At 43.9% G+C, this 72,089-nt stretch overlaps 1 protein-coding gene across 3 annotated transcripts; it reads right to left on the reverse strand.

Moving 5' to 3' along the window:
* Window positions 1–3,752: 3,752 nt before the first annotated feature.
* Window positions 3,753–47,392, reverse strand: LOC149372153 (copper-transporting ATPase 1-like). 3 transcript variants are annotated; one of them, XM_089566525.1, is made up of 22 exons: window positions 47,090–47,392; window positions 43,893–43,974; window positions 42,196–42,375; window positions 39,718–40,363; window positions 38,849–39,010; window positions 37,736–37,899; window positions 36,054–36,215; window positions 35,878–35,957; window positions 34,929–35,097; window positions 33,366–33,599; window positions 31,052–31,192; window positions 29,947–30,180; window positions 27,576–27,716; window positions 26,838–27,026; window positions 21,698–21,880; window positions 19,513–19,783; window positions 16,585–16,740; window positions 14,756–14,898; window positions 14,369–14,572; window positions 13,363–13,480; window positions 11,447–11,549; window positions 3,753–9,198 (listed from the first exon to the last, which is right to left on the reverse strand). In XM_089566525.1, the coding sequence occupies exons 3-22, from the start codon at window positions 42,310–42,312 to the stop codon at window positions 8,931–8,933; spliced, it is 3,885 nt and encodes a 1,294-aa protein (XP_089422651.1). In that variant the 5' UTR covers window positions 42,313–42,375; window positions 43,893–43,974; window positions 47,090–47,392; the 3' UTR covers window positions 3,753–8,930. The 3 variants fall into 3 exon arrangements, with proteins under 3 accessions (XP_089422651.1, XP_089422649.1, XP_089422650.1); XM_089566523.1 differs by lacking the exon at window positions 43,893–43,974; XM_089566524.1 differs by lacking the exons at window positions 43,893–43,974; window positions 47,090–47,392 and adding an exon at window positions 46,356–47,064.
* Window positions 47,393–72,089: the final 24,697 nt, after the last annotated feature.

The raw sequence follows: 72,089 nt of genomic DNA on the forward strand, positions 1-72,089 counted from the left end.
GGGCGCAGGGAGAACTAACACGGTACTCTGAAAATCTATCCAGCGACTCTAAACACCACCTGCCATGATTGGCAGGTGGTGTTTAGAGTCCTGCCATGATTGGCAGGTGGAGGCTTCACACAGATACCGCAGACGCCGCCGGCCGGTCAGAAGGCACTGATTGGTCCCGATCATGGAGGGGAAAAAAAATCTCGGGAGGGAAGCGTGCGGTGATATCTAGCCCCGTTGCGCGCGCGCATGCGCGGACCAGCGCGGCAAACTGACAGTAGATCAACCTCCTTGCTGAAGATGCCCGCGCCACGGGCCGCGCAGACGCGCACACTAAAACATATCAACAAAAAACATTAGGGACTGACTGGGAGAGCGAAAAAGGGGAGAGAGAGCGGCTTCACGAGCACTTGGCTTGCGGAGGTTGGCCGCTTGGCGTCGCTACAGTGTTCTATTCTAAAACACTGTAGCGTCGCGCTCCCTCAGTTTTTTTTTTCTTCCGTGGTCCCGATGCTGCAGACTCACGCGCAGCTGCCTGTGACCTGGCGCCATCTAGCGTCGTCAATGCGATTTGCGCATGCGCATTGGCTGCGTGCGGACTCCCGGTACTCCGGTACCGCTAACACGGTATGCTAGAGGTGCCGATTGTCATTTCAACGCGATAGCGTTAAGGTTCCCGTCCTGCGGAAAAACAGGCGCCGGCGTCGTGAGCGAAAAGGCAGGTGGCCCACCTGCCACGTAGGTCATGTGATCTAGTGACGTCATCACAACCTTTCCACTGCATTGTGAGCAAACCCACCATGGCAGGTGGTAATTAATGTTCACATGAGGTTGCTCCGAAAGGGCAACCTGGGTCTCGCAAGCCCCACCGGTGGCTGGGTTTGGAACAACCACCTGCCAGCGCAGTGGCGCATCGCTTAGCCACTGCACCACTGTGCCAGGTGTGGTATGAGGACTCCCTATGGTCTATGAATGTAAGGAATGACCAATGACCATGTACAGAACCTAGGCGACAGAGGAGTACTTGAGCGGGAGGGAACTCTTGCTATCGTATTGTAGTCCTTTTATAAAGAACAGTATCCGTGTCTGCGAAGTGATACGAAGAGAGGACCCCTGGCCGCTGAAGGGATCCACAATAACAATATCGTGTCATACCCTTAAGGCAGACCTTAAGTGTCCCCTAAAGTTTTTTGCTCAGTCATTATACAGTCTCTACCTTCTCTCCTCTAAAAGTGAAAAGAGAGACAGGGAACACTTGAAAGGTAGAGGGAAGGAAATTCCCTAAACACCACGTGTCCCTGTTGTCAGGTGCACAGATGCTGACGCCGGTCATTCTTAGTAGTTTTGATTTCTGCCGTCATCCTTTGTACAACAACTCCCTTTCTCCTCTACAAGTTGAGAGGGGGTGAGGGAGACGGTTGGCAGGTGAAGAAATCCCCTACACATCACCTGCCACCTCCCACGGTTGGCAGGTGCAAACATCACATAAACAGCGACGCCGGAGTTTTCGCTTTCATGGCCCTCCTAATGCTATAGCATTTAAAATACCCCAGCAGCTGTCGCTGATCTCGCGTTGCACAGTGGCAACCATCCTATGAGTTTTTTTTTTCTTTTGCCTTTTGTAGCGGACAAAAGCTCCATTTTCAGTCAGAGTAATGTCTTTACAATTACAACGCAGTATTATGATACCCGCCAATATCAATACGTCATCTCCTCGAGTGCGAAGCAGCAAGAGTCGAGCGCGGGATCAGCGCAAAAAAAAAAAAAATGTAGCCTATCTCGTAGTCAAGAGTAGGTACAAGCATGAGATGTGCTGGAAAAAAGCATTGCACATTGTAGAACGGCTCTCTCCGGAAAAACCATGGTTTCCAGAGTGCCGCGAGTTCCTCCTCTGGTGGGGTTCGACGCGTTCAGTGCCAGTGGTGTTGACCAAGGAGTCGTGCCATAGCGTTCATACGAACAGACCGAATTCTGAATCTACGGCACTGTCTGTTTAGCTTGTGCTGCGTTGACTGCAAGAAGGCCTGTCAACTGGCACCAACTGGGCCCCCATCAGTGCCGCATGTGGATATAATGTGAAACGAAGATGGAAGGAAAATCGCCACGTATATAGCAGATGTAATGCACAGCAGGGCCATGTATCAAACACACAACCAGCTTGTTTAGCCTCTGGTCTAAAAAAGCTTCACTCCTCCCTTTTTCCCTCTTTGATAACATATAGCAACACACAATTCCACCACGTAGGATTGTGAAACGGCGCCTGTCTTGTGGTCCTCTTTCTGTGCCTTCGTAACGTTTGCGCCCACTTGTTCATCATGGGCGTAGGATGACCCCTGGCTACTGAATCGCTAGATTTTCGTGAGGTAAAGGCCTAGAAATTTTAACAAGGCAGAAAAGCCAAAAAAAACTGAAAAAAAAATAAAAAATCGGCAGACACACTTAAGACGTGTATGCATGGGAATACAAAAGCATACACTGTCCCTGGGTACATTGTTTACATGCAATGAAGCATACACTGTCCCTGGGTACATTGTTTACACGCAATGTTTACGAGTTTATTTTTACGAGTTTGTGTTTGCGTATTGGTACCGCACCAGACCGCAAACATTCGGACCCTCTCACTGCACGGCGATGGGGTTGGCAGAGTTTGCACATCATGAATACAAGACCTACGTAGATGTTTCACTGTTTGGGACGCTCACATGCATGCGCATATGTAGCCACCCGAAACAGCGTATGACAATAGATTGCATCACAATTTTGATACAAGAGTCTGGGAAAGCATAAAATTAAAGGCACATATGTCGTCAGCTCGAATCCCTGTTGCAGGCTAGCCTCCAACTTGACTAGCACATGTAAGCTATATGCAGCGAGAAATCGTGCGACACCATCTGGAACACTGTATGGCAAACGGTTGCATCTTATGAAATTTTGGTATATCGGGGAAACTGGTGCCACAAGGAGGTCGGCCAGTGGCGAACATGTGTAGGATTGTATGAATTAAGTGGTGGTGCTTGGCTTGCTGCGTGTGTCATACAGCCGCTTGATCATGCCATCATGCCATCGCCAAGATTTTCTGTACTATCTGCAATTGCACACACACACACGCCATCGGCTTTTCTCGTAATGGGACTAGTAATGCTTTCGCATCAGTAATTTTTGTTCACGAGCACTCTCTTCAACACAGCGTTCAACTTATTGACTTTTTTTCAATTTCTGCTCCCTGTTTGCCTAAGCACTACTTTGCTCTTATAGACATGTGCCGTACATGTTCGCTGTTCAGCCCTATGCTGGCGTGCACACAAACACAACCTTGATATACGAGTCACTTCTACGTTGGCAAGCATGTGGCTTCTGAGTGGTATGAAGAAGGAACCGGCTTAACACACACCGTACTACGCGTTGCCGCCGGTAACCCGGACTTCGCCGTCATCAGAGGGCATTTGAAGGTCGTGCGACCTTCAAAGCACGTGAATACCACTCATGGGCAGCATCGCACAGTAGCACTCCCCATGGGCACTTCAGTGTTGGCCAGATTTGTGGCAATCCCCATTGCATTAGCTGTTGTTGTGGTGTGCTTGTGCATCTTGTGAAGACAGGGGAGCAAAACAAACTGTGTGATCATGACTGCTAGGTGCCATCTAACGTCGACAACTGCTATAGCTAGACTCATTGACTACAGATTTCAGTGAAGTAACCAGGTCTCCAAGCAAAGGTATCAACTGACCAGCAAGCCACAAAAGTACACAATACTGCAGGGAAGGCACATTGTTACACCAAGTTTAATGAAGCATCAAGCCAGTACACACAGTAAATGGTCATCATAAGCGCTTGAGTATAAATGCAATCTGATATTTCTTTGTTAATACATCACGTGGTACACTTTTCTCTCACTACAAAACCAGAAGACAAGGTGAAGAAAAAAGGGGAAGGTGAAAGGATGACCCCTCACATCTGTTAGCAAGGTCACTTCCAACTCTTGAAGTCTTAGTTTCAGTTTAATATCAAATAAACACTGGCATTCACCCGTATTACTACTGGTCCCTAAGTAATACATCCTTGGACAAAAATCTTCAGGTCACATGGTCTGGCCTTCTGCCATACAGAAAGAAGATTATGGCACCCGTGAAGTTCTAAATCTCTGCAAGGTGAGAGAACCCTTGTCCTAAGCATCTGAAACTCTTTTCACCCTGAGGGTGCCGTAAGGGATCTGCTACAGTTCTCAAAAACCAACTATACTATGCGGCTTGAAGACTTCTGACCACGGTTGTACATGAACACTTGCACACTGACAACAAGACGTAGCAGTGTACATTAAAAATCTCACTGGTAAACGTCCCCACCACCCCAAAAGAAATCAATATTTTGTACACAACTATAGGTCGCTTCCTTTGCTCAAGCACATCTCAAAAAACCACGACCACTACATGAACCTTGCCGTCTATACTCGTAACAAAAAATTTGTGTGGTTTCGGTTGATTATGTAAACAGCAATAGCTACCTTTTGAAATCAAAAGCAGCTTTCAATCACTTGGAGCAACGCTAGGCCTAGGTCCTAGCTACCCACTCAGCAACAAAGAATCCAGAACTATACATGCCAGCCATTTCATTTCAAACTGCATGCTGTTCCTGTTATTTCTTAGCCAAGACAAAAATGTGTAGGGGGTTTAAATAGCGACATAAAGACACAGCATTCATTCTCAAAACTGTCAGAATGGATTGGGGCATTGATCATGGACATGGTACAAACAAATTCTATGCAGGTTAGCCTTAAGCAAGTCCGGCTAGTTACTTAGTTCTCAACTCCAGAATATAACACGAATGTTGAAAAATAATGTCTATTAAAAGTCTGCTTGGCACTTTATAAAATATTCTTCACCAAAGCTGGCAGTCTCAATTTACATAACTGTACAACTACGTGTATGGCATGCCACTATGCAGCATGCAGTGATGTAAAAAGGCTGGATGATATTCAGTAGAAGAGAACAACGGAATGCTTCACGTGCTTCCTTGCAACCCCGAAAAAGATTTTCCATATCAGTACGACTACTGCCCATGTAGGTGCAAAACTTTTCATTCAGCACTCTTACCAAACTGCGTAAGAACTGGAAGAGCTTTATTGACAGACTATTTTAAAGGACACTGCAAATAAACATGGCTTTCTCCTCTGCAACCAATGTAAAATAGACTTCTATGATGTCTGCTAGCAACTTTACGATATGTTCTGAAGCTCGCCTTTTAGAGCTGGCAATCATAAATCATTTCGCACAACTAATGTCTACTTGCAACAGAAAACCCACAAACTTCCATGTATCTAAGAAAACTGTTCGAATTAAACATTTACATCGTGAATTACGACAGCAGTCATTTTGACAGAAACCAGAAACCATCAAACAGGAATTACCAAAAACACTTACACTCTCACAGCCCAGAAAACAACAACAAATATTCTAAGGACAATGACTGTACTTTGCACTTTTGAGCTTGCATTGTGCGTGCTTCCACGCTAATATAGCTGAATACATACACACATCATAATATCACAGGGCATATTTCAGGCGACATATCGAAGCAGGCACATGCAAGAGTACACACTACTACATAGGCATGAGTCTACAGCTTTACGTACACCTGCTGCCAAAACTTTATGGAACGCACCTTTTGCGAAGAAAGTTAATTTCTTTGCATCCAAGCCTCAGTGCAAGAGAATAACTAGTGCACTCTGCAGTTCGCATACTCGAAATTGGGTTGCATATATCTATTCCAGACTGAATGTGGTGACAGTAATAACATTAAATTCTTTCAGTAATCTTGTGTTCCGTAAACTTCTGACACCAGATGTACAAAAAAGCTAGCAAGTGTACCGGGATAAAGTTCCGGAAATATCTAAAAGCCATCTTTATTTCCTTACACAGAATAAAACAAAACAATCTTCATGCTTCAATGTTCAAGGACTTGCACACATTTAAAATACTTTGGCAAAACAAAAACTAAATAAAAAGCATTACTGTAATAAAAAAAGATCTTAGAAATCCTGAAAGTATTAGACATGAAAAACAGTGGGAGACATCTCAGGGAAGGGTGCTCAGCCCAAGAATTAAAAGGGCCTGCAGAATGGCCACAAAAGATCAGCGTAAGTGGATGGCTGTTGTCAAGAAAGTAAATACTGTAGAAACAAAAAAAAAAGGTTTTGCTTTAAAGTCTGACAGTTGTAAATATGTAGTGACGAAAAGATGCAAAGCCTCTCCTCTGAGCTTCGTTATATGAATGCTCCAGCACAGAACCTTAGCACAGTCAACAAGCACCATACACACAAGATACCACACAGTATTATTGGCCTTCACAATTGTACCACACCACTGAACTAAACTAAACATGGCCACATCAGTCCAAAGGTAATAAAAAATTGCACCTGATGACAGAACAAAGCTCTTGATTGCACCTTTCTGTGCTGCATTCCGATACACCTAATGACAGAAACATAGGAAGGCTTCTGGGATACATACACTCACAAATCATAAATGCTGAGGAAACTATGATTTTGAGAACACTGACGGGATAGTGAGTGTTACATCAAATAAAAGCTCAATGCCATCAAAGCCAGGCCAAATCTGTTCAGCACTTTCAACAATAAGACGGTTGGACAGAACACAACAATAAAACATTGCTGAAAATTTTCTAATGCTACTCAGAAGCAATTCAATGACATTTGTGCATGCACTGAAAAAAAATGCGAGATAAGCACGTCATTTAACAAATGTCTATGCATATCATTTTTTGTGTTCATAGCTGTGGCTACAATTATCTAATCTCCATCAAGACTGCTTTAGCAATTCAACCCATAGAATTCACCATAAGCCAAACATCCCTATTTACCGTTTAAATCAATATCTGAAAAACATCAGTGCATGCATTCATTCAATTTCATGAATAAATTAAACACCTCTATGTTGGTACAAAGCCGAGAGGATGTGAAAGAAGGATATACTTAATTTGGCGTTACTTATTTTCCAGTGCTCCACATATGTTCAAAAACCTTTCTGCCAGCCAAAAGAGGCTGGAGTTATAAAAAGCTGCAGCATTTCTCTCATGATAAGGATTTGGGCATACGCAGGCTAAACATTTTCCATAGCTTTTCGATAATGAAGGACAAAAAATATTAGACACGTCTTTAACCACAGGGCATATCACGACATAATCGTGCATATCAGAACAGTAAAACACTGAAGCCACTATCAGTAAAACCAAAGATACCAATATGGCAGTCCCTTATGATGGATCGTTCACAAGCAATGAATCTCGCTAAACAGTTCTCAGTTTCAGCACACAAAACGACTAAACAGAAAACTATAACCAGAAACGGGGAACTGGAGCCCAAACTATACAATAAACAAATAAAAAGATGCAAAATAAACTAAGAAAGAGTACATGACAAGCAGGCACATAAAAACTTGTGTCATAGTAGCCACAATACACAAGTATTAGTTATAGTTATACAATAACCAATATAATTTACGCTCATCAAAACATACAGAAATATAAGAATAGTATATATATTTAAGCTGTGCTGACAAACTGAAAGCCGTTTTCTTTTTGATTTCACATTAAGAGAATAACCTGACTGTTAGTGCAGCGTTGATCACATAAAAGCAAAATATATATTCATTTATATGCAACAACTGGGGCCACTGTGCAACGAAATACACACAATTATTGAAAAATACTACTCCTCAATGTTAGTGCTAACTACACAATAAGTGAAATGCAAATAAGAATCTTCTAGAAATGTAAGTCGACCAGGCATGTAAATGGTTGCCTGAAAAAAAAAAAAAGCTTCAAAAATGCTGCGTGTAAATATGTAACATCAAAATGACGTTACAGCGGCTAACTTAGCAAAACAAACACAAGCAGTTCATGCTTGGGACATGGCAGTTGTGCAAGGTCATTGTATGTGAAGACTAAATGTCCCTTTTAGTTTCACTGACAGTAGTATGTATTATACTACATGAAATGACTAAAGCCAAGTTACTTGACACAGAATCTCATTTTGGCACGTCACCTCGTAAACAATCAAGCAGTGGTTTCAGCAGCTGCGCACTCGACGTTGCCCGGTGCCCTCATACCCTCTGTTGAATTTCTCTGCAAAGAGGGTATCTTACGAAAGAGCCACAGCAAGCTGCACGCTACTTCAAGCCTCCAGTGGCAGGATGTCACAGTGCCAACACGCAGCTCTCCATCAGTAAGTAATCATGCCTTTCAAATTATACTGACACCTACTTATCACTTCACACACTGAGAGCAATCACTTTCATTACACAGTGTTCGTGAATCACTTCCGTCGAGCATGCACCCACATATTTCAACTACATTTAGCTTGTGAAGGTGAATGGGAACACCGATGAAAAAAGAAAAGTTCGCGACGTTTTGGCTCTCGCATGCTCCTTTGTGGAAGCCAGAACATCAAGAACATTTTTTCTTTAGTCGGTGCTCCCTTCACCTTCATGTCCATCCCCGGCCAGACAGGTTTCTGCCAAACCCTCGACTACACATAGCTTATGTGGTCAAAAATCACGCAAACACTTTGGTCATCCTAGTGCCATGGAAACATGCCTTGGGCTCGCAAACCTCACTCCTTTACAAAGTAATATAATATCTCAACAAAATATTGGTCCACACGTGAGATAAAGCCAGCTGCTTTAAACACACCACTGTCCACATAAAAGGCAGCGGAACACTGGGAATGCAGAACAATTCAGACAGAACAGTGAGGCACTACTAACACTATTTCCTCTTCATAAAAGCCTGGAGGAGATAACTTGTAGACCATCAACTATACCAGTCAACGAGCATGTGTCGTGGTTCAATCCAGCTGCCATTCACACTGCCTTGTGGAAAAGCGAATGCAGTGGCAAACAATCCACGAACGATCAGTGACAGGGGCTCTACGAGCCCATGTCTCCGTTCTCCTCGTCCTGACCAAGCAACTGGCCTTGCTTGGTCTTCTCAGCCTTGTCCCTCAGGCTGCTGAACAGTATGTTGAAAGTTGAGCCACGAATGGACGATTTAAACTGTGCACCGGATTTGGCAGGAACATCGTCCAGGCCACAGTGGATAGACAGGTCATCACTGGGCCCCCGAGAGCTGCCCTGCCTCTGCAGCTCCGAGAGGTACTGCGGTGTCTCGAGCGTGGCCCTTCTAGGCTTGGTGAACCTATGGAATAAGTAGCCAACGAAAACTCCAGTTAAGCTACGAACCCATTCATAATGCCCATGTTTTAAGAGAGTGATATTAACACCTTAAAAACTCCTTATGTAATACCTAGAAAGGGGTCTTTAAGATAACAAAATCAAAAACGGAAAGCGACGAGCTGGCTTCTGGGATTAGCTCGAGACATGGTTGAGCTATCTGGTTCATTCTGCACTGAGAAACAATTAAACCTCTTTAGGCACTGCATGTTTCATTTGTACATGGTCATGAACACTGCCAAATTCCCACACAGAAGATGCACGCAGTATGACTTGCAATGCTACGGATCATGCCGCGGAGCGCTGGGGGACGAGCTCACAGCGAAGCATGTGATGTGTGCGGGAAAAAAAAAAAAGGACAACAGTCTGGCCATTCCAGAGATGCGCATCACCCCTGAGCTAGGGCATTGCAAGAGCGCTCATCGGCGTGCCTGGTGATCGCTTCAACGAATGATCTACTTCGTGATAGAGGAGAAGGAGGATAGGAGAGGGCTCAGGAGCGACGCGTATGTCTAGAATGCCAAAACCCTCGCCTTTTTGCATCGCTGCCTCGCTGTGAGCTTGGCCGCCAGGGTGCTGCAAGTCATACTGCACGTGATGTACAGAAATGTTGGCACTATAATTGACTGCCAAAATGTGCAAACTTGTCCGCAGAACTAATTCAAGCCAGGCATGTGAAATGAACTCCAAAAATCATTTTTCAGATGATGCCTCCTTGTTTTATGGCAGTTCTGTTACGGCTCCAATCAGTGTGCATTTTACTTTTCCTGTTCCGCGAGAATGAGTGCTTCTAAAATGCTTAAAATGTGCCGACTTGTTTATATGATAAGCTTTAATGACAGGAATGAGTCGAAAGAAGTACAAATGAGACACTGAAAACTGTGTTGAGTCACAATGTGGAGATATGTCTCATTAAGATAAATCACAATTAAAAATTTAGGAGGATGAAAATTTTTTTTCTGTGCACTCTTGGCATGCTGCTCAATAAAATTTGAAAAATTCAACATTTTCCCACCTTTGCGAAATAATTTGTGCCTGAAGGGGTTAAAAAGCATGAACACAGATGAGCAGGTAGAGAACCCCACACGAGACAGGTTCTCAAATGAGTGCCTGGCTTATGCATTTTTTTTCTATGCCTTCGCTTTCCTTTGCACACTTGATGATATTCATGCAAGTGTGTGAAAGATTTGGCACTACTACGATATTGTAGCTCACTGGTGTTTTGCAATGCATTTTGAAGATAAAGCTTCAAGAGTTGCCAAAAGATCACAATAAGGCATCTGTACATGCAAAGAAAAAGTCCATTACAAAACTATGAACTGTGACTGCCTTAAGTGCTTACCATGCAGCACAAGATGAGAGAGTGAAGGCCTAATCAACACTCTTTCAAAACCTTCAAACAAGACAAGATTAACCAAATTGCTGCTGAGCTGGAATGCACCAGCACAAAATGACCCATGTAAAAAAAAACAAAACAGAATCGCATTAAGTGCCTTTACATGAAGTATTTTTCACCAATTTCAAGCCAGCACGTTTTTGATGCCTTTTCCCAGATGCTCACTTGAGTGATTTAATTTATCTAGTCCCTCAATGCCACCGCCTCTACAGAAACCAACAGCTATCAGAACTGCGAGACAGAAGATCACTTAACTGAGTCATGACACATGACACGTGGCACATGAGTTGGTGAATTTCAAGCGACCTAACTGACATAAAAATGGTGCTGAAAGATGAAAGGGACCCAATCTCATTGATTCCATCTTCATCTTGTTACAATGAAAGGAACTCGCCACCACACATTCCCAGCCCTACAAGCTACCATGCCGTTAATTTGTTTCAACAGTCGTGCACACCAGTGCCACAAAGTTCCCACACATAGTCTCGAATGTACTGACCAAAAGGTAGTAAGAATCAGCAAGAACTGAAAATCACAAATATTTCAGAAATCAGCAAACATGGATAAAGAAAAGGCTTGAATTCAGAAAAAAGAACCTGGCCATTACTAGCCAAATTTTTCTTGTCCAGGCATGCAGAAAGGCAGCTAGTAATTAGCCGCAGAATAAAAGCTGATGCAGAAATGCTAGAGCACAGTAAGCACGCATCTGTCTATGCGAGAGAAAACAGCGGCCTCTCTAGTGGACAAGCAGATCATTAAGGTACACACTGTCAGGCAGCCGGGGCAGAAGAAGTCACGCAATGTTGCAGCAACTTACAGCCTGAGCATGAGTGAAAAGGAGACCACAGAGAAACTTGACATGGCCATTGCAGCAGCACCCATCCAAGGCTTCAGGACAACACCATAGGGCATGAAAACACCTGCACAGCAAAATAACACGAACTTGTGCATAGAGCAGTCTACCCGCAATTTAGTGGGCAACTGTAGTTTCATTTCTTGTGGCAGAAACCAGAAGAGGTTGCCTCTTCTTATAATACTACTTACATATCCATGTGCTCCAAGGAAAGCACGAACATAGGATGTCAAACAGACTCCATCGCAAGACAAAATTCTGCACTGCATTAAAGTAATCGACTGACTGATGTAAATGCTTCTTTCTGTTTATGATCACTATGGCAAAGGCAAAAAAGAAAAGACTGAAGTACATCACAGTATTTATGCCTCTCTTGCCTGAGATTCAAGGGAGTAGCAGAATCATACTAAAAGGAGTATAATTAGTGCCCTTCAGATAAACAGAAACTGACATGATCAATACAGTGTACAATCCATATCATGGCATATATACCCCAGAATGGAACCTTAAGCAGTGGGCTATACAGGAATATATAATGAGTGAGCAGTATCATTCCAAAAGTGACAATTAAGAGTCATATATGTGGTGCCACCTCTAAATATCCTTCAACCTAGCAATTAGAGTTCATATGTGGATTTTTATGGGTCAAAGTAACATCTGGCTCGTGCGGCGTACCACATTGGAAGAACACATTCATTCTTATCACCTTCCGTGGTTTAACATGTACTAAAATCTCAACACATGAGCACCTTGGCATTTCAGCTTCATATAAATATGGCTCTTGTGGCCAGCAATCAAACTTGCTACCTGATGTTCAAAAAGCAAAGTGGCATAGCCACTGAGCCACCATGAAAGGTCAAGTTAATAATCATATCCTCACACAGACCACAGTACTAATACATGCTAGTTGGCCACGGACAGCAAATCCTACGGAGCCAAGCACAAAATACAACACAGTGCTGTGTGAGTCTTTGTGTCATTTTAAGTACTAGGCACTGTAGGTTTAGCATTAACAGTCTTTAAGATGAACAAATAAACAAACTGCTATCCCTTCAAGAGGGACACCAAGCAAACAGGCCAAGCATTTTATCACAACCAGTGTTCAGATGTGCCACCTGGAAACTCTAAAGCTCTGTGGCTCAGTCCAAGCCAGTACACTTGCAAGCATCCGATGGTTACATGTGAAGTTGAATGCTCAACCAAAATGAGCCTCAGTCAAAGTCTGAGTGATCTGATCTAATTCAAAGTGAGCTAACCGGATAGAGGTTAAAATGAGCCCCAGCATGTTTGACAATATCATTCCATCGCTATGAGCAGTCTCAGCAGAGTGTGATTGCAGGCGCATAGGAGCCCAAGTGAGTTCGATTTCCCGCATGGTCAGGGCAAATTTCAAGTAGGAAGCACTCTCTGTGAGTGAGCGCTAGCAAATACTATTGCTTACTTTTGCTGTGAAAAGTGCCAGAAGGTTACAAATGTTCTTGTCCCTCCTTTCCACTGCTCAGGTAACTTTATGAGGTAGGGTGTACATATTATTGCATTTTGTAATATCAACTTTTGACGCATTAATTCTACAGAAGGTCAGCAACTTTTTAAATTTCTGGTAAAATGTAGGTCATTGCATGATTAGTGCATAACCATGGCTCCACAGAAATTCTCAACAGAACCTTGAGCAACAGCATAGTCATTGCTAACTTCACTTTAAGCAAAATAAAACCTCGTGAATTTCTCAGAACCCAGGTTTTCCATAACCAGCCTTGCCTCCAATTAGATCTGACTTCAGCTAACTGAATCACATTTTTTCAGTTCCTCCTCAATGCAAAATTTTTTTTTAAGATTGTAAGCACGTGTATAAATGAGCTTGAGCACTATCACGCACTTACCAGCTGCCAGAGGAATTCCGATGACATTGTATACAGTGGCAAAGAAGAAATTGAGACGGATTTTTCTCACGGTGGCTCTGGAGAGAGCTATAGCGCCCACAACATCGAGGAGGTCATTCTGAAATGAATCAACGATACAACAGAACTTCAAAACCCGATTATAAGAAATTACCCTAGAGCCATAAAGACCGGTTACATTCTCATGTAAAAACTACCAACCTTAAATAATTCAAAAGTAATGAATCGTATAACTTATTACAACATGACCAAATTTTCAACAGCTGTAAAGTTAGTTTTAGGTTTGAACATCTGGAAATTACACTTCTTGAATTCTTTTCATCGAAAAATGGGCCCCATACAAAATTTCTCGATATACATGGGGAGGGTCATCTGCCTAGACGCCTCTCCCCTTAGATACATCTATGATGATGTGATCAGATGTGGGCACAGGATGTCTGCAAGAGTACTAGACATCTGTTATAATGCGAGGATATCATCACTTTTAGAGTACAGAACTCTTCATATATATCTTTGCTGCTAAGCCCTAAGGGAGAGAAAGCTACCTCTATAAAGTAGAATGCATGCAGTCATCGGCTTTTCTGCATATGAACACGCAGAAAGGTTTACAGTAGAATCTCAACGATGTGATCACAGTTGATACGAATTGCAGGATGACATGAATTTGTAAAATTCCCAGGTCAGAGTGAACTGTGTACAATGGCATAAATGCGGCTGTTATGAACGCTCTCCCGCATCACTACAGTACAGGCTATGCTAAATGTATTTAATAAATCTCGCCAGCTGTAAACAGATCTGCATGAATGCATTTGCCACTCTTTCGCATACAAAGTTTCTTCGTTTTAGATGATTACAAATATTTCTTGTGACCCTGCGAGATTTCTATAATCGAGATTACACTGTATATCACATAATGTAATGTGAAGCTACACAACTATGTACCATTAAATCTGCACGCGCTGTGATTTTGAACATATCTAATACTCACACGGACAAGAACTACATCAGCAGCCTCGACAGCGACGTCAGTGCCATTGGCAATGGCAATGCCAATGTCAGCTTGAGCCAGGGCTGGGGAATCGTTGATACCATCGCCTACCATGGCGACACGTCGCCCCTGCTCTTGAAGCCGCCTGATCATCATAACCTTGTGAGATGGAAGCACTTCTGCATACACATGCTTGATGCCAACCTAGAAAGGATGCCAGCAGCATACAAGGCAGGTTAAATCAGGAAAAACACACTACACTAACCACATTTACAATCACATTTAGGCTGCATGCCACAGTGGCGAGGATACCAAATTTCTAATTAGCAGCTTGAACTGTTAAAGATCTTTGTTCTTGAGGTGTACAAAACACAAGCAAGCACATACCTGTTGAGCAATGGCAGCTGCAGTGCGCTTGTTGTCTCCTGTCAGAAGAATCACCTCGTGGCCCATTTTTTTCAATGTGTAGACTGTCAAGTGGGCTTCAGGTTTGACTGTGTCAGCAACCGCTAGCATGCAGACCAGGACTCCTGTCATCGGGAAAACACAAAATAAACTTTTTTCTTTTTCCTTTTTCATCACCTCTTGCAAAGTGACGTCTCTTAGTTCCTGTTTTCTTGTAAGATTTGCTTTCAGCCACCTGCCACATAACAAATATTTTGTAGTCACCCCTCATAACATTTGTTTCCAAGTTAAACTGATCTTGCTCACTAATAGTCAGTGAAAATAAATTTTGTTCATAAAGTGATGATGCATGGTGACCTCACCAAACAAAAGATGTAATCAGATAAAAATGTTTGTTGTATAAAGTATGGTTATGACCTATGGGCGTGCAAATGTTCCAAATTCTGAATACGAATCAAATATGTTTATTTGATTCATATTTAATACGAGAATTAGATACTTGAGAATTTTTTAATACTTGAAAATTTCAGAATTTGAGCCTCAGTGGGAGCCATGGTGGTGTACATGGAGAACGACAAAAGGCAGTGGGCAGGATTTAATTGGATTGCTGTCCCCTGCTCCAGCCTGCACCGGTGAAATTGCGCGGCTGTACACCAAAACAGCACCTGTCACATCAAGTAAATACCCTCTATTTGGCAGTGATAGAATACCGTGCCAACTTTATGTTAGGCTTTCACACATATCACACGTGGTGAAAACAAGATTGCCACCCCACCCCCCTATTCGAACAACCACAACTCAAAAGCGCACGGTTTTTTGACTGATCCTTCTATTATGTGTTACGAACTTAATGTCCACATCCAAAGCATTCGTCCCGTCTGCTTCACAATGCTTGAAGCGTGAGCTTGGCCGCTTCATTTTCGTCAACTACAATACGTGGGAAAGCCCACTTACAGAATTTTGCATGGGGTTCCGAAACGGGCCGAGTCAAAGTGTCACTGGCAGGGTAAGTGATCGTGTAAAAACTTCGCCCATTGCATGATGCATTGCAACTTAAGACACCTCTGACAAGCGTGTATCAACAGACGTGACGACGATAGGAAGGCCGCTGTTGATCGACCAAAAAAGAGCCTAGCCATGTGATTTTAGTTTCTGACCTTCACCGCCAGCTCGCAGCGATGGCGGCTCTTGTACGTGCATTCGTCAGCTACCCAAATCGAACCAAAGGCCATTTTTAAATGACTGCTAATATGGGTGCACCCCATACTAGTTTTTTCCATAGCATAATGTTTCATCCTTTCGGGTGTGAACACTGAGTGCACAGGATGAGTTAGCAGCACTGTAGCACCGCATGTTCACGGTTCCAGGCGGAGTCTAGCATGCGGGACAACTCGTGCGTGGTCGCGCAGGCAGTTATTGTCTATGAGCGTCTAGCATAACATACCACGTGGGCAAAATTATATTATACATGACGCAATTCTTCTGGCCGACATTTTTGTTTCCAAATTACCAGCTGCCAAGTTGCGGGTGCAGCCCTTACACGAGTATGTACGGTAGTGCCCTTAAGACAAAGCAGATACTTGGTGGCAACCAAAATAGCAAGCATGGTTAATACTGTCAAATCAGAGTAAGTGTGGCTTATTTGTACCAGCATATCACACATTCTTAGGACCTCAGTGTGACAGTAGTAGAGCAGTGCATCTTACATGTCAATGAAATGGAGACATTACAACAGCTCGTATGTCTATGTGACAACTCAAAAACATAACAAAATCAAGAACAAAACAAACATGAGGTGTGCGTGGTCATACCATCAATGGCGCAAAGCACAGCTGTCTGGCCCTTCTCCTCGTGCTGCTCCATGAGCCTGCTCACTTCTATGTCAACCGCAATGCCGTTACGATGCATCCACTCTCGGTTGCCAATGAGGACCACACTGCTACCGGTGCGGGGGGCCAAGTGGTCGGCTGCAAAGGACATCCACCTCTGCTACATGCGCTGCCTTCAACATAGATGCAAAGTGACAACTCACAGCAATGAGAAGCCGGCACATAAACCAGCCTGTCTCACATTCAATGCGGTGCTTTTAATTGCAATGGCGGAAGAACCTTTAAGGGGGGAAGAGGGTCTTAGAAATAAATTTTTATTAATGAAGTTGTAATAATGAAATTTTCAGGGAATAAGCATTTTTGCATGCTGATTTCAAATATGTGATTTAATTTTGTGTAAAACAAGTCCTTGTGCACTTATGCAATATGTTAGGTAACTTTTGCCAAGAGTTTGAAAGAAAATCTACTGCAGGGAACTTGTTAGACTGTATACCATTGATTTCTCTTGACATCAAGCTATGCAATAAAGGTAAAATTATCATCCTGCCTCTGGTAGAAGGTGAGTTACAGGATTTTGAAATCATCAGTCTCTTCCCGTTTGTGAAGCGGCAAATTCAAAACCCTATAACTCAACTTCTGTGATAGGTAGGATAGGTAATAATTTTGCCCTTATTGCATAGTTTGATGTCAAGACAAGCCAATGGCATGTGTCCTAGCAAGTTTCCTGCAGCAAAATTTATTGAAAGCTGTCGGCAAAAAGTTGCATAACATATTATATAGGTGTACAAGGACTTGTTTCCCATAAAATTAAATGACACATTTGGAATCAGCATGCAAAAATACATGCTTCTTGATGATTCCATTAGTATGACTTCATAAACAATTTTTTTTTTTTTTTTCTAAGACCAGCTTCCTCCCTTAAGAAGCTCAGTTAGTTGTACTGGATGTATTTGTTTTCTTTTCGGTATACTGCTTCAAGCTGGAAAAAGCTGTCGCATGACCAAACACCTGTGAAGGCTAAAAGAGTATCAGCGACCAGTTATAACCAGTGGCCTCCTTTCCTCACTTCTTAGCCAACAACAATTCGTGTCACTCACTTTGAATGCTGCCTATTCAGCTTCCATAAAGCTATCGTGTGCACAAACTTCCCAAGCACAAGCAAAGCCGAAACTGTTGAGGTAATTTTGGCTATTTCCGAAGAATGAAGCCAGAATTGGGAGTAGAGATACTTTCAAAATAGCTTGCACATGCTGACAAATGCTAACAGAAGCATTTTGCGAGCTCTTCTGAAGTTACTTCAGCACTTTTAGTTAAACCAAGCTCACATATCTAAACACAAAAACTCCAGTCACTGTGGTGCCATCTGGCTTTTAAAAATGTGAACCATTCTTGGGTTTGATACTCTTCATTTGGTATGATACTTCCACACCATTCTTTTCTACTAACAAGCAGTTCTGTTAGACCTAGAGCTGCCAACTGTTATCAAATAAAATATGAAATGGGGCAGACTTATTGCACCCATTTAGTAACTGGAAAGGTAAGTCAAAGTGAAAGTCTGACATGTCATTTTTAGCTAATGAATGTACCGGAAAAGCAGCAATAACAACAAATTCACTCCAAAGCGAGTAGCCCTCCTTCAAAGTGCAATGCTGTGTTTGCAATGTTTTCTCCTCGCATATGCAAGAGACACATACAATCCGGAAAGACAGCAAATGACCCCAGGAGATCTGGCTTAGCTCTACTCCAGAAGTTGCCATGCCCCCAATGCAAAGCAAGCAATGCTTCACATTCTTATATATCAGCAGCACTCACTATGATGCTATTTCTATGATGCAACCGTAGCAGTGGCCTAGTCATTTGAGCATCCGCCTCACATGCGGGAGATGCAGGGTTCGATCCCCAGTGCAGCCTGGTACCCACCAGTGATACAATAGGTACAAGCATTTCCCCTGGCCTGGTGTTCGGCTTACCTGGGTAATGGGGTCTTTGACCCCGCCCTGTGAATGCAAAAAGTACTCTATGCTACGACACTCTCCAGCCGCAGATGCCCTTAAGCCATGAAAATTCATCATCATCATCATCGCCATCATTTCTATAATACTTCCCTTCTCCATTGAAATACTGTTGCACATTGAAGTGATGAGCCAACTATGGCCAACGAATTATTACCGTGACTAGACGCGTTTATCACAATTTTTGAGGGTGCTCACCACATGTATTTCACTTTCAGGTAATTTTCTGGCTAATACAAGCTCTGCTCACGACAAAAATGACAGATTTACAATCTTGGGACGTTAGACTAGCAAGGTAGCTTAATTTAGTATTCACCTTTAGAATCGTTTTAAACAGTCCTGTAACATATAGCAGTAACATGAGATGTGAAACATTGAACTACTTCATTAGTTTCACTTACACAACTGTATGACACAGCTCTGGGGCACTAAAACAAGCTGTGCATAGCTGCACAGCTTGCACCCTCGCTGTGCACCCTCGCCGTTCGATGGCGTTCTACGTCACACCAGCGGTAACTCAGGACGTTCCACGTCTGCCGCTTACGAACGTGAGTGGCGCTGATGAACACTCTCAAGGTTAGGTTATTTGTAAACATAAATACCCCCGAAAGCAGAAGGTTTGACAGCCGTCGCCGTAGCTCAGAGGTAGAGCACCGGACGTGTAATTCGGAGGTCGTGGGTTCGGATCCCACCAGCGGCATGTGGTTGTTTTTTCTTCTGCTTTTCTAATCAATTAGCTTTAAGCGAAAACATATTCAGTAATATTCTTACTTGATCAACACCACAAAAAAAATTAATTAAAAAATCCCCTGTGCTCCTTGGTTTCTGTGGCTGTTGGCTTCTCTAATAATGTGCATAGCTATGGTAATTTATGAAAGCTCCAAAAACACTTTCATACCTTGCGGGTCTGGCAGGTCAATCAACATGTTTGATGGCGGACTGAGCAAGGTGTCACCGCGGATGTTTGCAGGTAATGTCCACCGGTCAATTGTTACTTGCTTGGGGGAAGCCGCATAGCTGCTGAGAGGACGCCGGGTGTTAGCGACCAGGTGCTCCAAACTGTCAATGTTGCTCAGCATAGCATCAGTGCCTGACACTCGGCACCGCAGGCCACAGCCAGGCACTGCCCCGAAGTCTTCACACTTCCCCAGTGATTCAGTCTTCAGGGTCTGCATAGGGAGCAATAAGTTGGGCCGGATTTATACTACTGTCTAAGCAACTGCCAAGAAGGCACAGTGACTTGAGACACAAGAAAGATAACAGTGAATAAACAGGGCGAAAGAAAAGTAAGTCTTATCGGCTCAAAGCAAACAAAAGTTGGGGAGACAAAGACACGTGCGAAATGAACCATCCAGGGATGATTAATGGCTATTTTCACCCAAAAGGAAGTACAGGAGAAGACGGTTACTGAAAACAGGCAATAAAGTCACTTTCTTGCTGTCGCTAAGATAGGCAGTGAAGAAAAGCAGATGAGAAGTGTTTCGAAAAAATGGTAGCACACTAATGGTAGGGACTTAGGCCACAAACTCCATGTAATATGCAATCTACAAGGCAATTTACAACGGCAGCCCCCGCCCACCCTTTGAGTATTTCCCCGAATATTTCTGAGCAGAGGTATGTAGCCCAGTGTTGACAGTTTTAATGAAGAACACCCACGGCCCTTACATGAACATTTAAAATTGGATGCAAAATGAGCGCCCAGAAAAAGCAAAATGCTTATTTCCTTTTCCTTTTTTCTTTTTTTTTTCCTGTTTACTGTGTTTGCAATTCTCACCAAGAATCGCCATCATCTTTACCTACGGTTTTTCCTCCGGCTGTCGTGACGTCACGTCACGTGGTTTGGTGGCTGCCCGGCCGCGCCCAAGGGCTGAACTGAGTGATTGCAATATGCTACGCATAAAAGTCATCACATGCACACCGCACCTTACAAAAGGATTTATCCCATCACACACCAGAATGTTTCAAACCTGAATGAGCAACAAAATTTGCACAACAACAGAACTCCAAGTATGTGTCAAGATTTTAAATATCCGTGCCCTGAACTTCTAGGAGACAAAGACCTGCTCTAGAGTAAGGCACACACATTTTTTTTTTCCTTCCTCATATGCTGCAGGTAGATGAGACCCTTTTCAGACAGGTGAACCTAATTTTCAGCAAGTCCAGTGTAATTGATCAAATCTGACTTTGAGTGCATGTTGATACGCAGCTAAGAGTTGTATAATGCAGAAATGACAGTAGGCATGCCGTCATTAAACCAATGGGCTGTGAAAATTCTTGGTAATGTTTAGGAATCATAAAAATACATTAATACTTTGCAATCAAAAACGCCGCAAAGCCTCACTGTTATGGTCTTGTTTTTGCGTTTTCCTGGCCACTACATCACATCTGGACCATGCAAAAAGAAGCTTGCACTGCGCATATGTAGTGCAGCAGCTGGGAAAATGCAAACAAGCAAGAAAAAAGCAATGCATTTCTACTGTTCTCTTCAGGATGCTTCTTCTAAAAGCAATGAACACTAACCACTGCTTAACTTCAATAGTCACTATACCGATGAGCAAAGAGCGCAACTGCATTTTTGACATGAACCTGAGTAATGAGTGAACTTTTTAGTCATGTCTTGGCAATATAGACCTGACAAAGTTTGGTTTAAAGTTCCACTGTTCTTATTTTCAAGTTTGTGCTCTTTTATGCTATAAACAATGCTGTTGCAAACACGCAGAAGGCTGTTAAGTGCAATTTTTTGGCCTACACAGTATCCTGCGGCCAGAACCACTGGAGCTTCAAGCATGACTATATATTTTTTAACGATACCACCATTCAGTAAGACTCGCTCAAAGCAATACTACACTACTTAATTTTATAGAAGTGTTTTACTACAAATGTGCCACCATCGCAAGTTTATTCAACAAGGGCAGCTCCACGATGGCCGAAGCTTTCAGCGACAACAAACTTTGATTTAGAACCATGAATGTTTTATCAACTGACATTTTACAGCTACAGTTTGTAGGTGCACACTGGAAACTTGGCTTGAAAGGAAGGCTGTGAATGAAACAGTACTATTTAGGTGCACCCTATGCCCTTACCTCCTTGACAAACTTGGTGATGGCCGCCCCAATGGGGTGCTCACTGTTGGCCTCGGCTGTGCCCGCCAGCAGCAGCAGCCTAGCAAGGGAGCAGACCCGGGATTCGACCAGAAGCGTGATGCGTGTCAACACTGGTGCTCCGTTGGTGAGGGTGCCTGTTTTGTCAAACACCACACAGCGAACCTGCAAAGAACTCCACACTGTAGTTGCGCTCAAGTAGAAGAGTACCGCATTTGTTCACATAATCAAAACACTCACTGTTTTGGGTTGTAAAAATTAAAAAAATTTTCTAACATATTATGTTGCGTAATGAGCAAACCTCAAAACTTTTGTCATAATAATAATAATAATAAAAAAACGTACGTTTATAGCGTCAGTAAACATGGTACGAAAGGAAAAATCGAAGTAGAATGTGAAGCTAAATTCTCAGTAGTGTTATTAGCGATGAAAAAACTAGTTGAGATAGAAAAGAAAAAACATAATCTTGGCACTACAAGATAATCTTCAGGTAAGGCAATATGGTGCAACTCTGCTAGGAGTAATCACAACATAACTGCATTCATAACTTGAGGCCATAAGTCTTTGTACAGTACTTGACCAATTTTTCAGACTCCATTAATTTGGACTAGCGTAATATCACAGACTTCCCTAAGGAACTGTCACACGCCTCGTAGGAACCTGTACATTTTCACGACCGATACTTCCGACTCTGTGGGGTCCAAAAGTTCTTCGATTTTTCGGGCTAAAATAGACGCTGACAATACTGCAGAGATTGCTTTTCAAACGAAAGTTCATTTTTGCAGCCTAATATAGACATGAGCTGGCATTGTTGCCACAACCCGTTCTCCGCTGCATGAAAGGCGCCACCTTGGATTTAAATGCAGTCAGTGGGCTGCTGACCGAAGTGAATTGGACGTACTGGCTCGGGTAGGCTTGGTTATTTGGTCTCCATTGTAGCCATTCGAGATAATCGCATGCTCTCCATTGCCATCGAGATGGCCTAAAAAGAGCGCACGACCATGTTGACAATGTGGTGTGGCATGTCAGATACGAGAGAAGGAGGCTCATTCACAGGCGCTTACGTCTTCCCATGGGTTACCTCTCCCGGTCTTCCCGAACATCATTGCCCATGGAAACTGAGAGTTCTTGATTCGTGCTGCGCATGCATTCACTGTGGCAGACCCGTGGCTGCTTCACACTTTTTGGTATCTTGACTTCAGGTGGTTTGGACATGACGAAAGCATGACTGTGGCTCAGATACAGTCTAATATCATTGCTTGCAAACGGAACACGGGGAGCAGCGAATTTCGCGATTTTTTAAACGATTTTTATGATTTTTTAAGGTTTATTTTTTAATTCACAGATTTTTCACACTGTCTGACTATTCAGACCCTTTTCTGAGTCCCACTGAATCTGAAAAGTTGGCAGGCGACTGCAGTCTGCATAGACAACAATAGCAATGACCCTGTCGCCACTTCAGTGATGAATGCATTAATAAAGAGGACGCGACAGCTTGTTTAGCCCACTATTGTGACCGCTTATATAAAACAAAGACAACAACTGCATGCCAAGCTTAAAGCAATTACTTGTTTGCTCTATACACTATAAAGAAGAGCACCCAACAGTTGGTCAAGGTTTACCTTCACGTTATCTGAACAAATAATGAGACTAGACTAACAGTTATTTATTTAGTTAGTTAGTTATTATTTATTTATTTATTTATTTAGTTTCATCATACATGCATCCCTTTCATGTGTTTCTTGCGGGTTGTGTTGTTTCCTCATCAAGCATGTGCCAACTAACTCATATCTTGACTCTTCTGCTAACCTAAACAAGTTTCTTAGTAGTCACCAGTATGACCTGCAATCGTGTGTAAACAGTACCATCCCAGTAAAAAAAAATACAATTACAACCAAGTGGGTTTCCAAATGGTTGCATTTGGAATGGTGTTCCAACTGGATAGTCAAAATGGACTCTCAACTGGCCCAATTCAGTTTAACTGGTTCCAACTGGGCAGTTGGACCCAATTGACTGAGTTTACAAGTGGTTCCAGTTGGAATTTCTGCTTCAGTTGAACAGTCTGTACAGACTGCCAGTAGGAAACAGCAGTAGTCTAATTAGTAGGTTATGTTCGAATTGGTTACTCAGCTTGATCAGTCTATCAGTCTTTGCCAACTGGTGAGCCCAATTGGTATTGCCATAGTCCTTCAATGTTTTTTCTGGTCACGAAACTCTGGCCAAAGTTTCATATAGGGACAGCGCGCGCCGCTAGTGGCGCGGCTGTCGGCGAGGGGGCACGAGTCTCTGCGCGAGCCCTGCTCGCAGCGGCTGTTTTCCGGCCAACAGGCTCATATTCGCTTGGTAGTTGTGCTTTCTGGGGATCGGTATTTGAGCTTAGTATGGGCGCTACTTTACTGGTTATCTCCTGAAAGGTTGGTGCAACATAGACACTAAACACCCTGCGCGATAGACGACGGCCGCTAATAAACCCTGTTGTCAGCTGTTTTCTAGTAAACAATTAACGCGCTTACTTTCTCTCGTTCCTTTTTACAAAAAAAGCGATTTTTGTACATTGGTCCAGCCTTCACATTCATTTTTACCGCAACTTGCCTACAACTTCATTCTGGAACATCTAGCGTAGCGATCAGTAACATGTTAATATGTGTCTGGGTTGCGCCTGTCTCGGCCGAGTCCTCGCTTTCATCGAAGTGCACAAGGCTGCTTACGGCTGGCGTTTATCTTGTGAGAAATACTGGAATCTCAATAATGCTGAAAACAAGACGTTATGGCGGCATTTTAAGAACTGGAGTGCACGCTACAAAAGCGATCACATGACGAATGCACTGGTGGTTTGATGGTGCTATCTGAATTTTTTTTTTTTTTTTGCTGACACTTTCGGAGGTGGCAAAGCCAGTTGCTGAAGACTCTTGCTGCACAAGCCATTTATTTACACTTTGTCACGCTGTGACTACGGAGGCGCTGACGAGTGCAAGGAAATGGTGAATTTTTGTTGTTCATTGCTCATGTACTGGCTTCACACTACCAAAATAAGAGACAAGCTGTGAGCGGCCACGCAGTAAACCGAAAATGAGCGATGATAGAAGTCGCGGAGAAACATGTACAAAAAAAAGCGCTAGGGGTTTAAAGTGGTTAAACCGAGCAGACGTGCGAACGCATGTGTTTAGCCTGTTTGGCTCATGGTTTTGCTTTTCTGGGTCGTTGGCACGTCTGGCGACGATATTAGACTGAAGTTAAGCTCTGATCAGGGTTAAGCTGGTCTGATATGTGTTCGTTCCGAAGGTGGATGTTGATGAAGACGACGGTGTACAATGCGCGCAGCGCGAGAGTGTGCTGCAGTTTAGTTTTTCCTGTTTGGGTCTGCACCAAACTCTGGCCAATCTCTTACCGTGGGTATGTGCCATCGTTTTTGAGGCAACAACACGAGGCATGATCGGCTGCGGCGATATCATACAGTGCTCTCGTGCAGTGGCCAGCGAAGCTGATCCATTCGCGCCGCCGAGGGGGGTTCGAAATTTCCAGTCGCGGCAATATTTATTTCATTTCTGCACCCTTAAATTCAGGGACGCCACAAGATCGGTTGGATTTGACCCCATGAAGTAGTGCTTCCGCACCAAAAGCCATCAAGGAGTACAGCTGTCTGAAATGCAGCATCGTCACAGATTCGTGCTCATGTATGTTGGTAGGCCTTCGAATATCCGTGGGACGGCGCCACACCTGTTTTTCAGCTTCTCACGTTAAGGCGACACTGCTTCTCCGTTGATCACTAACTCGTGAGGCTGAATTAAATCCGCGGGTCAAAATGCCCCTCGCAGACACGGATATGCTTCGAGTCTAAGCTAAATCCACCGCTTTCTTGTCGGGGTATCGCCCGCTTCCATATTTTACGCTGTTCAGCGTCGCTCAGCAGACAGAACAGCGAGGCCTTTTCCTCCGCACTTCCGTAGCCGGAGCAGCAACCCGTCACGCAGCAAGTATTTGGCATCGCAGGCTTGCGTGTCACGTGCACTGTACTTGTTTTGCAAACGAAGGCAAAGTGAGAAGAGAAAATAGTTGCTGCTGCACCGCCGGCGTCCCATTCCGCCCGTAGACTCGTGGCCGTAGAGACGCTCGCTTCCTCGCGTCGTTGCCCCCACATAGGGTGCCTCGATGCCAGCGCCCCCACAGGACTCTTAGCGCCGCCTCGTGGAAGGCGCGGTCAACATATGAAGCTCTCCCATAGCGTTACGGAGAAGTTTCATGACCATAAAAGCATTGAAGGACTATGGTATTGCTAATTGCATCCAACTGGTCCGCTAACTGCACACAATGTATCCATGAGGATATCTGCATATTCAATAAGCAAGACAGAACTAATATGGTTCTTATAGCAAGAGCTATCACCAGCGTAACCTACTGAATTGTATTCATCATGTGTGCTATCACTGCAGTCAAAATTAAGTAAAATAACTGCACTTAATGGCCAAATACCGCTAGCTTCAGCATAAGTGTCTCATAAATGGGATGTAAGAGTGAGAGCAAAAGGGTGTTCTCTAAATGTACATATTAAGCTTATGATATTAGTGTCTGACTATAGTGCATCTTGTATGTGATGTATGCTTGTCTGTTGGCCTTGATTTCCATAAAAGTGTGATATTCTCAGTTCCAATTCCCTTGCAAATATGTTAATTGGCATCATGCAGAGTGTATCCCTGCAAAAGGATGTGTATCAATGCAGTCCACAAAAATCAGTTTTCCTTTTGTACCGTAATAATATGCACTTTGTAGAAATATTTATCGCAGTGTCTTTTTTTGCACAATCTAATTGTGAGATATATTTTGCGAATATTTGATGGATGTAATAACTGCCTAGTGCCTAATGGGTCGAAACAGTTTGGTCCAGTTGGTTCCAATTGGTGAGGTGACTAAAAACGGAACTGGAACCGTTCAGAAAATCCAACTGGAACCAACGGGAGTGTCCAATTGGTTCCAGTTGAAACTTTTTCTGACTGGGCTTTACAAACTGTCTCCACTGTACTAAAAAAAGCCTCACCACCAAAGGCTCACAAAAAAAAAAAAAAGGCCCCGGGAATAACGCAGGTGTATGACGCCAGAAGAACCCATGCGGCAGGGCATTTAGTACCTTGTGGAGTATCTCCAGTGGCTCGCCCCCCTTGATGAGAATGCCGTTGGATGCACCGACACCCGTGCCAACCATCACAGCAGTGGGGGTGGCCAGGCCCAATGAGCAAGGGCATGCGATGGACAGCACAGTCAGAGCGCACTGGAAGGCGAACTGGAAGATGAGCTCGCTGTCTGTGTCATGATATTGCTGCACAAAAAGGAAAAAGTAAGATTTCACACCAGTGACTTCAGCAAGAAATGCAACCATTCTTTGCACCCAACACAGGCACTCAAACTTGACAGCACAACTATTTAGAACCCTTCACTGCAGGCTCAGCTATCGCAGCGCCTGTAAAGACAACAAGACTCGACTGAAACAGCTTGCAAGCCTGTGGCATCTGTACGCTAACCTGCTATAGAAGCACTACACTATGGGCAGAGAGGCAGAAGGAATAACACTAACATGATCATCACCTCTGAAGTGGGTTTATGCACCTATATACCTTATCTTCCAGATTGTTAAGGAAGTGATAACAAAGATAAGGTCTCTCAAGATAAGCTCACTTTTAAACGTCATAAACATGACAGTGCTGTAACCTACACGAGTCATGCAAAGGTGATGGATCAGAGTGCAAAGAATGGACACAAGCAGTCTCGTCTATCTATCTTATTGCCAGCAGGTTACAATCATGTTAGATAGAAGAGCAAGGAATCAAGAGCCTTTAGACGCACTGTACACAGAAAGTATGGCGGTTACCTGTCTCTTGAAGAAGAGCGTGATGTAGTCAACATTGTGAAATCCAATCAGAACCCAAGCAACCAGTGTCAGCAGTGACACCAGCACCACACCCGGTACAAAGTAGCCAGCTATATTATCAGCCAGCTGCTGAATTGGGGCCTGCACAAGAGAGACACATGTCGCAATGTAAGCTGACATGCTATGCAGTGTTCAAAAATCACAACAGAAGGAACACAAGATATGAGCACCGCAAAAGAAAGCAGACCCATGCTGCAGTTTCCTGTAGTGGGCATACCAGGTGTTTTAGAAAAGCCTGCCATTAATGTTTATAAATAGGTTTTTAGGTGAAGAGGCACTTTTTGCGGCATAGTAATATCAGTGTCAGTGGACATCAGCAAACAGGCGAATTATGCTAACCAGTAATGTGATTAACTAAATTCTAATACTTAACTTTTCAACTGTTACCGATAGGCACCTGATTGCAATTAAAGATTTGTAGATGGCATTTAGTAATAGCCAAATTAGTTTTTAGAATTTCGAAAATGCGATTACTCTCATCGCTGTGGCTTGACTAATTTCAGACATTTCTAGCTCATTCAAACACTGCAAGCCCGCGGACAGTGCAAAGCACCTCCATCAAATCATCAAATCAGTGTCTGACCGTAGTGTGTGTGTTCAAAAAAACAGTGCAAAGAAGACGACGATGAATGAAAGGAGACACAGAGGAGCGCTGTTTTTCCCAACATGCAACCACTCCAACTCGCCCAGTTTTGCATCCTTGTGCAGTTCCTGTCTGATTATAGTGTATTTCGCATGCTATGCGTGCTTGTCCGCTGGCACGTGCCGCATGATATTCTCCACCCCGCCCGCACTAGAGTGCTAAGTGAAGAGGAGCGGGGAACACCGCAGCATGAGCGGGCCAGATATTTTCAGGTAATACATTAAGCCATGGAGTGGCGCGATTAAATGGATGTCACTCTGCACTCTCAGTTTTCAAATGGTACAAGAAACAGCCCATATTTGTTGAGCCACAGCGGCGAAGGTAATCATGCTTTCAAAATTCTGAAGACATGTGGCTATTACTAACTGCGGGCTACAAATCTCTAATTACGATCAAGTGCCTATCGGTAAGAGCCAAAAAGCTGACTATTAGGATTAGTCACTTTACCAGTTAAAAAATCAAAAAGCTAACTAGTACTAGAATTTAGTCATTCACTTTACCAGTTAACATGATTCACCTGTTTTCTGACGTCTGCCAACACTGGTATTGCCAACACTGCGGGGGGGGGGCATTACAGTTGCACTGCTTTCACAGTAAAAGAATAAACATGCCTCTTCTCATGCCAAACTAATGCTTTGATTAATACAAATTAAATGCTCAAATTGTTAACCACTTTCTGCCAAAACTTAGCACATAGACGCATGCCAGCAAAGTTGTCTCTGTCGTTCCTCACATCATTTTCAGTAGCCCAAGTGTTAAGAAATCTTGACAGCAAGATGCCGTTTTGCACTTTCCCACCACTGCTTTCTTACCTTTCTTATACTGCAGTGAAACGTGCCCAACACCTTCACTTCCATGAAGACAAGTATAGGTACACCTGCTACAATTCATCCTCAGATTTCAGAGATAGGTTAATGAGCATAGTTTAATGAGCTTTAGCATTTTGTGTGCCTGAAATACGGAAGAGCAAGCTGCCATGTGGGGCGAGGTCTAGTTAAGTAAGAACCAGAAACCTGCAGTGGTGCCACTTAACGGGAGATAGACACCACCCTATTATATACCGAACTCTGACAATGGAGAAAAGCTTGTCTGTTTGACAAGTTCATCGGCAAATATCATGACTGCACAGTGGAGTTCAACAAGTGAAATTAGGCCCCACAACAGGTGATAGCAACTCTGGCTTGTTTTTTGGGTGAAGTAAGAAAGCAGTGTAATTTTTTGCGGCACTGTACTAGGCCCACAAAAATGCTAATGCTACTGTAGTGCAAAATCTGAACTTGACTGAGACTTGGGTTAGGAATGAGACACGACACAACTGTACCTCCTTTCCTTATCAATTAAAGACTCAGAGTAGCAGACTCTTAGTAATTTTAACTGGCTTATTTAAAACAGTCAGTTTACGCAAACTGACATGTAGGTGCAGACAACATGAAGTGCATTTAAAAAAAAAACGCTAGATTCAAACTTCGCTCAGTTCTAACACACTGTTGGTCCCCTTCGAGTTCAAATTATCTGGAACCAACTGTTTGAAAACCAAGCAAAGAGCAAATATTCAAGACAGTCATTCTTTTGAATCCACAGGAACAGACAAGAAAAGCGAGAATGTGTTCGCTGTGCAACCTTATCGCAGCATGTGGTTCAAAGGAGGGTGAAGATGCAGGGACTCACCTTCGATGTCTGGGCCTCCTCGACAAGCCGGACGATCTGTGAGAGTGCCGTGTCTTTACCGACATGGGTGGCAATGATCAGAAGGACTCCCTTGTTGTTGATAGAGCCACCAATGACCTGGTCACCAACTTTCTTGGGTACAGGCATGGATTCACCAGTGATGAGTGCTTCATCCACAACCGAGTGGCCCATACAGACCCTCCCATCTACAGGAATCTTTGCGCCAGGCACAACCTGGAATTTCAACCAAGGGCAGAATGAGGAACAGGTGTGGAAACTGTCAACTTCACCAACTAGTACTACTATTTACTAACGGCACTGTGATTTCCTCAAAAAAACAATTCACTATTTGATATACAAAGCGAAAGGCAATATACAGTCTATGCTGTTGCAAGCCACTTTGACTTTCCCGTTTTTTTCGCATGCAAACGCACCAAAACAATGCTTACAGCCACTTCTGCTCAGAATGTGACATAGCAATGGAATGCTTGCATGACAACAATTTTCATACGGTTCGAAAAAAGTTACAGATATTCAGTCAGTCACTGATAAAGGCAAAGCTTAACTGCCTGGCAAACATTTTCATCCTCATTTTTGTAAGTTGCACCTAATTTACATTCTGATACTAGATACCATCTGATTTGATCATAACAGTACAAGAACGAGCACACAGGACTGCAAGTGCAAGCCAAGAAAGCTTTCTTTTCAGTCATGTTCCAAAAGTTGTAAAGACCCAGCACAGATACTTGCCTCCCTTGTGTAACACTCTATAGAATGCACATTCAAAGTTTTTCTTTCCGCAAGAAACTTTTAAGAAACAGTGAAGTTTATCCATATAATTCTACCCTCCCCAGCATCCCCCTCTCGAATCTTTTTTTCTTTGAGTGCCACACACAATATTTTACATGACAACCAATCCGATTTGGTGGCCATGAACCAAGTTTAGAGCGAATTCTCAGTTTCTGAATAGGTTTCAACTCAAATTTTGAGAGGAGCTCTAGCTCAGGTTTTGAAACAGGTTTTGACATGCACTTTGATGCACAACGCAAAGGAAAAGCAACGGAAGCTGAAAGCAACCTGTGCTTAAAATGCAAAGGTGGCTTGCCTTTAACACGTCTCCTCTTTGGACCAACTCTACAGTGATGCTCTTCTCAGCGGTAACATTCAGCTGAGGATCCACATCCACAAGAATGGCGTCTGTGGCTTGCAACGATATCAACTTGGCAAGGGCAGCAGATGTCTTCCCCTAGAGAGAAGAATTTCTACATTCTCAACATGCAGTTCATACAAACAGACACAGATGCCTTCAGGAAGTGCAACTGAAGACAGGAACGGAGAATCAATACTGTTAGTTTAGTAAGACAGTGAGTAAGACAGTAGGCAAGTTAGTAAGACAGTGTACAGAAATGATTTAACCAAGAGCCGTATCAAAATGACCAAGGCAGCACATGTTTGAAACCAGAATTATTACTTGGAGGACAACATGTTACTACCTATAGGAACCCAAGGGTCAGGCACTAAGCCATTTTCAAAAAAAGAAACAAAAAAAAGGCCTGGAATGAGTCAAGCTAAATCTTAGAGGTCCAAACCCTAGTGGTGAAACTAAAGAGGTCAGTGGAAATGCCGGCCACTGCTGACTCACTCATTCACTCTCTGTCTCTCTCAAACACACGCATATGGATGCATGCATGCACACGAAAAAAAAGGTCATGAGCGCACCCCATGTTTGCGTGTACACTTTAACATACACATTAATCACCTGCAAAATGTTTAACAAACACATCACTGAAAAATCCCAGTCCAAGATCAAAGCCTTTTTTAAAGAAAGAAAAAAGAAGAAATCGAGTTTTAGCAAACTTTCCTAACAGTCAATCTGCTGGTTCAATGCAGTATAAGAAGGCTGTGAATTTAGCTTTCGCCTAAGCTGGCCTTCAAAGTGATGCATAGTCCTATCAAAATCTATTATCTGTACGTAAAAAAAAATTGAGTGCACAGCTCTATCTTGTCTTCTTGTTTGTTTCTTAGTCTTGTCTGAAAAACACAAAGCCACTCTAATTCCCTGTGCAAAGGCAGTTGCATCCACTCGGACAAGGAACTACTGCGCCAGAATTGGTTGCACTAGACTGTGCAACATCCCTTCAGAAATGGGCTCAACTGGCTCAACTATCTGGAATGCACAAACATATATGCACGCACGTGATGCCTTGCACTTGGTTGCCTGGCGTTGCTCAATGCAGCTAGGGAACAAGCTTCAGCCTTGGTGTACATGTTTTGAGGGCACAGAGAACAACAACACAGCTCGGACCTCACAACCACTATACAAACCGCAAAGAAGTCTCTGAATTTTAAGAACGGAATTGAGGCTCAGAGTCATATTTCTTATATGTGAATAAATTTTAAAAATTAAGAATTCAATGGTAAATTTCATGCTTGAGTTTCTGCCTGCATTACTTCTCACCAGATGAGCTCCTGTCAAATCCTCAATGTAGGTGTCTAATGCAAAAGTGTTCTGTTTTAAGTGAAACACTTACTTACTTTTTTTTTTACATTACATAAGCAGCTGAACAATCCACAATAAAAATAACCGCAGGTACCTTTTCGTCTTCTGCAGAGAGCCTAGAACCGTGGTATACGCGACTTTTTAATTTGTAAGGTAACCATATAATGAACATCTCAGTTCATGACAAAGAGCAAGCAACTTAACACACTAATCCTATTGTCTTCAACAGCCTAATTTACTTTTTAAATAGTTATATTTGGTTTATGTTTATGGTTTTTAACACCTGAAAGCAACTCTGACAATAAGGGACGCCGCAGTGGAGAGAAAAAAGTGATATTTAAACCCCTACAATCCCTGCACGTTTCTAAGCAGCTATAAGTATTAAGATAGCAGACCTATATGTGAAGCTTCTCAATGCAATGCTTGGCAATGGCAGATATTATTTTCTACATACTACACTGTAAGCTTTGCCTTCTCTAATCTCATAATGCAATCAACACCACAACGCCTTTCTCTTCTCACTCTGCAGACACTTCACCAAAAACCTAAACATCCAACTCAGTACCAGTCAAAAGTACTTTGCTTGCAAACTCATATTTTTGGCCTGGCCCAAAACGAGCAATCATTTTGCATCTGAAATATGAGTATTTAAGTTTCAACCTAGTAATCTGTTTCCCTGAGTGACTGGCATGACAAGACACACAAATCTGTCTTATCTGTTTTTGCCACAGATTGCTGCATTTATCATTGCAGTGCCCACTGTAGCATCTTCTTTCAGATTTCAACTGTGTTGCCTCCAGTATTGGGCATTCAAACTGGTGAACATAAATTCGTGTTTTTTAAAGCTAAAAACTAGTTTGATGATGCTGACAGAAAACTGATGCATAAAACAGAGGCAGGCACAGTGCAAGGACCTTACCTTTGCAATGTGCTCAAGCCATCGTCCAAGTGAGATGAACATGAGCAGCATCGGCGGCGTCTCGAAGAAGGTCTTTGGGCTGTGGTCAGCGCCATCAATCATGAAGTATATGACTATGATGACGCTGTAAAAGTAAGAGATGCTTGTTGCCAGCATGATGAGCACATCCATGTTAGCCACCTTGTGCGACAGAGCCTTCCAAGCTTGGATGTAGAAGTAGCGACCACCTACGAACTGCACAAGAAGAGACAGCAAAAAGCAGCATTCCATTTAGAGCCACAACACACAGAAACCATTCTCAAGCACAAAAACATTACTGCCAGTTATTAAGCAACAACCGCAGGCAGTGCCTATTAATGTCCCTTAACATGATCAGCAGCATTTCACAGAAGCTATGAACTCCACAAGAGTAAGGGAATTCGAAAGAAATTTCCGAAACTACTGCCTGTGTTGCAATGATCTGCAGAAGTAAAACTAACTCTCAAGATGTCACTGTTAATATCACAGGCATGGTTTCCTCCAAACTAGGGTTTAAACCAGTCACAGCAAGAAAGCAATGCGCCCAAAAGGCAGCAAAACTTAGAGCTCCTTGATGTTCCGAAATGTTTACTGAAGGTAAAAGACATTAAAATCCAATCCACGTTTTTTTTCTCATTTAATAAAGCATTTCGCACAGTTCTCAGAATAATAGAAGTATTAGTACTATAGTTCAGAACAGCGGGCTATGGTGGCAGTCTCTTTCAAACAACCATGCTAAGCAGATATAACATCCTTTCAACACAATTTCATATTAAGCACATTATGCATGCTGTCATTTATTTATCCTTAAGGCAGGAAAGGTTCATGCTCTATGACACACTGCAACACCGAAATATAAAACTGACAAATGCTTTAAATAAAACTAAAAGACATACATGATTCTTAACTTTCATGTCATCATGCTACAGTATGCGCCCTTTACTTGGCTAGTGGCAATTTGATTTTTTGGTTTACTCAATCTGATAGGGCAGGCTGAAAGCATTTTTCAATGCTAATTTATTTTTCCGCCTGAGGGGGTTCCTGAAGATAGATAACTTTGACACCACCACAACTAATTTTCTGCAAACAGGTATCACTATCGTTGCAGTATGCAAGACACAATTACAAAATACTGAATGCTGATCCCCATTAACAGTAAGGAGGGAATGGTCCATCTGGTCTGTAAAGATCCAGAACAAACATGCCACAGTAGCCGCAAGAGGACAAAAATAACAAGTCACTGCATAAAAACATACCTAGTGCACAGAAAATAAATAAAAAAGTGTAAGCAAAATATTTTGTCACAATGCAGATCTGAAATCAATGGCAGCATAAAATGAGTATGCCACCTTGGTGGCTTAGTTGTTAGGACGCTCCCCTACTAAGCCAGAGTTCCTGGGCTCGATCCCTGCCGCAGCTGCAGCTAAAGATCCCCAGGTGGTCAAAACAAAACGCTCACAGTTTACAATTTATGACATCACATTACTGTTGCTTGCGAACAAAGGAACCAAGTCATGGCAGCAATAAATTTTGCAAGGCGCTCACCTGCACTGGTGTAGCCAAAAGAAAAAGAATGAAGTTCTCAGCTGAAAGACCAGGGAATATACAGCAGTCGTTGTCGTGCTTGTATAGCATGCGCTGGGCCATGTAGTACATCATGAGCAACATGGATGGCACACCAAACATCAAAGAAAGCAGGAACGAATTTCTCCACCTGTTCAAAAGTAAAAGAGATTAAGAAGCAGTTAATCAAGCACAGACGGTCAAACTAAAAGCAAGACTTTAAGCAAACAGTTAAAAACTGGTGCATGCATAAATCATGACTCAACTCTGAAGTACCAAAGCCAATGGACAAACTTTGTTTCAAAAACAGTACACCGCACAGAAAACAAGTTTTCTGTGAACACAGTGTGGTAAGAGAACCTCAAGAGTTGTCATGGTTACAGTAATGAGCTATTTGTAGTTTGCTTGCTCCCCACCATCAAAAACTCAGAAAAAGACTGCAGTTCGTACAAAGTGCAAAGAATATACTTAACATGCATACCTTATGCAAACAACAAGAGCTGCAAAATATATACAGGTAAAAGAAAACAACTCTTCGAGCTTTGACATGCAGTCAGCCTAACAGGCGTAACAAAAGTTGACATATAATAAATCTTCCCATGCACCTCACAGACAATGGATAAAATGCAAATGGCCAACATTGGCCATAAAGTTCAAAGCAGTGCAAGTTCATCATTTTGATTGCAGCTTGCCACAAGACAGTTAAAATAGCAGAGCTTCGTATTTGTGGAAGCAATTAAATACTGGTTGACCTTGCATTTTTGAATGAATGTGTGCTGCTTGCACAGGTTACCATCGTACACATCAATCTCATGAGCCTTCACCAAGAACCTTGGTAAACTACTGCCTCGACAAGTTTCATTACTCCACAGGAAAATGACGTTGAGGAAGTTATCCATGCCAACCCTATGCACTGCAAAAATATTCTTACTTTTTCACTTCCTCTTTCTGGCTCAAATAGCTTGCGTCCATCTTGTGGTCCGTGAATGGGAATGCATCAAAGCCCAAATCCTGCAGGCAGAGTGATCAAACAATTCGATGAGGTCTGTAGTGCGCCTAAGGAGCACACTCTCACCAATAACGCTAGGCTCACTCAGTCCACCTCACCTTGATTCTTTCCAAGATCTGACGAGCCCCTGTTCGCTCTGGGTCAAAGAAAAACTTCCCCTTCTGAGTTGACAAACTGACTGATGCGCTGGCAACGCCTGGAAGCTTGCAGACATTGGTTTCAATGGCATGAACGCAGGAGGCACAGGTCATGCCACGTATCTGGAAGAACGCAGATAGGAGCGCAAACATGCCAGCCAGTTTGATGTGACATGAAAAAAGAGGAGATTTCTTTTTTTTTTTTCCAACAACATAGGCAGGAGAGAGACAAAGTAAGCATATAATAAGAAGCATGAACTTGCAGCTGAAGGTTTACTGTGAATTCCTTGTCATGCATGCCCTAACAAGGAACAAAGAGGAACCACCCAACCCAACCCACCCAGCCCCCAGCCCCCAACCCCCAACCCACCCAGCCCCCAGCCCCCAACCCCCAACCCCCAGCCCCCAACCCAACCCAACCCAACCCATCCCAACCCAACCCAACCCAACCCACCCAGCCCCCAAACCCCAACCCAACCTAACCTAACCCAACCCAACCTATCCTTATCCTAACATAGCTGTCAGCTTTGTCTAGTCTGTGACGCGACCCGGGGCACTGAGCGATCCTATTAGCAAAGAGCCAAGTCAAAATTTTACAAAGCTTCAAAGATACAAAAAAAAAGAAACCAACAAAAACAAACTTCACACTCTACATCTGTTGCGCAAAAAGCTAAGCCCCAACACCTGCTAAGAAAACACAGTTCCTTTTGTACAAAGAGCACAGATGGTAAGCTAATGCAGACTTTAGAGCATGACCTTCGCATTTTTATTGCTTCTAAACACTGTATGGTGCTGTTTAAGCTGCCTAGCTTGCGCACTCTTTTGAAACCCAGCACTGGCGGACAACGGACGAGAATGAAGACACACAGAACACACAATGCGCTCGTCCGTTGTCTCATCCGTTGTCTGCCAGCACTGTGCTTCAAAAGAATGCATCATACCTTGCTCTACCTTCTGCACCAGAATCAGCACCAACAAAGCAATCCATACAGCTAAGAATGGTAAGCAGTTAGCACTATTACAAAGCACAGGAAAAATCAGTATAAACAATGGGCAGCATCAGCATAGGATGCAATACTACACAGTGCAAAGCATTTATGCAAGGAAGGTGAGAAAAAGACTTGACAGCTACCACAAAGTAAGCATAAACAAAGGTGTTAGCTTTACACAAGCATCCGTAGGTTTGCTTACAGCTGTCGCAACACTGCTGTCGCAAAGCACTGGATTCAGAGATGCCCATATTTTTTCAGCTAAACAAGCCCTTCAATCCAATCTCCTGATTTTCTGAGTCAGAGTGCCAGAGTCATAATTCCTGTGTGGGCATTATGGCACATACATCATTCAAGTAACCACATTTGTTTGCCTGTTTAAAGGATATGCCTCCCAGAGTTAGCTGGAATAGTAGCATACGTTTTTTCTAATACCTTTTTATTCATTCATTAATTCATGTGGATGCCTATACTAAAATCCGATCTATGCTTAGGCCCCCTTCACTATTTTTGCTTGCATCTTCTTGCCACTGAGTTACAGCAGAGAAGAGCCCTGGCCTCACTGGCTACTTTATGAAGAGCACAAATCATCGCTTTGCTTTCTTTTTTTTTTTGTTGCCATTACAAGACTAAAAATGCTGCAAAAAGACGCACCACAAATTCAGCTTCACCGTGCAAAGAGGGTGACTCTTCAATAACCGAGGCTTCAAATCCCATGTCATTGATCAGTTCCACCAGTTGGCTGGGCTGGACCACAGCTGGGTCAAACCGGACTTCTGCTTTCTGAGCCAGCAGGGCCACTAAAGCAAATTTGACCCCTGAAAGACAACAATACAGCTGGTGTCTAATACTGTCTGGTGAGCACAGGTGCAACAAATCATTCTCCAGAATTGCAGTCAACATGACTAACAGCCAGCAAACTTTAAAATCAAAGAGTAATCCTTCAGCATGTAAACTCGGGCCAAAACAAGCCCAACAAAAAAAAAAGTTCACTGTATTACTATGACTATTATGCCAAGAATTTAAAACGAGAACAAAAACAAAAAATTGATGTTTTATTAGCCAAAATAGTGTAAACATGGTGTTTAACTCAAGAAGTATGTTCCAACCAGCTTAACCTTAGGTACACTTTCAAGTGCCACTTTCCTTGAGATGCTAATGAACTTCTCGGAAAACTTTTCATCCCGCTAGGAAACTGTTGCAACTTTAATTGATTCGAAAACTGATTTCAACAGCATTATTCTTTTACTACTGCAGCTTCGTGTCATCAAGCAAGACTCGTAAACTGTCTCGGCAACATACCATAGATAATGCAATTCAAAAAGTATTACATGTCTGGTAGAGAGGTGTGTATGAATTGGAAGATTTCCCTTTTCTGTATAAATTAAAAGGTCACATCCTCAGGCCACTGACGAAAGGTACAAAGTTATGCACAACCCCAAATCGCTTCTCTAGTGGCACACGATTTGTAAACGACACCTAAAGAAAACTAGAGAACTATCTATTTGAAATTAACACCTGGTTCCATATCACTACCTTAAAAAGTATTTAAACAAGCTGCATGTATATTTACTCCAGCTGCACAATTTCCAAAGATGAAATTTCGCTTTGAATGCAAGCCAGAGTTGCTCATTACCAAAGCAAGCTACACACTAACGCTACTTTCCTTCTCACTCTACTTTTTCTGAATACTCCCAGCCACTTTTCTGCTAGGTGAACAACAGAAACGGATCCAACGACATTTGTGCACGAAACGAAACAACTGACCTTTGACCTTGTACAGTTGCTTCTCTATGGCAGCCACACAAGATGAGCAGGTCATGCCAGTCACTCTCAGAAAGCACTTGTCGCCATCTTCGTAACTGCTGCGGCATTGTTTATCATTCACAGAACCCTCAAAAGTTGTCAATTTCTGCGCAGGGGCTGGCTCTGCATGCAGCAAATAACCAAAAAAGAATATGCCAGTGAGACATCTCTTCTTGATCTCTGCACCAGCAACCAGTAATAGACGGATCAACGTAAAAAAAGAATCAAACAATATTCGATATTAGGCCGCACCACTATGTTTATAAAGTGCATGCTACTTATAGCCAATGCAGCTATGGTGCTATCTAGCTCCACGTGCTATGAGAGGAGTTTACATGAGGTACAAGAGAAATGAGAAATGCCTGAATTTTGCAGAAAGCATCAATAACTTAAAAATAACTGCAACAAAAAACATGGTAAAATATACCATTCCCAACTTCAAGACTGAGCAGGTAGCTCATTTTGTTAATTTCTGATCATAGAAATGTATGCAATGTACTATGCTGTTTTCGGAAAAGGAGCAACAACACTTTTTGAAGACGAGACAGAGAACAAGACAGACACCTGCGCTGTTTGTCTTGTTCTCTGCACTGTCTTCAAAAAGCATTGGTACTTCTTTTCCGTCAACATGCACTCGCCTGTATTACCCCTCTTTTGCTGTGCTGTTTTGTGTATCTATTCTTTCTTCCACCCGTATTCTGGTTAAACCTGCTCTACAACATAGAAACAAACAAAACTGCATTTAACTCTAATCGACTTCAAGTGTCTATTTCATTTAGTGCATGCTTAAAATAGATGCTGCGAAAACCAAACACAAACACCGAACTTGCCTGTAGTTGGCTGTTGTGGGTCTTTGATAACAACATCAGGGCCACCCGCACCAAGTGCCACTGACCCAAGAACACTGCACTCAAAGCCCATGTCTTCTATCTTCTCAGCAAGTACTTCTGCAGTCAGCACTTCATCATCGTAGACAAACCTTGCACATTCATCCTCGAGTGACACTTTCACGCCTTTTACACCGTCCTCCTGCCCCACATGTGACTCAATGTTACGAACACATGACTGGCAAGTCATGCCTTTGACGCTGAGAAGTGTGGTCGAGAGTCTCAGCCGTGTCATTTCCAGTTCACGTTCAAGGTTCTCCACAGAAGTACTTGCTGCATCAAAGCACAGAACTGCCAAAGGGGGCCCGTTGACGCCAGGGATCACATAGGTCTTAACAGCACCAGCAAAGCGACCAAGCTTTGCTTCCAACTTGGCTTTGAAGACGTCGCATGGCTGTTCGTTCTCCGCTAAAAAGATCGCCGTTGAACGTGCGGAGCTTGCAATGCCCGGAGCCTGCTGTGTCTGCAGCTGTGGAAGGTCGCCAGGCTTTACTCTGAAGCCGGCACCCTCTATTTTCCTCTCGATGCATGTCAGAGAAGTCACGTCGGGTCTATACGTCACGGCAGCGGCCCCCGCCGAGAGCTCCACCTGTGCCATGTTCAAAGAGAATTTTTTGCAGAGTTCAAAAAACAGAGCGCAGCTGTGTCCATAGTGACTGCATGTACTCGGGGCTGCGAGCCATTGTAAACAGCTGGTGTAAAAACACACATAAAATTGGTGAAATGAGGCCTTTTCAGAAGACAGGCAGCACACATATGGGTCAAGCAGCACCTTTTCTATACAGTTTTTGTTGTTTCAAAAAAAGAATGCTGCTTCTTGAACAGAAGTGGAAAAGTTGCATTACATGTTTCGTGTACTGCCAACTCTAACACGACCAGGAACCAACTATAAAAAACCGTAACATGGAATACTTTGTTTTCTTCTGTACAAAATAAAAATAGACTTCATTCTACACAGCATTTAAATTAAATGTACGATGGTTTTGCAGTGTGGGTTTGATTTACAAGCAACAAAAATGTTACAGAAAATAGGACACACCGAAGAAAAAGAATGATCAAGGCAAAAACTCCACACATACGGCACAGACCTTCCATTTCACTTTTTCATAACTAGTTTAACTTTTTTCCCTCACTATTAAGAATATGCCTTGCCCAGTTTCAAAGTATTCGTTTAAAAATATATACACATTTGTGTACCTATACAATATAAACTGCTCGTTGCCAGTCTGCTAGGTCTTAGAGCAGCAGTACTGTGAATAAATAAATGAATAAATAAAATGGCACCGAAGACAACTTTATTCGATCAGTAAAATTTCAATATTTGGGCCTTTTGTACTTCTGCTGATATTTGGTTAACAAAAAAATGCTCTTACATTTCAAAGAAATTTCAAGTTAGAATACTTCTTCTCGCTACTGTCCTATAGACCCTAACTTTGATGATCAGTTGACTGTCACAGGTTTGCTTTGTTTCATTTTTCATGTTTAGTTCCTCCCATCTTTCTTGTGTGATAAAAGTGCACTAGCAAATGCAAAACAAAAGCTACCTTACTATTCAGGTGTGTTGTCACTTATTTTCTCTTGGCAACACCCCGAATTAGTTACAGAAATGGCCTGGCCTCCGTTAGCACTGCCTCCCTTCGCTTATCCTCTGCTCTAGCTTCTCAATGTTTGTTCAGCATTTTTGTCACTAGGAAATAGTAATCCGTCAATCTATGCCAGCTTGATTTTTTCCACAGTTTTTCCATTAACAGCTCAAAACCCTTTGGCAAGAACAAACAGACACTCCTTGTAAGTATGACATGTGACCATGAATACAGCCTCATCAGAGTCCTAAACATTAGAGGTCTAGTGAGGTGGCCAAAGAGTTGACTCTTGCTTTTCTGCCCCTACAGTCCACCATATTCAATAGAAAAAAATAAAACATGGCAAAGTGAGTGTACAAAATAAGGCAAGAGACAGAGAGATATGATTCGCAACAGAAAAGGTATGTCAAGAAGATCTTCCACATAGCGCACCAGTAACAGGGCCAGGTGTGCAGTGCATCCACCACAAGCTCAGGACAGGAGGCAGCTTACGCAAAACTATGCCACTCAAGAGTATTGGTGGGTCTTCCCTCAAAGGAGCAAGTCAAGAGAGAGGGCAAAGATCAGGATATTCAACATTTAACATGGGCTTCAACAAAAATAGACTTTTGAAGTATCAGCTCCCTTAAGATTCCTCAAGACATTTTGCATATCTGGTGTAAGGCAGTTTAGGGCCACTATATTGAATGAGCAGTATAGCATGCTTCAATATGGTGCTAGCACGTTTTCTTTCCTGTTTAAGGCCTCCACACATTGTCATAACAAAGCAGATATAAGGAGCCCAAGTTAGGGGTGTTCAAATAACAGAAAGCTGAAAAAGTGAGTAATTGCCACATACCCTGACAGACTGAACTCCATTCAAGCCCGCCAGGGCATCTTGAATGGTCTTGGCACTTGCTTGATCAGCTACACCTTCAATACAGAAGGTGGCAGTGGTCGACGGATGCGATGCCATCTTGACAAGCGGCACCCACGTGGTTTTATAGCAATTCAGCCACTTTAATCAGTAGCCATCAGCCTGCGTATGAACAAACCATTTCTTCCAACTGTTGCCAAGGTCATCCCAAAAAATGACTGTAGTTCTATCTTGAATTTATTAAAAAAACACACACACACACAACACCCTACTAATCGCTCATGCATACAAAGTTTCAATGCACAACACAAAAACGGCTGATCCAATATGATCACCGAACTTGCTCAAGCACTGTATTATACAAGCACAAGAAAAAATTGCCGACGATTACGTTACTTCCTAATGCAAAATTTGAGCGCAGCTCAGCAGCTGCTTCAGCTTTTCGATAGATCGAGGCAATGAATTCGAGCAAGACATGTATGTACAGCCTTTGTCAAAAGTTTGGAGCAGGGGATTTGCTTCTGAAGCACACTGTCTGGTTCGTAATGAATCTCCAGCGCTCCGGATTTGCTGAAGGTAAGAAGATTTCCGGTCCTGCTTCCTCCAATGGGTAGGACTACCACGAATGTTACAGGAGTCCCACTGCGAGGCTTAGAAGCAAACCCCCTGGGCTCTAAACTTTTGACAAAGACTGTACAATTACAGACAACTTATTATTTTTCACACATATTCCTTCTTCAAGAAACACTCCACTAACAGTTCTTGAATGTCATGAAGGAAGCTTTGTGGACATAGAAATAGATGGATATATGCTCGACTTGCTGCACCAATGCCTGGTTATCAAAGACGAGGTCTGCACAAGTATTTCGCGAGGTTGACACAGCTGTGGGAGCTGTTAGGAGCCAGAGGAACAGGATGTTCTCCCACATAAGTGGTAAGAAATTCCCGCTTGTCTCTATATCTATATTAAAGTCCCCACCCACCCTGCCACCCTGGCAGGTGGCAGCGTTTCTGGCACAAGGTTGCACATCTGCCACTATCCCCACATAGCTTAAAGCACGATTGAGGTGTCCACTGTTCCAAGATGGCAGTTATGCCTCCCCTCTGGTTCAGGTGTCCATTGAGATGAGATGTGTTTGGTTTGGATTGGTTTGTGGGGTTTAACATCTCAAAGCGACTAAGGCTATGAGAGACCTAGTAGTGAAGGGCTCCGGAAATTTCGACCACCTGGGGTTCTTTAACATGCACTGAGACAGATACTGCTCATTTCCTTTCCTCAAAAACCAATTTACAAATTTTACCCTCTGCTTTCCAAGCCCCTGCTCTATTGGTTTTGCAACTGTGGGAGACAGATACTGCGCATTTCCTTTCCTCAAAAAAATACCAAAGACTCGAAATTCCAAAGTGTGCTTGGCGAAAGCCTTGTGGTCAACCAACTGCCCCTTCCCGGAACCACTTGGCGCGGAATCACTGGGCCACTTCGGAGCCATGCGTCTCACTCACTCGACTGCAATGAAGCTGTGGGAGTCAGTTGTGACCACAAGGCACAACTGTATTTTACCTAGCCCATAAAGATTCAATGTGGCTGCAGTAGCAATAGCGGACATCTCTCAATCACAGAGTGCAACTTATATCACTTCTCTCAAGGGTGCAGAAACTCAAGTGTGCACTATCTTCACCTAAGAAATGTCGGAACCAGGCACAAGTGGACGACAAGATAGCCGAGATAGTTGCCAGGCAGGATGCTTTGGAAGACACATTCTGTCAGTGGCAGGGAAGGCACCAAGAGCGCATTAATGGCATGCTTCTCAGAAAACAACGTATATCCTAAGCATTAATTACATTATATCTAGACTGCAGCTTTGTCAAAAATTTCAGGTACACTATGCATAAGGTTCTCTTGTCCAAAACCACTAACGGCTATTTATTCACACTTCAACCTATGTATTTTTTATATATACTGTGTACAGTGTCATTCTGCCCGTCCTTTCTTCCTATCACTCTTCTCTTTCCTTCTCACTCTCTGTCCTCTCCTTACCCCTTTTATCTCTCCTGGCCACAGCTCAGGTGCGCCCAGCAAACATGTTTTCCTTTCGTCTTGTATTTTACAATGAACACCTAATATTTATTCACCTGCCCACTTTACCACATTTGGAAGTAGCTACCCTCACACTGTTACTATTAGTGTGTGTTGAAACAAGACATGCAGCTCTTTTTCCCTCTCCCTGGCAGCTCTGCTTTGTCACCTTAGACTATCCCTGCATGCTTTAAATACAGTCAAGCCTCGTCATAACAAAACAGCTTATAACGAAATAATGGATATAACGAAGGAGTGATGATTCCCCTTGGAAGCTTGGTCATCACCAGCTATAACGAAGTAATTAGTGGGACCCTTCAACTTCGTTCTATTCAGACTGAACTGTATATAGACACAGCAGAATCTAGACAAATGCACTACAAATTTTTTCATGGAAATATTTTTATAGTTCTTAAAAACACATTAGTCACAGCTCAATTCGCATATTTAAGCTGATTAAACATGTGTCCTAATCTTTCACGCAACTTCCGACTACCAATGTTCTCAATGCAAGAAAATCAAGTATATCTGAAATCAAAAATGCTGCAAATGCAAGCAGACAAATGAAATACTTTTGGTCACTGATACAGGATCTTTGAAATACCCGTTATGTACGTTCATTTTTGGGTATTAATTCTTTAGGAATTCTGAAGCTAAAAATCAGCATTAAAGTCAGATTTAAAATTTGGCAAAAATCATGTTAAATTACAAAACAAGTCTTCTAATTTGGGTTTTCACATTATTTCTTGTAACAATGATAATCAACTATTTGTGCTTGTTTCTGTGTAGTGCACAAATGCTAAGTTTGGTTTATGGTTGGTTCATGGGGTTTCACGTCCCAAAGCAACTTAGGCTATGAGAGACGCCATAGTGAAGGGCTCCGGAAATTTCGACCAGCTGGGGTTCTTTAACGTGCACTGACATCGCACAGCACATGAGCCTCTAGAATTTCTCCTCCAAAGAAATTCAACCGCCGCGGCCGGGATCGAACCCGCGTCTTTCGGGTCAGCGGCCGTGCACCATAACCACTGAGCCACCGCGGCGGCTATATGCTGAGTTTATGCTTACAGATATTAAACGATAAAGAAATTACATGTCGCATCCATACAGTTAACCAAATTACCTAGGTCTGTTTTTTTTCTCATTTAATAGTTATTTCACAGTGTACACTGCCACTGCCATATGCAGCATCTCCACAACTGCACTAGACCAGCCTGCTTTGGCTTGCACACTGAAAAAAACCTTCATTCACTCACAATCGCGGGGTGGTGTCCGGCGGTAATTGAATGGTCAACCGGGGACAGCGGGGAAAAGAATTTACCCTCGGATTTCAACGCAAAAAATATCGAAGTGGATGTATTAAGCAAAAAATATCGAAGTGGATGTATTAAGCACACGACATTAAAGAACCACCCCACCTCACTACTGCACCTCACCTGCGCGTAGCATATTCATACAATGGTGTTACGAAGACATCCAGACAGCACCACTGTTCTGTTCTCTCGCATGTAAAACACAATTTTTGAACTTATCTTTACATTAAGGCAGACCATGGATAATAAAAGTCAAAAGAAGTTCGAACTATTAAATATTTAACTGAGAACACTACTCGGGAATCAGTACAAGCCATTCATTAGTTCCTATCTGGTGTATTCAGCCTTGAGCTCTGACTAATTGGATTTTCCCAAAGCCATATTTACAGGAACACGGGTTTAACCCAAGTTTTGAAAAATTTGCTCGCGGTGCAAAAACCAGGTGAACCCGGGTTGTAACCCAAAACAATAGGTCGTATGTACACGTAATGAAAGTGTTTCAAGTGAATGAAACAGGACATCAAAATGTGTTGCCTATTGCAAAACTGGCGCTGTAAATGACGATGGATCCAGGGCTGCATACAAAAAACAGTTATGAAGCATCATGCGACGAGGTTGTAGTTAAACCGGCTTTCAAAAGCTGCGGTCAGGATCAGGTTATCTGCGAACAACACACATACAGAGTCGCGCCCCTATACAGCAGGCGACATGCAGCCGGCGACTGCGCAACGTAGGAACACAAATTTTCGTACCCGCCTGTGCCAACTTCCTGTTTTGCCAGAGAGCGAAACGAAACACACAGCCGACTGTCGGGCTCCAAGCGTCGACGAACTGTCACGCGCCTCGGCGAAAGTTAACACCCTTTCGTCTCTTCTCAAGTCAGCTGAGTTACGTGACTCAGAAGGAAAGCAATAAGATCTGTAAACAGGACGTCGGTTATTCCAGTTCTAGTTCTCCGTACGTGACCGCGGAGACTGATGTTCCGTACGACCACTTCTAATCGCGCTTGTCAAAGATAAACTAAGCTTTCTAACTTCTTTGACCGCTTATCAAATACTGATATCACCTTTGTGATATGTGCATGTTGCTATGGAGAAGTCGGCGAGTCGGGCTTCCCGGCTGCTTTGGTAAGGCTGGAAGTTGGGCCGATCATAGCTGGCATGACCCGCTGCGATCAAGCTATTGAACGCCTGTTTATAAAGATAACATGCAAGCGCTGAGCTTTCGACATAGCCGAACAAAATGCATAATGAGAAAACAAGGTTCGACGGGACCAACACGTGCTGAAGAACTATCTGAAAAAGTAGACCACGTTTAATCGTTGTTACAAACCGAACCGCTTTGTTTAGTTTCGCGTTTGCTACGAACACACACACCTAAACAGCGAGGAAACGCGTAGAGTTGTACGACCGATGAGCGATTTGACAAGCCCACACGGCGCCCGGTTGACGACAACAAAGATTCGAGGCTTTTTGATCGAACATACCTGCACAGCTGGTGAAGTTGTTCATTGTCGTTCGTCAGCCTCCATGATCTCCGACGGCTGCTGTGACCGTTTTCAGGATGTCTTCAGCTTTCACAGCCACTGAAGCGACTTCGATTAGACATAAGGCATTCGAAGGCGCAGCTCCAGCCGCCAGCTGCTCTAACAGGTTTCGCGGCACAGATCCCACAAGTGAACGCCGTCAAGTGCCAAGAAATGTGCGATGACACAGGCGCCCACAACATCACGACCGCGATTATGTACTGCAACAGCGAACCAGTGCGCCGTCCACAACTAGCAGAAGGCAGAAGTCGGCGAGTCGGCGTTGAAGTCCAGAGGGTCGTTGCCTGGGGGCGCTGCGAGCAACGTGTCATGTGCTCCGCCGCCCGTTGCGCTCATCTCAGCCGAGAAGTTTCGCGGTTCTGTTTGTTCTACCGCAAGCGCACTAATTTTTTTTTTTTTTGCGTAGTGGGAGATGTGCGGAAACTGTTCTTGCTGACGATTGCTTCTCAAGTCTTTATTTGCTTCACGTCTGCAAAAAGTTTAGCACGAGCAAACCTTATCCCACCACTACACCGCTCTGGGTGGCTTGCCTTTAACTTGCTCGCAGGAACTTTTACACATTTACCGTATTCCGAATTTCCGCTACCACGATTGATCGCATTCCGAATTTGCGCTACCACGATTATACAAGACCATTTAAAAAGTAAGACCCTGTCATGTTTCATTACTGCTTATTTTCTTTAACTAACATGGAAGAAAGCACCGAGAACGAACGCGCCACATATAAATGTTTAGCAAGCTGTAGTACAGTAACGAAGATAGCAGTTGGCAGAATTCGTCAACTGGCGCGGCACTAAACGCGCATTTATACGCATCGCAAAAACGTAGAGGTTGCAGCATAGCACATCCGTAAGGTGTTTTTTTGCATCTGTTGCTCGCAGCGCCCCTTCACGAAACAACTTCTGATCTTGTCAGTTGGGACCGGTTATCGGGGGTGGAACACTTGTCCTTTTCTTAAGACAGCCGCGTTCTTTTATAGAGCAGCGGCTTGGGATTAATGCTAAAATCGTCACTTCTGAAACAAAACGATGGCAAATATCATTAAACCCTGATCTATTTTTATAGCACATTTATTTACATTAATTAACGCCGTTCGAGTTTCATACTTGCAGGAACCTTCTAGTGACCTAGCAGTTCAAAACGTCCTCCAGAGTCTGCATTCCTCTGTTGCCGTAATTGGATTACAAAAGCTTTATTATCGGCTTGAGTAACAAGTGGATTAGTTGATGTTGCCAAGTGGCCGTCAGTGGAGAGTGGCGGCGACCTCTTGGGCTCTTGTCACGACCTGTACTTGTATTTCCAGGTCGGAGCTGAGCAGCAAGGTCTTCCACGGGTCATAATAATAAAAAAAAAAATAATAATATGGCAGTGACTGTGGTGGTGCCACTGCGTTTCTCGAACAGCCTTTCTTCAAGTTGGAATGAGCTCAGTGTTTCAATTCCGAAACTCACAGCCTTCTATGACAAGTTATCTGATAGCGCAATTTCCTTTGCGATACCTTGGCTAAGCAAACACCTGAAAACGGCATGCATTGTCCTCGAAAAGCTAAATCACTGGTCAGCATTGAATTTCTTCACCTTCATTGCTCAGTGGGATTTTATTGTTTCGTGGAACCTTTTCGCTAGATGTGCAAATATTCCTGAGGACATCCCTGTCTCTGGCATCATGAAAGGGGAATAGGGCTCTAATCTGAAATTTATCAAAAACTCCTTCACACCTATAAAAGGAACGTTTCGGTTTTCAGGGCTTGCAATATGATCTGTTGAAAGCGAAATGGCAAAGAGCGTTGACATTGATGGAACGCGATCAGCAGCTTCGGGGCCCCAGCGATCAGAAAAAGCTAATTTTATGCGAAGCATACTACTTTAGCAACCACTTCAGCCCTTCACCGTGGTTATGCGCCTCCAACTCACGTGACACATGACATCACACCACGTGACACGATGACGTCACAACAGTAGAGAAACGGGGGCCCACCTCGCGCCGTCGCTGTGGTTGTGCGCCTCCAAATCACGTGATACATGACGTCACACCACGTGACACGATGACGTCACGGCAGTGGAGAAACGGGGGCCCACCTCGCGCCGTCGCTGTGGTTGTGGGTAGTTCACTATAGTTGTGCGCCTCCAAATTACGCGACACGATGATGCTTCGCATTCTCCAGGCTTAACCAAGTTAAGCCTCAGCCATTTTTTTAATTTTATTTCCTTGTTTCATCACACTCCGAGTGAGTGAGTGAGTGAGTGAGTGAGTGAGTGAGTGAGTGAGTGAGTGAGTGAGTGAGTGAGTGAGTGAGTGAGTGAGTGAGTGAGTGAGTTCCACAAGTGCCTTCACAGTTCGTACACCCGTTAGGTCCTGACCTGTACATGAAAACAAAATTTCGAAAGAAAACCGAACTTACTACTTTTCAGTAATCCCCCTCGACATTATTGAAGAAACCCTGTTAGCACTTCTTTGAGAGCATTATCGCCAGGAAATTATTGCTGCGCAGAATTTACTCGATTAGGAAAGAGAATGCTTTGATCAGTTACCAGGTCTGCCCGGTGAATGGCTAATCTCCTTGAAGCCGCGCTCCCAGATAACATTTTGTGATTTGTGAAACTTGTGAGTTGGCGCACTGCCATGAAGCGGCAACAGATGTCAATTATTTACCCACAGAGCCATTTTTGTTAGGCATTACGGGGAGCGGGGGGGGGGGGGGGGGGGGGGGGCAGAGCATAAGCAGTGCAACAAAGTTGCAGGTAAAAAGAACACAAAACGCTGGAAATACAACTCGTCAACTTCACAGAGAGTTTGACTGCTCACGTAATGAATTCATTACTGAAACATAAGCGCCTCCAGTCATCGTCCTCTGTGGCATGAATTTTTGCAATAAAACGCCTCCTGTATCCCAAAGAGTTGTCACCATAGCCTTTCCAGCCAAACTTATTTGCGCACAAAATTTCGTTAGAGCTGGTGACGCTGTGCGACTCATGTTTGGATTCCGGATTGTGGTGGTGGGCCCATGTTTCAACACCTCCAGCAGTTTTATAATATAGCTTTCCATGATTTTTCATAGCATGTCTGAATTCTCCTGTCTATATTGGTGGCGACATGCTTTCTCAGGCGTCGACATTTATGACACTCACCGGGAACTGACCTTTGGCACCATCAAAAACATTGTGAATGATAATAGAAACTATAACACTGTATGACCGCTGATCTTCCGAAATCGTGGCCTTCACATCGCAACACATTTTTTCTAAAGATCTATCAACAGATCGCCCTCGACTGGGGCCATCTTGAATTGATGCTATGTACCTCGTTTAAGCAGCTTGGCCCAAAACTACTACGTACATCAATTTGTTCAGGAATTTCTTTAGGTTTCTTTTTTTTCTTTGTGAAGGTTTTAGTCACGTATGCAACGAAGTTCACAGTTCCTTTCTTTCTCTCTAGCCAGCACTTTACTACACTGGCCACCCCGTGACTTCCACTACTCTAACCAGGCTTTACTGCTGCTATGTGTTCATGCCCACGCGTGTCTGAATCTGCGCAGGCAACGTCAGCTCTCCAACGCGGGCAGAACATAAGTAAACTACTGACTAGACACCTGTCGTATATGTATGAAGTGATGTTAATTGTGAAAGTGTCTGTCTTGCATAATTAACTATTTGTACCTCGTCATTTTTGCAATTCTAATTTAGACGTTTTCCGTCATCACGTGTAAGCTGTCTGGCTTGGTTGCTTAATTATTTGTTCTTGAACATTCTTACGGCTATAACTGAGTTGTTTTTGTCTGTCCAGAATTTCGCTGTCTAGAACGTATGGAATCGCAGCTCCCTTGTTGGCGCTTCGCGGAATCAATAAAATGTCCAGGATAGCAGCAAGCAGGCAGACCATGCATTATGTGCTCCGAATCAGCAGCCTGGTCGGCCTGGTCTTCTCGTTTGGCATAGATTATTTCCTTTTGCCGCAGAAGCGATGCAACCACAGAACGCTTTTGGGAAATATTGTGGACAAAGTGGGCTGCCGTATTTGTTTTTCCTAGCTATTATATGCTCATATCATCGTAAATATTTTAAACACTCAGGTGATATTTCCTAATTGTTGACCATTTACTTACTCTGTTAATTTTCCCACTGCAAATCACCGCAACCATTCCATTGTCGCAAAACATCGCTGTGTTTATCTCTTAATTAGTGCTCCTTTGTCAAAAAAAAAAAAAAAAATTCACCCCAGTCGTAAAGAACGGCAGAACCGTGTCAAAGTCTATTGCATTTTTGTCGTAACAACTGATTTTTATGATGTTTTCTACTATTTTTCAATAGTACTTCAGTTTTCTTCTGCAGTCCATTTCTGTAGTCGGTTGTCCTGTAGTGCTTTTCTGTTGTTACCACAAGTTTCTGGTCAAACACATTACAGAAATCTGTTGTGATGGCAGAAACTTTTCTGTTGTATTTTTCGACAGGGAGCGGTTTGTTCTTATGGTCTTTCTAATATGAATCAGGGAATGTATTCACTAACTAGGTTTTCATTGGAACTTTTGCTGAATTACCTGCCATATGTATGGACTGAGCTCAATATTACAGCAGAGAATGGCGATAGAACCGTTGACTGAAAACGAAGGGGAAGGGGGGGGGGGGGGGGCTGCGCAATAGCCACCATGCTGGGTGGGCATAGTGGTTGTTTGAGGGAAGGAAGGAAGGCAGAGGAAATTCTGGGTCCCTAGCCGTATCCTAGAATAACGAAGAAAGCCAGGCCCTGCATTCTACGCATACGTCGCGCACAGACCTCGCACGACCTCTCTGCCCAGAGGAGGAGGAGGAGAAGGTGTAGGGTTCGGCACGCTGCCGCCTCTTTTTGCACATGTGTTGCGAACATTCCGCAAGAGGGCAGTGGCCTAGGCTGCGCGTCCCGTTTTGTTTCGTTTCGTTTTGTTTTGTTTTGTTTTGTTTTAGTGCGTGCCGTTGGAAGGGGAGGAGCGGCTCGAACGCCCATGCTCTTCGGTTGGTCTCCCCGTTCGTTCTTGCGTTTTCCCTTGCCACTCCAGACGGCGGGGCTCTCTGCCGACATCGACCTTGGGCTCCTGTCCCCCGTCCTCCCGGAATCCTGCCTTCCGGGGGGGAGAAGCCGCCGGCCATAAACAAGCGAGAACGGTCTCGGTTTCGTCGCGTTACGCGACATGCTGTGTACTAGGCCAGCACGGTTAGGAACCGAAAGTGTCCGTTGGCCCCAGACGTCTAGCGCGCATCCGGTCCACTTGGCGGAGGATTGCGCAACCACGTAGGGAGGAATTTCGGGGTGAGGGAAAAACCCTGACATCAGTTCTGAGCTTTCCTATTCGTTAAAACTGATGTCAGGCGGGAAGCTGTAACACAGTTCAATTTTGCGTGTGGAAAGGGGCGCGGGATCGGGGTGAACTCGTGAAGAGACCCGCGCCCGAGAGCTTTTGGCTCTAGCTACTCGTAGCTGTCAGGCGCTCGGTCGGGCCGAGCGCGGAGGTAGCGGCCGTTGAGAGCTGGTGCAAGGCGCGCCAGTTCGACTGTTGGGACGTGGTGTCCCTCGCCTCTGTGCAGGCGGTCGGCTAGGCCGGCCGCGGATAGTTTGGCCCGTACTGAATCTTGTACCCATCTGTAAATAGGCTCTATAAAAGTTCTTCGTTTCTTCCTGAATCGCTTCGCCTGGAAGTCACTTCATCGAGACGACCTTCAAGCGGTGCATCCAATTGCTGGAAACCACCGGACCAACACCACCGGCACAACTTTACTGAAGGATAAACTTTATGTCCATCGACAAAAATAGCCGATGGTGGGGGGCTATAGCCCCATCAAGAGGCCATGAGCCCATGGCGTTCGGCGACTTCTAGGGCTCTTCTCACAACCCGGATCTGTGTGTCCGAGTCGGACTGACCTCACACGATCTCTCGGCCCAGAAACATTCTGCAACATCATTCAAAATTTACTGCCGCACAACACACATAATAAGCTTACGAAAATTGAACTGCGTAGCTAAATTTAGGCTGTGCACACAGCGATGATAGTTTGGTTTAGCCAATCCACACTGTGAAAATAGTTTTCGAAAAGGAAGCCCAGTGTTGTGCTATATTCTTTGTGGTCGTTTGCGGGCCAGTGTCATACGGCATTCTGTCTGCCCACTTGCCGTTTTGGCTGAGACTGGTGCGTCGCAATCTCCTCCTGTCGGCATCAGTTTTCTGCGTGCATCGCTTTGCCAACGCTTCTCGGTTTTCCTGGCCCGCCACTGTCGGAGCGGCGGCTTGCTTACGTATGCGAGAAACTCAATATCCAGCAGTCGATAAACGGTTGCATGCAGACGACGGCTGCCTTCGCTGTGCTACACAAGCACACACGCACGCACGCACGCACGCACGTACGCGCATACGCACGCATGCTATGTAAAAGAACGTTTCTTTATTTCTGGAAGTTTTCTAGTGTGCATTGCAACTTACTCTAGAAAACTTTTCCCTTTCAGATATTGAGAGGTTAATAAGACGACCAAATTAATTAGCAAGGAAACAATACTCTGATTTGCTCCGTACTGTGCAGACTGTGCGTGCTGTCCATAACTTTATGTCCACGATTAATTCAGGAGCTAGTTTTTAATTGTCGGGCCAACTTACTGCGTCGCCCGGTAGACGTCGAACGAGTGCACGTATGTGTTATAGGGCCGCTAGTCGGCAGCCTCCAAAAGTCCTGGCTTGAGTTCGTAAAAGCACTTCGATTTTATTTCTAGGCTCTAGCGTTTCTTTTTAATTTTTCGAAAAGAGTTCGTCTTTCTTTTTTTTTTTTTTTTGCCCAGCCGGATTAAAGAAATTAAGCCTCAAGTGTATCCCAGAGTATCAACTATAGCTAATCAGATATCCCTTGGTATTACGAAAATGATCCCACGAACATAGCATGCAGAACGATTTGGCGGCTCGACCCATGAAACAAGGACGTCCCTTCTACGTTTGCGCGGGACTTTTACACGATTTGCCTTGGAAATTATGGTTCTTGGCTTACTGTAGCAAAATTTTCTTCTGTAAAAATTTTTACTGTCGTAGAGGTATATTTAAAGAAAGGTGTGCCTGCCCAAATAATAGCAACACTTAAAAGTGCATATAAATGTTTTGTTTTGTAAAGTTTTGTGAAATCACTGCAACACAAGGAACCATGCTACGACTTGATCAAACGAAAGAGAGGTTAATTTTCAGATGGCAGAAATACTGGCTTGAACAAGGCCTGCTATATACTCTGCAATAGGTGAAATGGAGAGGGAAAGAATTGGTTATAATATCTGACGATGTGAACTGAAGACAGGTGCAAATATGTACAAATACATCACCACTGCGCCTGACCTCAGCCTAGAGTCGAGACCCGCGCAGCTTACGAGGACAAAGAACGCTTGAACCGCCTGTAGAGATTTCCATGCCTTTCTGCAAGTACCTATAGCATGATAACATCAAACAAGCCAGCAAGACTTCTCTACGCACATGCAGACACTTGAAAAACACAAGCTAGTGGGCACACAGCATGTTTCACTAAACAGCATTGAGTCGTTGAACACACATTCCTTCCGAGCTCGTATACCCAACGTTAAGACGTTTCGGTGAGCATAATAGTTAGCGAGATAGCGGAGCGTTTTAACGCGAAAGCATTAAAGGCCCCTTTACGCGGAAAATCTGGCGTCGGCGTTGTCGGCGATGTGTGCAATAAATAGGGTGGCGTAGGGTGGACCAGGCAGCTACCCACCCCCTGAGAAGCAACCTAGAGGGTTAAGCTAGGTCACATGAGCTTTTAGGGCCATCACAACCTACCTACCGGATTGAGAGCAAACTAGCCGCCCTGGTAGGTGGCAGGTGAATCAATGGTTGATCGCGTGAATTTGCTCGGGAAGAGCAACCTGTGTCGCACAAAGCACACCGGTGGCAGCACCTGTCATCGCAGGACAGTGGCGCATCGCTTAACCGCAGCACCATTGCCCAAGGAGTGCTATGAGGACACCCTGGGATATAGAACGTAAAGTTGAGAATGACATGAGAGAGGCCTTTGCCCTGCAGTGGGCGTAGTCAGGCTGATGATGATGCTGATGTCTGGACGGCAAGAACGTAAATACGAGTACATTTCACGAATTAAACTTCAACTGCCCTTTGTTAGAACGAGCGTATGTTAGTTCACATATAGCGGACGCATGTTGCGTGAGTCATTTGGCTGGGATTCGTGTGGTTAGCTACGTTTACTTGGGCAAAGCAGGCAGATGGTGCGGCGGTTATGTTGTAGCTGCTCCATGCTTGTTTTACACCTAACTGCAAGTACAGTCATGGACAAAAGTTTGCGGGATGCGTTTTCGCGAAAAAAAATTATATCTATGTTGTCCTGCTAGTCAGTCAGCTCGTAATAATTGCAGTAGATATAGCACTCATCTCTTCTCGTGTTTGTGTGCTTTTAATTAACCGGTTTTGCCAGACTACGTAAACACAAATTTTCTTCCCCGAATCCTGCAAATTTTTGTCCATGGCTGTACGTGTACTGATGGCTACAAACGCACTTGCAAATGCTTTCAAATACGAGAGCAAGTTTTTTAACTTTGAAACAGCGGAGTGAGCTTCAGCAGACAATACTGCTGAAGCAGCCAACAATAGAAGGCCGAGGCATAGCCGCGGAAGATATCGGACGTTCCATGCGGGATATCGCATGACATCCATGCCATGTCCCAACAGAAAATGTGGAACGGGACTAGGCGCTGAGAAATTTCTCTAATAGCCCCAAGCCATAGTACGTTAATAGGGAGGTAAGCATTCCTGAACCCCGATCCCCCCCCCCCCCCCCCCCCCGCGTAAAAAAAAAAGTCTTTTCTGGTTAGGAAAAGGACACACAGTGGTCAAAACGCGTGTTTGCCGAGTAACACGAAAAACTACTCGTTCAAGAGCAACCACCTGTCCTGCCAATATAAGTACGCTACATGTACTTAGGCGACGTTACAAAATGGTGACGCGTAATCAGTCATTTTATTGAAACATCTATCGTTATCAGTAATCACCTCAAAATAGTTTATTTTGTACTGAATAATTTCGCACATTAGTATTATGAGACTTTACTGCACATGTTATGTGTTTAACGCACACTGCATAAATGGACTATATAAACATTGCGATTGATATATGCGCGTTATATCCTATTGAAGCTATGCCCCTGGATTAACCTGACAAAATTAGTTATTTATCCAATGAATGCTATGTTCTAGCGTGGGTGTCTTAATCCTAAAGTTTTTTCTCGACTTTTATGACAATAATGACCCACAACGAAAATGAGACGACGGAACGATTTTTTTTGTCGCCGCATAAAAAGCCACAAAAATAATTGCTGGTTGACGCACGCTTTACGAAACCTGTTCACCTGTTGTCTTACGCTTAATGCTAAAAGCTTTGACTGTCTTTGTGTTCACGGTCCACAAGTTTCGTGTTTTACCACCGCGGACTATTTTGTGTCCTTTTATAGTACGGACAGTAGCTATTTTGTGCCCTTTCACTGTGCGGCCCGTAGTTAGCAGAGTCCTAGCCTTCGCCTTGGTATTTTTTTCTGTTCTTACTGATGAGGCCTTCGCGGTCCTTTCCGTAATCTTTTTTTCCAGTCGGTGCTTTCCACCGACAGACGGCGTAGTTCGAGCCGTCGTGAAGTGTCTTTTTGTTGTCACTGCTGCGTTTATCTTGCGCGTTTGGCGTGTAGAGGCTGTAGAAACGTGACGTGTAGATACTGTAGAGTTCGACCGTTCATGTTTCGTCGATGGCGGCGGCGTCTCTATTTCGTTCATGGTGCTTCCCCATAGATGATGATGGTGACCACTGCGGTGTCGGGTCGTCGTCGCGGCTTCAGCGGTCGTATGCGAACGCGTTCGCCCCTTGTGTGCCGCGGCTATGCGCATAGCATTCGCGGACACCGTCTCTTCGGTCGCCATGCTCGCAGCAGTCTTGGGCATGACCTCCGCCGCCCCCTCCACCGTCAACCAATCAGCAGTGGTGTCGGCGTCTTGACCTGGGGGCGAAGCGCGTAAGGAGACTTTTTCTTCAGTAGAGGTCAGCTGGGCGATGGCATCTTCTACCGTAGACGATGTATCCCAGTCATAGTCACTAGTCGTGCGAGTGGAAGTGCTAAGCCGCCTTCCCCTCGAAACGTATCTCTTGCGCTCAAAGCTGTCCGGGTCTGTGGACATCATGGCCAAGTCGTCAGGAACTGACGTCATCGGAGGCGGAGGTCCTGCAGGTCGTCTCCTTCTCGGCATTCTCGGCTTTCTCGGCTCTTCGATGCTTTCGACGGCCGTGGTGTCGGGGGCGTCCACCGCCGCGGGGGGAGACGTGTCGTCAACTAATTTGTGGGCCCTCCGCTTGGTGGTGCGGACAGTGAACAAGGGGCGGGGCTTGTCACCCTGACCGTCCGCGGACGAAGCTGGTGACTTGGGCGGGAGAGAAGCTTGGCCTAAACCCTGAGATCCGGCAGCAACACTTTCAGCCGCGTTTGAAGAGTCAGCTTCGTCTACGACCATTCCGGTGTCTCCGTGATTGTCAGACCCTGGTTAAAGTGGCAGAGGAAAGAGCAGGACGAACCCTTCAGTTATAATTTAGGAATGTCCAGATAACATCAGGCTTATACAGTCTGCAGCAGTGTGTTTTGTCCTTCATCGACTAGGCGAACCCCATCTGCATGTTTGAGATATACGCGCGTTTCCCAGAAAATTGTGCAGCGAAGAAGTGTATCACTTCCCATCACTATCGAGCTTTCTAACTGGACAGCAAGCACAGAAATAAATCATGCGGAAAGACTGCATTTTTTCGAACGTTAAGCTTCCTCCCGGGTTGCAGATCATAGCAGATACCCTTCATTCTTTTGCCGTTTACGCTGCATAAATTTGCAGATAACTGACAAATTATGCACCGATTACGGTGTACACATGCCTCTCCCGTGTCTCTGTCGAGGTCAAACGTGCCATCACCATGCAATAATTAGATGCGCGCCGCTCTGAGGGTTGCGTAAGGAGGGCACTTACGCTGCTCCCACCACCTTTCGCGTACCGCTGCGACGCAGCCAAGGTGATCTTCACTCGTTCACAGCACGGGAGGAGCGCACTTTTCCCAAGGCTGTTTTGTCTTTCAGCAAGGATCTTGAAGCATCTCACTCCGGCAGATCAACCTACCCCCATCTCCCCATCGCCTGACCATCGTGAGCGACCTACTGCGTCGAGCCATGAATCGCGGAGCCACGAGAGGTGACCATCTCTCAACACGTACCCACAACTATTTATTGTTTTTGTTTTCCGACTCGCAAGCGTCAGGAGCTCCACATACTCTATAAGGCGATAAGCTCCTCCGGCCCGAACCCGCCATGTCGGCTACTCATCGCATCACGGGTTGGGGGTCACGGCTCTGGCTGTTAGGATTGCTACGGAGGCGCTAGCAGCCCACCGTGGTAGCCCACCGCACATGATTATCAAAAATAACCCTTACAGGATTGGCTTAAAGTGACTGCGATCATCAATATGCAGCGAGTCGGTACGATAATGTCAGATATGTCAAATGGCATATGTCATGGTATATGCCAAACATATATTCCAAAGCATATGATTTGACACGTTTCATATATGCGAAATAGGCCAAGATGTCAAATATGTAACGTTCACTAAAGACAGGGCTTTCTTTTTAAGTATTAAAATAGCGTAAACTTCAAATTTGCGCACCCGTGGTGAACCATGCACCATGCGCCCTCAAGCAATGTTATGAAGAAGATTTTGAAACGAGCAACTTTTCCCTGACTGAAACTCGCAAATTGGTTCTGAGGAAAGGCAGCGTTAAGAGTGGGACGAAACTAGATGCTTTTTGTCTCGGGGCTATATCAATATTTAGAATGCTGTATGAATAACGGCGTATTGCTTGAGTGCGTTGTCCTGCAGTGGACGTATTTCGATTGTTGCTGATGACGATGGATTGCAAAGGGAAAAGAACAAGAAGCGTCACAATGGCGAAAACGCACACGTTTACCGTAAAGACACACGGTTTTGTGACGCCACGCTTAGCGTCAGGAGTTGCGACTGCGATGGTGAGAACTACGAATTTCTTCATTTAGTCGCGTATCTAACCCCCCTCCCCTTCCCCCCCCCCCCCCCCCCCCTCGAACAAGAACAAACAAATGTGTTGTGTTTAATGGCGCATAAGCGGCTAAGGCTATCATGCGCCAAACAAACAAATGCAAACAGTTCTGTGTAACTACCACGAGCTTAGTTTCCTACAGTGGTTCGGGAGAAACCAGCTCTTTCCTATCTAGCCTGATTTTACCCTTACTTCATATATATAGTCCCTTTAATATCCGTTGCTTACAAGACATAGTTGTATAAGGTAACTGCTCCAAACCAGAGCAATGTTACTTCAATCAACTCCAGGAACACAATGGTTCTTTGAAAGGGTACCTGACAATGAATTATCTTTATTGGCACATTAGGAGGGTGGAGAATTTTGCTGTTTTAATCAGTTACTCTATGCGATTCTCATAAATGTAAAAAAAAGAAACATCTGATTCAGGAAGGCATCGCAAAACCACGGCATGGAAGAAAACTGTGCAAGTATGATAGGATTTTATGTAAGGACTACAGAGCGACCATAGTCTTTCATAGCAGGAATGACAAAATAAAAATCAGAAAGGCACATAGAAAGGCACATTGAGACACAATCTAGTTTATCCATTCATTCCCTGCTTACAAGAGTCTTCCAGAGGGTTAAACTAAGAGGTAGTATAGGAGCCGATTGGGAACACGCCCACAGACCTCCCATATCATGATGGCGTGTACCTATACTATTAAGTAACCAACAGGTTGAATCGCTGGGCACGACAGAGGACCGAGTGCATTGGTAGGCTTAGAAATAAATAAGATTAAAACAAACTTTCCACAGTCTGTACAGGGAAGACAAATACGCCATAGGCAGTGCTGGAGCGCATCTATCTGTAGTTTAAGAACTGACAGCAGATACGTACCACGAGAAATTACTACGAATGAAACAAGGAGGCTAGCAAAGAAAGTTTTTAATCAGAGAACACGTGGCGAGCAACAGATTAGAAAATGGTAAGACAACAAACAGCTGGAACCAGGAGACGAAAATGTATACGGGCAGAGCGCGTGAAGCGAAGGACAGATAACTGATGATAATCTTCCAGAGTAACTGAGTTGACACCAAGTGAAAAGCAGCACTGGTCAGCAGCAGTGTGTCACTTGGAAAAACAAGATTGAAAAATTTGCTCGGATAGAGTGGGCGCAGATGGCGACGGGCAGGGATAGATGGAAAGTTAACGAGAAGGCCTTTTACCCTGCAGAAGAACTGGGATGGATGATGATAACGGCAAATACATTTCCAGCGTTGTTTGCTGTCTGCTTCTTGTGTTGTTTACAAAACACTTCATAAACGAACAAGCGCTTAACTGCGTGTTTACTATCCTAAACTTCACACCGTCACATTCCGCGTTACTCCCGATGCATCCACTGTCTTCCCGGGATGAATTCGGGCCGAACATTAAATTTCAACACACAACCGAAAAGCTGTACAGATAAGCCTGATTTCGACGAACGATTACAAACAGCTAAACAATAGATTTAAAAACATAATTAGCCTTATTACAAGTCATGTCTGGAAGACTGAAAATCACATCTTTTGTGTCAGGATGTTTCACTGCATTTATACACGCTCGTCATAAGGCAGCTAGACATTCCGATAACACATGTTTACGTGTACTCGGCGATAAACTCACAGGTAGCTATTCCGATTATCACTGCCACGTAGAGAGCAATGACGACTGCCGACGTTCCAAGTACCATCACAGAGCTTGCCTTCACCGTGCTGCAAAACAATGTTAAAAGAGATGCAACAGTGTTGGCACATGTACGTGTTCTGGATGCAAGCAGAGTAATTTCTTTCTCTGAATAATAATTTAAACGTGTTCACAGCCACTAGCGGCTGCCAGCATATATTTTTGGCCTTACGTTTGAGCTGAAAAAAGAAAACCCCTCTCATTCCGCATTTTAAAACACTAGTAAAAATGTTTTGCATCGTCAGTGTTGGCATATACATACGGTTTTCAGTGACCGGTTGAAATGTGTCTGAAACAAAATATATTTTCCTTTTTGCCATGAATGTGTGGCGTTTATTTGCTTACACGAGGCGTTTGAGACTGCGATAATGATCTGCACGAAATTTTCCCTGGCGAGGAGGAGCAGGAAGAGGTTGAAAAAAATTGATTGATTGATTGATTGATTGATTGATTGATTGATTGATTGATTGGTTGATTGATTGATTGATTGATTGATTGATTGATTGATTGATTGATTGATTGATTGATTGATTGATTGATTGATTGATTGATTGATTGATTGATTGATTGATTGATTGGATTTTTGCGTATCAAAGCACTACTGTGAGGCATGCCATAGTGGCAGGCCCCGTATTGATCTCAGCAACGGGAACTAAAATATCAGCACACCAACGCCAAGGAACAGTAGCTGCCTTGGCCGAAATCGAACCAAAGACCTTGGTTTTACCAGCCGAACGCCGGAGCCACAGAGCCTCAGCGGAGGGCGAAAAATAACAATATTATCTGAACACTGACTTGCTGCTAGTCTGTTGAAGAGAAGCTCACAGGGCCATCGGCTGTCTCCATTTCTGCCAGTGAAATTCAACCTTGATATTTTATTCGCTTATTGTGCTCCCATATTTTCAGCGATTAAATCAGAAAACTGTATGAGCAGCCCATCAACTGTCACGCACTCACCTGTGTACGTTGGTTCATCACTTTGGAGCGGCTCCTCATCTGAAACGAAAGCTGAACGAAGGAAGTAGAATTAAAGCCAGCAGGAGCGACCTTTAGTATGGTCTGCTGACTGTAAACTATATTCTAAATTATAAGCATAATTATTGAGTTTCACGCCTGTACGACTACTACTCTTTCGAAGCACGACTGAATGCGAACATTGGGGAAAAGAGTCTTGGGGCTATATTTTAATTGGAACGATTCATTTCGGTGATCACTCTTTTGTCTCTTTCTCGTTGGCGGCTGCCGCGTGTGTCGTCATGATAGATAGCCATCAAGAAATGTCATTCGCTGGCTCTGGCGTCAAAGGTGGGGCTGACCAATGACTAGAGGCAAAATAGTTCACTATAGGGTCAGAGTGCTCGCAAAGTACTCTCCTTGGAATATCAAGTCGGACCCCGAATATTTCTGTAGCAAGGACAAATCAAACATAAGAGAAAATGAGTTTTCTCGCCTTGTAGACAGTAGACTTCTAAAATTTTCTGCGCCAAATCTGGAAATCTGGAACTCGTTATCCCTTTCAGACACGCATTATGTTCTACTATCGCGAAAATTTGAAAATTTGCGTGTGTATATTTAGAATCACACATTTCACAAGAATAACATGAATGGTTGAAATACTTTAGGAGTTCACGCACGATGCAAACTGCAAAGCTCTATTCTTAAAATTACGTCCATACATTTATGCCCGTTCATTATATTAACATGCAACGTTGTTTCCGTAACGAAAACTCAGCTACAATGTCCCTTGGGAAAACATTCCATCACGCGGGAGAAGAAACAGGTTACAGCACCATGCAGACAGCACTTCCTAGACGCAACGCAGAACTTTGCGACGTTGCGATTTCTTGTTTCTTTGCGATTTTTGTTTTTGAAAAGCGATCCTTTTTTCTAGGCGTGACATTCTGTCCAGCTGGGATTTCAAATGTAGCCGGCATCGCTGACTTCGTCAGAACAGCTCTAGAGGCTTCGAAAAGAAGATTTAAACGTCGTGTGCACAGTCGTAGACTCCGTGCCGTTCAGTGTCTTTGGGCACGTGGTTGGCTAGCGCTCTGGATTAATTTGGAGCACCAGGGGTTCCTCACTGCCTCACATAAATTTCTGCATAGAAAAGTTTATTGCGTATGGCTGCCACCGAAATGTGGCGCTGCCAGATTGAGCCCGCGACTTCAGGCTCAACAGCAGAACGCATAACCACTGGGATACCGCTTTAGGTATTGTCCTGCAAGCAGACAATGCCTGAATGCAAGCGCTCGTGTACGTCTCAGTGTGTCTCTCTTTGTCCCTTGTCTGTATTTTTGCGCTGAATTCAATTTAACAGACAATGCCTATAGTGAAGGGAACCCGCACTGGGCTGAACGGCTCCAGTCTATCTACTGACAATTTATTAAACCTTCGAATTATGATCGGCCACTGAAATTTTACAGCCCACCCCCTCTCATATTAGTTTTTCTAAGTTGTAGACCAAGACCAGATAGAAGAGACCAGCGGGGAGAGGACATCTCTCTTTTATCTGGTCTCACTCTGCAGTCAGTCGATACAAAAGACTAATATGAGAGAAAAAGGAGCTACCGTGACTGTATTGTATTCACGTATTATATACAATATGTGAATACAATACGTATTGTATACAATACGTGAAAGGTAGAAACGGTTGCATGCGATATGAATGCACTGACAACGGCCTTCCTATGAAGGGGGTGGTGAAGAAGCGAATCGTGACATCTACGAACCTCACGAATAGTGTTAAACCCTAAATTTTAACGACCATTAACTGCTACAGCCGGTTGCTTCAGTCAGCCGGCGATAGCTGATACAACGCTGCGAAGCACGAACAGAAATGACCACACAGAAATAAAGAATCGTGTTTTAAAACGATACTTATTCGAAATGATTATTTTCATTCTGCCAGCGACGCGCCGGATATTTCGAGTAACGGATAGGAAATAAATTATAAAGGCAGAAGAACGAATCATTAGAGAATTGTTAAAGATATATTGCCCCAGAAAGCGAAAAACGTTCGCATGAATATGCGCTGCATTCACGCAGTCATCGCGTACACGACGACGTTGTCATAAATCGTCTGCTCCGAAATAGCGTCCGTCAGAGCGCTTCAAGAACCTTGCTTCATTCAGTTCAGGCTCAGCTTATAGAGCTCCAAGCAAGAATACTGGTTCCATGGGGTATAACGTACCAAAGTGACTAGAGCTATGAGGGACGCCGTAGTGTAGGGCTCCGGATAATGTCGGCCACGTGGGGTTCTTTAACGTGCACTGACATCACACAGTACTCGAGCTTCTAACATTTCGTCTCCATCGAAATGCGACCGCCGCAGCCGGGATCGAACCCACGTCTTTCGGGTCAGCAGCAGAGCACCATAATCACTGAGCCACCGCGGCGGCTACAAGAATACTAAATATGCACTACTGCCTCAATTACTAAAGCCGTTGCTATTAATCATTATGACTATTCTTTGTTAACAAGATCGATTACAAAAAAAGATAAAGCAGTAACGACAGAGTTCTAATAAATTATTACGATAAAATGAGTTTTTTTGCGGGAAATCAAACTGCTGATTGTGAAGCATGCCGGAGTGGAGGGTTCTGGATTAATAATGCCAGTACGCTGTTTTGTTTTTTATCCCGCATAGAAATCTCAGCACGCAGGCGTCTTTGAAATAAGCCTCCATCGACATGCGGTGCCACGGGGTAGATAGAACTCGCGTAGTCATGCTCAGCACCCGAACGCCACAGCCCCTAAGCCGTCCTGGCCGGTCAAGATGTGTGTTTGCGTTCCAGCTATCACTGCGCATGGCTCTTGACTTCCTTCATAAGTATGCCTTTAAGGAGCCACTCATTCCCCTACCATTGTCTGCTCAATTGTCCATGACTGTTCTTTAAAAGCAGGCTTTTAGCTCCCTTTCTTGGCAAACTCAGGCGAACATCTTGGGGAAACCACAGCGAAACAGAGGGAGAATCTGAAGCGAACTTTCCGAAACTTTCCGTCCGATCAGCTATCAATTTAACTCACGGGAAGGTAAGCGGCACACCGGGAGGAGAAGCGCCCGCTGTGAGCTTTCAAAGGCTCTGCTGTAAAGGCTAATACTGGGTCGCCAGTGGCAGCGCTGTAACACTGTGCGTGCTATAGTGATTCCGTCTCGCCATCGCGGCTTTACTCTTCGCTCGCAAGCGATAAAACGTGGGGCGTCAATGAAAAAAAAAAAAAGCGGCACCAGTGGAAAAAAGGGTGTTTATGCAGAGCTCTATCTCTAACAGCAAATGCTCTGAAAGTAGGGTTGTGGGGCAGCAATACACCACACGTTATGTGCGAAAGCTTACTGTAAATCGGGTAGTTTACGATATACATTCCAAGAGGTAGGACATGTTCAGCGATATCTGCGCACCGTTAGAAAAAGGGAAATAGGTCCAAGTTTAGCGATAGGGACATACCTGAGGTGCCTTCCATGGTGCCTGCTTAGGTTCTCTTCCTCGTTCTTCTCTCCCTTCTTACAGCTGATCTGCAATGTGTCAGACACAAAGCGGTCGTCTTCTTCTCCTATGCGGAAATGTATGTCACATGACGGCGTAGAAAAGTTTTCCTAGGGCCTTGAACGATTTCAGTAGGACCACGGGAGCAAGGTAATATCAATGAGAAAGGATGTCAGGCATGAGGACACATTCTATCGGGAGGTGGTCAGAATTTTGGATTGGGAAGCACTGGTTATAGTGAATAACGAAAAAGACCTAAGCATAACTTTGGATTTGCTGATGATATCTCCCTACTGAATAATTCTGCACCGCAAGCTTGCGGATTTTACCAAAGAGCAACGAGAGGCTTAAAACTGAAGAAGGCTATAATGGTCAACAACTTGGGGAGCGAACAATGGCTTACGATGGTGAGGCATTGGAAGAATAAGAGGTACTTCTATATAGGCTAAAAAGTGACTGCAGATATCCTACTAGAAAGGAATTAGCAAAATTGTGACAGATTATAGAGTGCAGTTGCAGAGCGATATCAAGTTCCGAACCGCATTTTACCAATAGCCTACAAAAGAATAGCATGTGCCAGTTGCATTCTTTCCTTACTCGCCAATGGGACTGAAACTATGCCAAAGAAAAAAAAAATAAAAAACTGGAAAACTGATGTAAGCTACGAAAAGTCAAATGATTCTGCGAGTAACACTGGGTGACCGAAACAGAGAGAACAGAATTGGAGAATGAAGTGGAGGTAATTAAGTACTAGCGGAAATTAAGTGGGGAAAAATGTACTTGGGCGGGATTTAAGAATCGGGCAGCTGACAGCCGATTGCATGTTGGGGACAGGGGATTTCAAGGGAGGAGAACTTGTCCAGAGAAGGAAGAAATCCATGTGAGAGATGACATTAGGAAGCTAGCAGGAATAAGTTGGCTGAGATGCCGCTGCACAGGGCTATTTGGAGAGAATGAGAAGATGCCTTTGTCCTACAATGGACGCTGTCCGGCTGATGGTGACGGTGGTGGCGTTGATGATGATGACCATAAACAAATGCACATATTTCGTCGCGGTCACAAAATAAATCTTGGTCCGCCCGTATTTCCGGATTGAAAATTTTAAACATAAGCAATGACAACAAGGGCTTTCTCCACTTTATGCCCCTGCAGCATTATGGACTTGTGTTGGATGTCTAATAAGAGCTCGCCTTTTCACCCCAGGGTTATTAAATTAATTTTGAAAATCTCCTTGCTCTTTTTCTGCGTTGCCGGTATACATCATTTGCCAGAAAGAGACTAAGCTCTACTCTGGCTGCATTAGTTTTAACGCATAAATATTTGCTCATTTTTAATTAAGGACGAAGTTAATTGCTAACGAACACACATATTACATAAATCATTGTTTCAGAAAAGGCATGCCCAGGGAGACAGTGACGGCCGCAAACACGGTTTTATGTGTCCGCCTCCAGTATTGATGAGAGTGAGGAGACCTCTTTACGTTATACCGTTTAATAGTCACTCATTCCCTGACCACCCGATGCTGTAACGTGATGACAGGCTGCCTCGGTGTCGTGCGTTGATTCGAAGATGTGCCGCCCAGATAGAGACGTGGGCTAAAGAGACGAACGATTTCATAACTGTTACGTCACTTGTCTTGAGATTGGTTGCAATAAATTCCCTACTCATACTAGCTACGGTAATAAGCCACCACCACCTGCGATATGTTAAAGCCTCGATAAGACGCTACAAAAGGGCCTCTAACCCACACGTGACGGAAGTAGGGCGAAATCTGCACAGTGCACGTGCATGCTGATAGCAAACAATGTCGACCTCGCCCAGTCAATAGCTTTGCCATCTTTCTTCTCCGCTAGACAGAATTAAGAAATGAGACAAAAAAGCACGATGGGGATGAAGTGACAGCGTTTCCAGTTATTTGAGGGTGGGCTTATTTCTCTGGTCTGCAGCGAGGACTAAGAGGAAGCTTTTTAGGTCGCGTATGACTTTCCTATTCGAACGCAATGGGAACGCCGAAACACCGTCATTAGGCAAAACGTGCCCGCATTTGAATGAACCCCAGGGACATGTGTCTTGCTTGGAACAGCAAAAGCCGATTAGCTGCTCCTGCGTCACATGATCGAAGTCTTGCGGAGAAGCAGCACAAATACTCGCTCAGTCGCTACACAGCTCGGCTGAGACGTGAACGCACCGGAGTTTTTTCATCACTGCTGCGGTAATGGTCTTTCTTTTTTTTAAAAAAAAAAGAATTCAAGTTTAGATGTTTTCCTCATAAAGTATCGAAATACTTATCTGAGATTAATCGCAGGCTACAGAGGAAATTTTTTTTCAGAGGTTCACAGACTAAACACGCTGTAACAAAAAAGTAATGATTTTACATCACGCATGAAACAATATGGGTTGGCTGCAGGCATACAGTGAAAGTTATCCTTAATCTTGTAAAGCAACGATAAAGTTGTACTCAAGCGACATATTACTTTTATCTTTTACTTTCTTTGTGTATGTGCGTGTGTGTATGCGTTCCCGACACTTTTTTTTTTCCTTTCTTATTTGATGCCACGATATAGTCAAATTAAAAACATCGGCCACGTATAGTTCTCGCTTTCCACCTGCTTATTCCACATTTTTGGGAGGCACTTCGTGAATGTTAGAGCTGATTATTCTTATGTGTTCTGTTAGTGTATGCGTCAACCTTTTCATTTATATTTGAAGCAGGACAACATAAACTGGTACACAGTGTAATAGGGAAGTTGGAATGAACTCAACGGGAATGTGCTAAGGGGTATTCCAGCGTAGTATTATTCTCTGTTTTGGAGGAGACTAATCTATTAAGTAAAAGCTTGCCTCCGTTATCAAGCTTGTAAATACTTTACACCAACAGTAATAATATAATGCACTTTCTTCTAAACCCAACCTGTCGACGGATTTTTGCAGATGAATGTCTCGAAGCAAGGAGTGCTGAAAGTTTCGTTCATTCCTGTAAGTAAACAGTCTTCCCAATTTGTTTTCCAAGAACGTGTTTGCATGCGTCAACAAGATATTATGTCAAGCGTTTCGAGCACAACTGTCATTGCGAAAATGCATCTTCTATCCGTCGAACAGCCTGGAAAAGAAAACGCAACTTGGCCACCAGCGGACCCAGCTGAGCTCTTGCATATTTTAACTGAAATGTTAAGAATCGCGATAACGTAAGCGCATTGATTTGCGAATGTGTAACAAAACAACTCTAGCGCCTGGCCATTCCCAGAGCTAGTTCCGGGCAAGCGAATTTTTCAATCGTAAGTTGTTTGTGAACGCCATTTCTCGCATATATTAAGGCTGCATCATAACAATCAGCATATCCTCAAATACCTCCTCGGGATGCTTGTAGTTATCTGCTATTTATTGTCAGAAATGCACCCTATTGGTTTCCCATGTCAGTGTAACTATATATACTCGATTCAAGCGCAGGACAACCCTTAAGGAAGGTTAGACGATTCCCATTATATGTTTATAATAGTATATTAAAATATCCCACAGTTGCCTCATAATTAAAAGTGATGTCGAAGAATGCTGGACTTGACAAAGGAAAAGAAAAAGTTAGAAATAAGGCAAAGCGTTACTTAACGCAAAATGAAATGCGACTGTTTAAAACCAACCCTCGGAATTTTTCTTGTGTCCAATGTTGCCTCGATACCATAGAGTGTCGCCCGCATGGAAAAGGTAGATGGTTTAAAAAGAAAAATGATGACCTCGAGAGAATACAGGACCTTCTGTGCATTGAAGCTTCAGTTCTATTTCAAACACAGGTTCTCCTGTATACAGTGCTTGTCTTTTGTGCATTACCGACCACTTTACGGTGTGTCTTATAGGACAGATCTTGCAGGAATTCTTAGCATTTAGAATGGTCTTGGGGCATACCAAACTTCTTCCCCTCACTGGCCGTACCTTTACACATAAGTCAGCTTGCCAGAGCAACACGCCTATGGAGGTTCCGTCTGGCAGTAGTGACTGAAGTATTAGCCAAAAATGTAATTTGGCGCGCTTGAACAAAGATCTTCACTGCTTGATTCAACAATGAGCTGGCGACTGACATAACAGTAGTGTTTCTGGGGCTCGTAACAGCCAGCTACACGATTTCTTACACGTGTACTACCTTGCAAGGACTTAGACGATGTAGGGCGGTATCAACCACAGGCGAAGAAATTGTCACCAAATTATTTTAGGGTTATGACACCGCTTGCATCTCAACACCATCACTGTATCACCACTACTACCACTGTGCACTTCTGGTGTTTTGTTTGTTCAGTTCTTTTCTCTTACCAAGTTTTCCAAAACATGGTGTAGCGTGGAAATATCCATCTAATCAAATCAAATAAAACGTGACTGACCAGCACGATGTGACGTTTTGTCAGAAAGAAAGATGCGACTGCAGAAGCATGCATGCGCAACAAGCTTCACTGTCTTGCAGGCCATTATTAACAGGTCGTTTGTTGGCAATACTTCAAAGCACGTATGTACAGAAGTGAGCAGGTTTGTCTACAGTGCCGGAACCGGGTGCTGTGGGACAAATAAAGTGAAATTTTAGCGCGACTACTTGGCTGGAAACTTCGCGCTTATTGCCTTTGCCGTTCTTATAGATATATGCAGCGGTACATGAGCGCTAGCAACCTCTGTGAATTTCGCATATTTTGCACCGCAGCGCACATGCTAGAACACTTTAGACAAGCCTGCTCAAGTCTGTACAACAGTCGCATCATTAGTTTACAGAGTTAGAACAATACAGGCGTTCATTTTTAAATCGTGAAACCAATTGTTTATAAACTGAGACGCACACAGCACTTGCGACCACCAACAATATTATTGGAGCTTTCTTCAACAACAACAAAAAAATGACACAGTGCTATTATTAAACTTTGGTTCTCGTTCAGTGCTACATTCTGAATGTTGTTATCACCCTTTGTCCCTGTGTGTGTAGTTACTTCGTTGGAGACGTCCATGATATCCACCTCCCTTTGTGTCACGCTTATTGTTCATTTAGTGCTGTTCGTTGCCACTTCACGAGAAAAGAAGTAGCCGCCGCCATTTAAGCATCTTAAGGTCTTCTCTCCTTCCGCTCAAACACAACGGCTTCCGACTCGTCCGCAATCTCTGGACTTCGATTTCATAGAATGCTGTGGTATGTGGAGTTAGACGTTTCGAAGTTGTTCATTCAGCAGAGGGCCCTTAATTATAACTTCGGCCATAATAGGTTCTTCAACATACACTAACATCACACAAAACACTAGCAGGATTGCATTTCGGATGCATCAAAATACGGCCGCCGCGGCAAGGATTCGATCCCGGGACATTGGGCTTAGCAGCCCAAAGCCACAGAACACAACAGCCTTAAACAGTTTGCCGCCGCAGCGGGCATTTTAATTTGGGCCCTTTACTTGAACTGCTTGACTGAGTGTACTTGCCTAAGGAAATCTGTGAGCGCTTACTCTTCGTCACGGGATATTGACGCCGAAGCTTCGGTGCGCTCGCAGTGGCCCCCGTACCTGACGGTCGCTTACAGAGGCGATAAGTTGGCAGTCGGCGGGCCCATGGGTCAGATTCTCGACGCCCTCACCACAAGCCTGGACATGACGTAAGTGTCACCGTTTTTCTGTAGAGATCGTACAAGCAATCTGCATGTGCAGAAAGCGGACGCGTTCACCGACTTGTTATTCTCTATTTTGTCTACCCTCGCGCACACTCTGGCTTACACTCTAAACAGAAAGGAGTTAAAAGGGAGTAAGTTATTTCTCTAGAAGACTCTGTGTTATAAAAGAGAGTGCTCTAGATGACAGCTTACTCTCTTTTTTACTCCCATACAGGCGTATTTGTGTTTATAGTGCACGCTTCCATAAGTATGCTGACGCTCCTTTCAAACAGACGTTACAAACGATGTCGGAGCCGCTTTAATTGAATGCTGCGTGGTGGGACCAGCATGCGAAAAGAAGAAGTTATATTAAAGGACGGAGTATAACATGGTCTTCTCCTGCGAACCCGGTGTCATTGAATAAACCGGCCTGGGCCTGTGGACCGTGTGAACGACAGAATTCTGTGCCGTTTAGTGAAGCGGTGCTTGATCCACGTGTAAAGACCACCGATGCGGTCCGTCGGGCCTCGCATCGGGCACGTCAGAGTATACATAGAGGGGATATCGCTGCTTGTGTGTCGCTATATAGGTCCGGTTTTATCGGCCCGGCATCTATTGCACGAGCGGAGACCGCTGAGTGAGCGATTCTCAGTTCGAAGCTTATCGTTCCTCTCCTGGTTCGTTCGCGTGCTTCCCTCGTGCGCTGTAAGCACATTTTCCATGAGTCCGTTATCGCCCGATAACGAGGAGTGCCTAAAAGGCGTTGAAGTATGTGCAGAGCAAACGCGCCCAGCCGCGTTTGGGGGCAACGTGATGCGATGTGGAAATTCGCTATGAGGTAACATAGCGTCCTTTGTCAGTGGCAAGCGATACTTCTAGATTTTTTTTTTTAATGCCGACACAGAGAGCATTCAAAGTGCGTGGAGTAAAAAGGAAGTACACACTGCCTGGAACTGTGAAACAGAACAAAGGAACGGCAGCATCTTATGATATCTATTCGAGCGTGGTTCTGTGCATTGCTCGCTAACCAGAAA

The sequence above is a fragment of the Amblyomma mixtum genome, chromosome 1 (genome assembly GCF_055824585.1).
Source record: "Amblyomma mixtum isolate Tamu chromosome 1, ASM5582458v1, whole genome shotgun sequence".
Taxonomy (NCBI): domain Eukaryota; kingdom Metazoa; phylum Arthropoda; class Arachnida; order Ixodida; family Ixodidae; genus Amblyomma; species Amblyomma mixtum.

Coding starts and splice junctions, on each gene's coding strand:
- LOC149372153 (XM_089566523.1), bottom strand. CDS start 42,312: ATGGCATCGCATCCGTCGACCACTGCCACCTTCTGTATTGAAGGTGTA. Junction 36,216..37,735: donor ACGGTGAAGCTGAATTTGTG/GTGCGTCTTTTT, acceptor GCGTTCTTCCAG/ATACGTGGCATGACCTGTGC. Junction 16,741..19,512: donor TGACCTGCCAGACCCGCAAG/GTATGAAAGTGT, acceptor TGTCCTTTGCAG/CCGACCACTTGGCCCCCCGC.